This window comes from Rhipicephalus sanguineus, chromosome 11, assembly GCF_013339695.2.
Source record: "Rhipicephalus sanguineus isolate Rsan-2018 chromosome 11, BIME_Rsan_1.4, whole genome shotgun sequence".
NCBI lineage: Eukaryota > Metazoa > Arthropoda > Arachnida > Ixodida > Ixodidae > Rhipicephalus > Rhipicephalus sanguineus.
This window is the reverse complement of record NC_051186.1, coordinates 76,964,278-77,036,366: the sequence shown is the minus strand read 5'-3', so window position 1 is coordinate 77,036,366 and position 72,089 is coordinate 76,964,278. Positions and strand designations below refer to the sequence as shown.

Here is a 72,089-nt window from a genome sequence, read left to right as displayed (position 1 = left end):
CAGGCATCCTCGAATCCAACCACTCACTATCTCACTTAGCTTTCTGAAGAACGGCATGCGCCTGCTTTCGCGAAAATGCGGTACACGTTTGTAGCAGGAGTAAAGATATGCTCGAATAAAATACCCGACAGAGGACACCGCAGCGAGACGAATGACTTTAACAAATAACTTAATGCGCGACGAGAGCTCGCGCACGAGTGACGGCTAGATCTATAAAATACATTCTGTTGGAGTACTGACAGATTCTGTTGAAAGATGTGGCTCGCCTATTTCCATTTCGTTTTCCGAAGTCAAGTTTTCCCTTACTTACTGTTCTCCCTGGACGACAGTCTTTCTGAGAAGGGGAACGGGGCTGTGACTAAACGCATGCTTCGAGCTAGTTTAAACTTTAATGGGACAAGCAAAAACAGATGAACTTCGAGTCCCCTTTAAAGCGGCGCATGGGAGCTGGAACTCGCATCACCGAAAAAGAGAAAAGAAAAGAAAAATAAACACTCGTGTTTTGCTCGTGTGGCGGATTCTTTGGTGTCGAAAAGCCGAACGGCGGAAATAGGCTCTCAAATTGCGCGCTCCCCGGGGCGGCATGTTTTTTCGTTGTTTCTTTTATGTCTCGTTGCGAACCTATCTTCCGTATGAAAAAATAAAACTGTCATGAACCCTGGTTTTATAGCACGAAGTAACAAAGAATTGTTGTAACTGATCTGCTCTTTTTTTTCCTTATTAGAGGAAAGCACTCGCAGTTGGAAGTGGGGACACAAGACCCGATGTCAGTTCTCGTTTTTTTTTTCTATGAGCTCTAGTTATCTGCTTACTGATTCCAAAACTTTGTATTGTCCGTCGACTCAATCACAAAAACGACTCGTGAGAGACGCGTTCTTGTTTCCCGGCAAACAGCGCGCACCTGGGGCACTCGTGTGTGGTGCATGATGCTGTGAGCTGCTTAACTGTGTGTTGCTCGTTGGTATGACACTGGTGGCTTCACCGTGCTTGCGTTTACAACAGAGCTCGCATTCCTCTCGTATTGGAGAATCCCCCGGCGAGCTGAATATTTAAGGTGATGAGAAATATAACCGTCGGTAACGTTAGAAGGTGGAGTCAGATGAGAGTCATTTGGCCGTACAACGCACGGATGCCTAGTCTCCTTAATCCATCAGCGAAAAGCGCATATATGTGCACGAACGCGCTGAACAACAACGTAAAATTAAAAACGCCAGGCCTGCGCTAAAACCGCAGCACAGTCACAGCGAAAGCTGGAAGAGCGGCGTTTCTAGAGCCCGTTAAGCTCTCTTGGGGCTACAAAGCAAGTACACTAGAAAGGTACCCACTACATCATAAATCACAATTTTCGTGAAGTTGGGAAGCACCTACTAAGCCATTATTCGTCATTCTGCGGAGAAGAGAGGCACCAGCTACACTTCTGTCAGGCATTATGTGCACTTTGTTGACGCGACGACTGATGACGATGAAGAATTATGGCTCAGCCCTTTGTAATGGGTTGGAAGGTTTAAACGGCCCAGCAGTTATGTAATTTGCATTGGGTGACGCCCGGTCGCTATTTCCCTCTCCCGTCATGCTGTATAACATACGTTGACGTGGGAGAGAGACGCGAGGGGCGGGGGGGGGAGAACTTTACTGAGACCCCAAGGAAATGGATCATGCGCTCATGGGATTCCTTCGCAACCAATACAAGTGCACTTGCGAGGAACCCACTACGCTATAAATCATTGTAATTTTACTGAGGCCCCGATGAAGTGGATCATGCGCTTATGGGCTTCCTTGGCAACCAATACAAGTGCACTTGCGAGGAAACCACTACGCTATAAATCATTGAAATTTTTTAGAAGTAGGGCAGCAGGCACTCTGCCATTTTTCGTCATTCTACGGAGAGCGTTGGTACCTGCTAAACCCATGTAAGGCATTATGCGCACTTTGTTGATGCTGTGCCTGATGACGATGAAGAATTATGGCAGGGTCCTTTGTAATGGGTTGGAAGCATTCAACAACCTACTCGTCGCGCAATTCGCATTGTGTGACGCCTGGTTACAGAATTTGCGTTGTGCGACGCTTGGTGCTTATTTTACTCTTCTACCACGCTATATTGCATATGCTAATGTGGTTCCTTCCCGACATGAAGCCTGTATAGGACCTTTTAGCAAAGCAGGTTCAAGCACCGGCATGGCTCAGAGGTTGAATACTGGGCTCCCACGCAGAGGGCCCAGGTTCGAACCTCGTTCTATCCTGGAATTTTTTTCTTATTTAGTTTTTTTTTCTTATTTCGAGCGATACTGGTTACGGACACCGGCGGCGGCGGCGGCGGCGGCAGCGGCGGCGGCGGCGGCGGACAACTACGGCGCCAAAAACGGCCGGTGAAATGATCTCATAACAGCTTTCGCTGTAAAAGGGTTTATTCTGTCGCTGAATGAAATTGGGCGCCGCGGAAAGATGCTAATAATACGACGATAGTACTTTCGCCACCAGGAGCCATGGAAGAAAGGAGAGAGGATAGAAGTGTCACGATACTTGTCCAATGCCCCGTAGTGGGTTCAGCCGCGCCACCCTATAGCCCAACGAAACGATCCCGTTTCATACCCGCAACCATGGCGCAATTGAAGCGAGCGCGCATATAATCTCGCTTGAACGTGCTACGCGACATCAAGCGAGAACGCAGCCGCCATTTAAAGGCCGAGACAGACGGTACGATTTTCCACGCGATGCGACGTCCGAAGCGGCGGTGGGCAAACCGGAATGGCGACCTTTCATGACATCGGACAGGCACCATTCCGGCTGCCGCACCGCCGTGTCGGACGTCGCATCGCATGGAAAATCGTACCGTCTGTCTCGGCCTTAATCCGCCTCTTTCACGATGCCACGGCGCATGCGCCGTTCCCCTGGCGGAAGAGTCGCGAAACATCGCTACATCTCGGAAACTTTCCTTCTCGCTATACCGGTTGTCCCGGTCTCTACCAAAACCCTGCCAAATCGGCAGAGGACAGTAGAGGTGAATGAAAAAAGGCGTATTACAAACTTGACCCCATTCCAAATCCCTCGTTCGGGCACTGGGAGGCCATTCTGCTCTGACCGCCAGTACTAACTGGTGGGTAGGGCTAACGTGGCAGCGATAACCAGGGCACCGGCGGACTAATCAGCCACTGCTACATGCTCGAAGATTCTTTATGAATAAAGATGTCTTTAATCTATCTATCTATCTATCTATCTATCTATCTATCTATCTATCTATCTATCTATCTATCTATCTATCTATCTATCTATCTATCTATCTATCTATCTATCTATCTATCTATCTATCTATCTATCTATCTATCTATCTATCTATCTATCTATCTATCTATTGCGGTCAGGAAATTCTGAGAGGGTTCGCTAAAAAATCTCACAATAGAAAGAAGCATTGAGTAACCTAAGCATATATGATATCAATCGCCGTTTTCTATACAGTTATACACACAGTTATACACACATCCCAATCAATCAATCAATCAATCAATCAATCAATCAATCAATCAATCAATCAATCAATCAATCAATCAATCAATCAGTTGCGTGCAGCAAATTCGGAGAGGCTTCGCTAAGAAAGGTTACAGAAGGAAGAAGCATTGAAGAAAAAATCTGAGCCCATACGATATCAATCGTTGTTTTCTATACAAGTATACACACGTCCCCCGACGGCACTGCATTCATTGTCTGCTCGTCTACTAGCTTGCGCGGCGCTCGGTAGTTGCACAGCGTGTCTGGGAATTTACTTATGCGTTCATTCACTTTTTCTGGTACTCTCAAAACCCTAACTCGTTACCGAGAGGCGTCGTGAAAACAAAAGTTTGTTCATATGCCTACAATTTAACTAAAAGTATCGTAAACAGCAGATTTGAAGTTTGGTAGAGGCCGTGATGAAACTGGAAGAAGCAGGTAGTAAGTCAGTCCAGTGGACACTTGTCTTGAGGATGAGAGTATTGAGGCAGCGAACCAACGACCTCAAATGTGGCCAATAGAAAGCAGTGACACGTAACTCTGTCGGCCAGCTGCTACTCGGACATTTCAATACAGCTAGCCAAAGCACGTATTGGCGTGACATTTTCCCATGGGCCAACGCATGGTGCTCGCATTTCGAACTCTCCGGTACGCACTAGACATCGATGCTATCTTGATCTGTCGTTTTTATGTGCACCATGAATTCCTATCCTAGGGCCATAACTTTGTCTGAAACGATAGTTTGTTTATTTTTTCGTATCTCGTGCAGCATCTAGTTTCACAAGAAAGGAGAGCATCTCACTGTTCAGAATACATCACGACAAGCAGCAGCAGCAGGGCGGCAATGCTTGAATGGATGCATAGTATAAACAGCCGATGCTTGGCAGGCCAACCGCTCAAGCAGAGACACAGTTTGTGTTCTCTCCTGGCCATTCGATGCTATTGCGCGCACATAATGCATCGCGGAAGATCGAGCGCGACTTCGCGAAGTCTGCGCTGGCGACGACCGAATACACTACGGGCGAACTTCTTTCCGAGCGCGCCCCCAGCCATCGCACCATAAAAGACCGCTGAGTAATGTGGGAGGCTTGGTGAGTGAACAAAAATACTGGCCAGACAAGACTGAAACGACGGCACAGAGGCGACATTGAAACGATGCCTGGCGATGTTGTAAATCGCGCTGTCTGGAAAAAAAAAAGAGACGATAGTAAAAGGCCACTTTAGCGAGTCGAACGCTAAGTAAATGCGCCGTTAGATTCGGGAGGAATGGACTGCCCAACACGTTTTTGAAGCGATGGCTTCAATAGCTTCCTTAAATCTTGCGATGTTTCAGACCAGTCGTATACCACGTCGACACTTGGTGGTACATCTCCATCCCGACGACTAACGTCCACGATTAATGATTAAACAAACCTTTATGGTAGCTGTAGTAGTTACCAGTGAGAGCGTAATCAGAGAAAGCGGTGGGACAACCACAAGAGCGTCGCTGACTGGATGGATTGGATTGGATTTATGGCCCCACCCTTTGTAACGGGCGGGCATCAACCGATGCCCTGGCCTAATGACTTAAAAAAGAAAGAAAAAAGGAAAACGATAGCGCGTACACATAAGTGGCTACACACACATCTAACCACCACGGTACATGCACATGTTCAACGGGGAGAGCTTCGACATGTCAATGTGCACGCACTTTTGTCCACCACTCACTGAGTCGCTTCTTGGTCGTAGCCACTCCGCCACCATCAGGAGCGTCGTTGGGCGAGAAGCCAAGCGCCTGCTGTAAGGTGGTGCCATCTGTAGGTGCTGTTGTGAGGCCCTCGCAGTTCATGACCAAGTGTTCGATTGTCTCCTCGTCGGCACCACATACACGGCACATTGCATCTCCCACGCTGTCATCAAAGCGCCGGCGATATGCCAGAGTTCTGAGAGCGCCGGCTCGTGCTTCGAAGAGGAGGCTGCTGGCTACACTATTGTCGAATAGAGGTTCGACATGGATCTCCTGTTTGGATTCCCTGTAGATCCTCACTGTACTCTTCTCCTCCATGTCTCGCCGCCAAGTGTCAGCCTCCGTCATTCGCACTTGGGTCTTCACTGCTTTGGACCACTTATGCTCGGTGTCCTCCTGCACAGGGCTCGCATAGAAGCCGTATTTCCTGCTGAGGTGCTGCAGTCTTTTCGACCATCTGGTGCGGATGCCGTTGCGGTGAACATAATCAAATATTCGCCGTGCCCAGCGATGTGGCTGCATCAGGCGCAACCTGCCTTCGTAGGACAGCTTGCTCCGAGCTTCCCGCGCTTCCAAACAGGACCAACCCAGGTCACCCTGGACTGCCTCGTTGGCAACGTTGCCGTGGCACCCCAGAGCCAGTAGAATTTGGGCTATGGTCGCCATCCCGCGGCATGTTAAAGAGTTATTAGAAAGTTTGATTGCTGGGTACGCAAGTGCTTAGGGCCTCAAGAGTTTGAGTACGTGCGGGGTTGCGTACCCAAGCAGACATGCCTTATAGTGGTGCGTACCCAAAGGCAAGCCGCACGAAGGGCACACGCGCTCGCAGCGCCACAGCGTCTTGTAACGTAAAGATTGGTTTGTTTTAAATGCGAATGCATTTCTTAGTCGGGCTATGTCAGGCATGCAGCGTTGTCCGCGCGCCGGCAGGTGTTATCTCTCCGCTCTCACTCCCTCTCCCATAGCAACAGCTGCGGGCGCGCGCTCCTATCCTCGCCCCTAGCAACCGGAGCATGTGGTGCGAAAGAGTGTAGAAGAGGGTATGTGCAGTGCTTCGCCGCTCCTTCTCTCGCCGTTCGCTCTCTCTCCTCCCTGCGCCCCCCTCTCTCGTCCGCTCGCGCCTGTGCTCGAGACGCCGCTGTGAAACGCCAACGGCGACCACAAGGCTGAGATTATGGCCGTCAGGTACAGTGACAACACAAACAGGTGCTGATGAATGTGTAAATAAATGGTTACGGTACAAATCCTCGTCTCGTCATTAATTTACGCCATTAAATTTACTACGCCGTGTACTCTCGGCGCAAGAAATGCATTCGCATTTCCTCACGATTCCCTTCGGGGAGGTGGGGGCATTTTTTTTACAATAAAATGTTAAACTAAGCACACATGGTGGCCCGAAATGAATTGCTTGCAATACAATATTCTTAATTAATATGACAAAATTATCAACCTGCGGGCAAAAAAACTGATTTTTTGTATGCGTCGAAGTTACAACAGCAGCCCACTGATCTCCACTACAGGTTTGCTGGGTGGAGCTTCGAGCTCTCCGGCGCACGGTCACCGGAAGGTAGAGCACTCGTCCCGGAGGTTCGGCAAGTGGCCGCCGTGCAAGCGTAGCAGCTGCAACGTTTGGGCCGGTGTCGTTCGCATTTTGCCAAATATGCCTGCTTGTTGTGCCGCAAACTGTACAGCATTTGCTAAAATTGTCGATAAAAGCTGTAACCACTTGGCGAATCAAAGTGGAAAACGTCGGTTTCCAATAGGTACCAATGTGCAGACTGGAATATTGTCTTTCAAAACTAGCAATGTATGTGTTCATCAAGCCATAAATTTTTCCTCTAGAGCAAAACTGTCACCGTGGTGGCTCTGTGGCTAAGGGGCCCGGCTGCCGACCCGAAATGCACGGGTTTGATCCCGGCCTTGCCGTTCGCATTCGATGGAGGCGAAATGCTAGAGGTTCGTGTACTGTGCGATGTCAGTGCATGTGAGAGAAACGTAGGTGCTCGAACTTATTCGGAGCCCTTCTCTAAGCGTGATTCATTATCATATGGGTCATTCCATGCCAAATCATCCAGCGTTTTTCCGACCATCACAAATATGGCCGAAAGAATTCCCACGTTTTTCTTGAAGTTCGAAACTCGTTCTGCTCGTTTATTTCTGTTGCGAAAAATATTCCCGCCTATTTGTGAGAGTCTAGTTCTGCGCCGACTGAGCTAAAGGGCATCAAACAGCAATTTTTTTCAAAGGACGTTTATGGGATGCACTCGATAAATTGGTATTTCCGGCAAGCTAATGAAGTGATAACTTTAAAAATAATGACTTATTTATGTATATCGATTCTTCGAGGGCTTTTCGCACGAGCAAAATTGAATAAATTTGCAAAGTTTGATATTTTTTTCCAGGAACAAGGCAAACTCAAAGGGTAGAAATGAATTATATACTGGTGGCCTGTTTGACATACTACAAAAGAAAGATAGTTTAGTCGCTGAAGGTGTAGCAGATCGTCTGAAAAAAATTTTCAAATATCACTTTTTTTTAAAAAATGCTCCCTATTCAGCGTCAAAAAATTTGCCTTGGTGGTCGGACTAAAAATATGCACTATACTTCACTTGAAAGCTCTATGTATTAGCTGAACATAGGGAATATGTTACAAAATGGTGTTATTTTTTTAACTTGAGAAATATTTTTTTAAAATTTTGTATCTCCACCAGCTTTTCGCCGACGTAACTCAAGCGGCATGAAGCATTCGCAACGGCAATCTTCAGCCCATGACCACTTACCTGGGATGCAGACGTCAAACATGGTGCTGTCAATAAAGCAATGGAAAAGGAAACGGGGTTGTTTCCTTTTCAAAAAAAAATTCTCATGTTAAAAAACTAATACCCTTTTGTAAACTTCCCTATGTTCAGCTAATACATAGAGCTTTCAAGTGAAGTATAGTGCATAGTTTTAGTCCGACCACCAAGGCAAGTTTTTTGACGCTGAATTTTTTTAGTTTTTGACGCTTTACCTGAAGCATCCTGCCGCCCGGTTCTTGGTCCATCCCCCGTTGTGGGCGAGCGCCATCAGGAAGAGGTCATCATCATCATGCGGCCTCCGCGGCTAGGATTCGACCCCGCGACCTTCGGATCAGCAGTCGAGCACCATAACCATTAGAAAACCGTGGCGGGCGCGGAGCCCATAGGAATGGCCGTTTTATTGGGAAGCCGCTCTTACAAGCATAGCCCTCGACAATCGGCGAAGACTTATTGACAGCAAATGGAGCCGTGAACTGAGGGCTCACCTTCTAGGACTCCACAAGCAAAAAAAGACAACAAATAAAGTTTTTTTTTTGATACTACTAATATTGCAGCCACGCACGCATAGGCGTGCGATCAGGGTGCGGGGTGGGTGGGGGATCTGCCTCCCTTCTTCCACACATCATCTAAGGGGGGCGCCAAGTCTGCCCTACACGTTCACTGAGTCGGGCCTATCCCGTCACTGTTTAGTTAATGTACAGGGCTATGGATATGCAGGTTTTCTGACTGGTGGAGGCCGAGGACCCCTGACGTTGCGTTCCAAGAACACTTTACTTCCCACTGTTAGCCGTGGAAAGCCGGAGACCAAAGGCAGGTCGTTGTGGGAAGCACATCATCGCTTCATTTTCATTTGTCCATTCAATGCAAAGCTTGTTTGAAAAAAAACTGAATCAATTAAGGTAAGGGGGGAGGAGGGGGAGGTGCGCTGCGGTTATGCTTGGCTACCCCTAATGGAAAACCCTTCGCAAGCTTAATGATAATTGTTAAAGGGACCGACAACCAATTTTTATGGTGCCTATCTTTTTTAGCGCTGCGGAAAGCTTTAAATAACATTTGATTCAGGGTACATTCCTGATCAAAATGGTAAGCCTATAGCCTTTGGAAGTCGTGTATTTTTTCGGCTTCAAAGCTTTGTCCGAGTTTAGCAACATTGATTCAGTGTGCATTTCCGATCAAAATAATATTTTTACCGTTTTCAAGTTGCGTCTGAATTTAATATCATTGATTTTGGTCAGAAATACACCCTGAATCCATCTTATTAAAATCGGACGAAACATTAAAACTGGAAAAATACGCGATTTCCAATGGCTGAATGGGTATCCATTTTGGTCAGAAATAGACCCTGAATCGATGTAATTAAATTTGGTCGAAACCTTAAAACTGGAATAATACGAGATTTGCAAGGGCTATAGGCTTACCATTTTGGTCAGAAACGCACCGTGAATGTCAATAAATTCGGACGCAACTTTAAAACGGGAAAAATATACCATTTCCAAAGGCTATAGGCTTACCACTTTGGTCAGAAATGCACCTTGAATCAATGTTATCAAAACACACGAAAACTTGAAAAATCAAAAGAATATAGGCTTATCATTTTGGTCAGAGACGCACCCTGAATCAATGTTATTAAATTCGGACGAAACCCTAAAACTCGAAAAGTACGAAATTTCCAAAGGCTTTAGGCTCAACATTTTGGTCAGAAAGACACCCTGAATGAATGTTATTAAATTAGACGAGACTTTAAAACTGGAATAATACGAGATTTACAAATGCTATACATTTACCATTTTGGTCAGAAATACACCCTGAATCAATGTTATTAAAATCGGACGCAACTTTAAAACTGGAAAAATACGAGATTTCCAAAGACTTCCCATTTTGGTCAGAAGTACACACGAGCGTAGACAACGGGGGGGGGGGGGGGGTACAACCCCCCCCCACCCGAAAATTTTCAATTTTGCTTGCGTATATGTACACGTGCACATACAAACGCACGCACGAACATGGATAAAGTATGGTTGAACCCTCCACCCCCCCCCCCCCCCGAAAAAAATTTCTGGCTACGCCCCTGCTTCAGCGTACAACAAAAAAATACTTGCCCCATTATCAACATTCGGCATACGATTCTTGCCCTTTGACTACACAGGGGGCGTTCCTGTAGTGATATGGTTATCCTGCTCTGTATGCATGCCCTTTGGAAGGCTCGAATGGCAGTCTGGCTCGATGAAGTTCATGCGCACTCAGCGCAACACTACTGCTTCGAAAGTGTTATATAAATGGAAGAAGTGCTTAAAAACATGCGGAAAACATTCCTCAATGGATATCGATGTTGGATGGATTAGCTTCACTGAAGCCCTTTTAAACCTACATATCATGCTTGAGACGAGCTGGTGTATTTTACCCTTTTTTATTCAGTCAGTGTAACCCTGATTGTTGAGTAAAGTGAGAAAGAAAAAAAAAACTGGTGCTTAGGTCAATCGTTAAGGGACTCGACTTCGGAGCGTGAGGGTCTAGGTTCAAATCACATTGCTACGATGAAAGCTTTTTTTTTTCTTTTCCGGTAGGACGCATTCATGTGGTTCAGAGGCATACGGGCGAATAGAGCGCCGGTGTTTAGCTCAATGGATAAGGGACTCGCTTTCGGAGCGTGATGGTCTAGGTTCAAATCACATTGCTACGACGAAAGCTTTTTTTTTTCTTTTCCGGTAGGACGCATTCATGTGGTTCAGAGGCATACGGGCGAATTGAGCGCCGGTGCTTAGCTCAATGGTTAAGGGACTCGCTTTCGGAGCGTGAGGGTCTAGGTTCAAATCACATTGCTACGATGAAAGCTTTTTTTTTTTCTTTCTGGTAGGACACGATCATGTGGTTCAGAGGCATACGGGCGAATACAGCGCCGGTGCTTAGCTCACTGGTTAAGGGACTCGCCTTCGGAGCGTGAGGGTCTAGGTTCAAATCACATTGCTACGATGAAAGCTTTTTTTTTTCTTTTCCGGTAGGACGCATTCATGTGGTTCAGAGGCATACGGGCGAATAGAGCGCCGGTGCTTAGCTCAATGGTTAAGGGACTCGCTTTCGGAGCGTGAGGGTCTAGGTTCAAATCACATTGCTACGATGAAAGCTTTTTTTTTCTTTCTGGTAGGACACGATCATGTGGTTCAGAGGCATAAGGGCGAATAGAGCGCCGGTGCTTAGCTGAATGGTTAAGGGACTCGCCTTCGGAGCGTGAGGGTCTAGGTTCAAATCACATTGCTACGATGAAAGCTTTTTTTTGTTCTGGTAGGACACGATCATGTGGTGCAGATGCATACGGCTGAATAAAGCGCCAGTGCTTAGCTGAATGGTTAAGGGACTCGCCTTCGGAGCGTTAGGGTCTAGGTTCAAATCCCATTGCTGCGATGAAAGCTTTTCTTTTTCTTTTCCGGTAGGACGCATTCATGTGGTTCAGAGGCATACGGTTGATTCAGGCGCCGGTACTTAGCTGAACGGTTAAGGGACTCGCCTTCGGAGCGTGAGGGTCTAGGTTCAAATCCCATTGCTGCGACGAAAGCTTTTTTTTTTCTTTCCCGGTAGGACGCATTCATGTGGTTCAGAGGCATACGGCTGAATCAGGCGCCGGTACTTAGCTGAATGGTTAAGGGACTCGCCTTCGGAGCGTGAGGGTCTAGGTTCAAATCCCATTGCTGCGATGAAAGCTTTTTTTTTTCTTTTCCTGTAGGACGCATTCATGTGGTTCAGAGGCATACGGCTGAATCAGGCGCCGGTGCTTAGCTCAATGGTTAAGGGACTCGCCTTGGGAGCGTGTGGGTCTAGGTTCAAATCCCATCACTGCGATGGAAGCTTTTTTTTTCTTTTCCGGTAGGACGCATTCATGTGGTTCAGAGGCATACGGCTGAATCAGGCGCCGGTGCTTAGCTCAATGGTTAAGGGACTCGCCTTGGGAGCGTGTGGGTCTAGGTTCAAATCCCATCACTGCGATGGAAGCTTTTTTTTTTCTTTTCCGGTAGGACACGATCATGTGGAGCATATGCATCACCCGAAAAATTAAAGCATCAAAAATTTCGAGGAGGAGGGGGGGGGTTAGAACCCCCTCCCCACCCCCTGCTTCCGGCCCTGTGAAGGCCTCAACTTTTGCTACTCCTTAAGGGCATCTATTATGGGGAAGAAAACGCATCAGGGGAACCTCCAGCTCGGATGGAATGCATAGTAGGCCCATCGCTGCAAGCTGTGACGTCAGACAAAAGTTGAGCCTTATCATGGGTGATAAGGGCCTCAACTTTTTTTACCGGTTCTGGCCATCTACTGCGGGGAAGCCAACGCATCAAGGAAACCTTGAGCTCGGAAGGAACGCATATAGGCCCATCGCTGCAAGCTGTGACGTCAGACAAAAGTTGAGCCTTATCATGGGTGATAAGGGCCTCAACTTTTTTTACCGGTTTTGGCCATCTACTGCGGGGAAGCCAACGCATCAAGGAAACCTTGAGCTCGGAAGGAACGCATATAGGCCCATCGCTGCAAGCTGTGACTTCAGACAAAAGTTGAGCCTTATCATGGGTGATAAGGGCCTCAACTTTTTTTACCGGTTTTGGCCATCTACTGCGGGGAAGCCAACGCATCAAGGAAACCTTGAGCTCGGAAGGAACGCATATAGGCCCATCGCTGCAAGCTGTGACGTCAGACAAAAGTTGAGCCTTATCATGGGTGATAAGGGCCTCAACTTTTTTTACCGGTTTTGGCCATCTACTGCGGGGAAGCCAACGCATCAAGGAAACCTTGAGCTCGGAAGGAACGCATATAGGCCCATCGCTGCAAGCTGTGACGTCAGACAAAAGTTGAGCCTTATCATGGGTGATAAGGGCCTCAACTTTTTTTACCGGTTTTGGCCATCTACTGCGGGGAAGCCAACGCATCAAGGAAACCTTGAGCTCGGAAGGAACGCATATAGGCCCATCGCTGCAAGCTGTGACGTCAGACAAAAGTTGAGCCTTATCATGGGTGATAAGGGCCTCAACTTTTTTTACCGGTTTTGGCCATCTACTGCGGGGAAGCCAACGCATCAAGGAAACCTTGAGCTCGGAAGGAACGCATATAGGCCCATCGCTGCAAGCTGTGACGTCAGACAAAAGTTGAGCCTTATCATGGGTGATAAGGGCCTCAACTTTTTTTACCGGTTTTGGCCATCTACTGCGGGGAAGCCAACGCATCAAGGAAACCTTGAGCTCGGAAGGAACGCATATAGGCCCATCGCTGCAAGCTGTGACGTCAGACAAAAGTTGAGCCTTATCATGGGTGATAAGGGCCTCAACTTTTTTTACCGGTTTTGGCCATCTACTGCGGGGAAGCCAACGCATCAAGGAAACCTTGAGCTCGGAAGGAACGCATATAGGCCCATCGCTGCAAGCTGTGACGTCAGACAAAAGTTGAGCCTTATCATGGGTGATAAGGGCCTCAACCTTTTTTACCGGTTTTGGCCATATACTGCGGGGAAGCCAACGCATCAAGGAAACCTTGAGCTCGGAAGGAACGCATATAGGCCCATCGCTGCAAGCTGTGACGTCAGACAAAAGTTGAGCCTTATCGTGGGCGATAAGGGCCTCAGCTTTTTTTACCGGTTTTGTCCATCTACTGCGGGGAAGCTAATGCATCAGGGGAACCTTCAGCTCGGATGTCTCCCATTAAAATGCACCATTGACCAAAAAACCCAAGCAATGGGGTATGGTGGGATGTTAGCTTGAATAAACGAACCGGACTCATTATCGCATACTTTCGTTACGCTGAAAACCATATGGTATGGTCTGTCATTTTGAAGCGTAAATATCCAGAGCGTCAGCACCCACCGCACCTTGGAGGTACTTTCGATGCAGATGTGTATAAGCAGATTAAAGTATTATGGTGTTATTGCGGAGTATCGCGTTACAGAATAACGTCCGTCCCTCTGTCACGGAAGACTAAACACACACACACACACACACACACACACACACACACACACACACACACACAAATAATAAATAAATATGTAAAAGAAAATTCACCGTGATGCCGGGTTTCGAACCTACGGCCTCATGCTCAGAAGCAGGGCATCCTGTCCACTGGACAAATACCGGCACCGGCCAGAGGTAAGTATATCTGAACAATATAAATGTGTTGTATTGGCGATGCAAAAAAATTATAAGGAGATCACTTCTAAATGCGCAAGCTTTTTTATGCCGAATCAACGACAAAGGTATGTACTTGTCCGTCCGTCTCTATGTCACATAGAGCGAATGATTGTGAATAAAAAAAAAAACTTCCTTGGCGGTGTCGGGAGTCGAACCCAGCCCTTTCGCTTCGAAGGCGAGCATCTTAAACGTTAAGCTACGCACCAACACTTATACAGCGCGTATGCATCTAAGTGATGTAACTGCGTTGTAGCGGCGATATAAAAAAAAGATAATAATAAAAGGATAACACTTTCTGCATCGTCTGAACGAGAAAACTGCGAGTCCGCCTGGCCCTCTGTCACGTAACCCGATAATCAATATAAGGAAGTTTATGAAACAACGAAGAGCTCGTTTCGCAGAAATTCCGGTGTCGGCGTCGTCGGTTGTGGGCGAGAAATCGAGAAATATGAAAAAAAGAAAGATAATAAAAAAAATTCGGTCTTGAGCGTGAGAATTGAACCCAGGACTTCTGCGGGGCAAGCAGGTGTTCTACCGAAAAGTCACGCCCTAATTTGAAATTGATCCGGAAAAACACTATATTAATGTCATATTGCGGGAGGAGACTCCTTGACGCATGTAACATTGTGTGGCAGAAGCGTAGAATCGAATCGCGCCAGACGTCGAAAGATGCGAATTGCGCCAACAAGTGGGAGTTTTAAAAGCCCACGCATTACAAAGCGCTCTTGCATAATTAATCATCATTATCATCAACAGCGTCAACAGTTGCTCATAGCTTCCATCCATCCATGCACATGTCGCGAAATCCTGGGGATGGTTATTTGAAGGTCGCAGATTCGGTCCCTGCCGGCGGCATGTTGTCTTTTCGTCCCAGTTTAATTTCAGCACATATATATCATAAACTACAAATAACGTACCCTATACCTTCCAGGGACTGATTATCTGTTGCTTCTCATCAACGCCGTGCCTAACAAAGTAAACGAGCCATTAAATTTCTCTTAATTCTTTCGTTGTTTTTGAAGAGAGTTATGTATACGTGAACTCAGACTCACAAAAAACACCATGACTTTTTTTTTCTTAGTACGACGCCGTGCCTCATTGGCATATAGTGACTCTGGCACGTAAAACCCTAGAAATTGTTATAAGCACGGAAAGATGGTAATAATTGTTGGGGTTTCACGTCCCGAAACCACGATAAGATAATGGGATGCCATATCGGAGGGCTCCGGTAATACTGACTATCTGGTGTTGTTAACCATTCATTTAGATCCAAATTCACGGGCCTCTGGCATTCCGCCTCCATCAAAATGCGGCCGCCGCGGCTGGGATTCGATACCACGACCTTCGAGTCAGCAGTATAGCACTAAACCGTGCGCCCTGGTTGGTACCATGGAAAGGTCGAAAGCAGTTGTTGCCTGGAAGGAGATGTAGCATTTGCCACAGGAGACAAACGTGCCATGCCAAACATACGCTTTGTGCGTCTTGTGTTGTAAAACCGACGTGAGCGCATGGGCCGGTGCTGGACTCTGGTTTCTGGAACTGGCGTTGCCCATAGATAACTTTATCGCTGCACCTATGGATCCGGAGAGAGCGCCAGAGGGAGAAAATCTACGGCCCATCCACTGCATGAAATTGATCGTACAAGCCTATGCGTGATTCCTTCCAGTGACCCTTGCTGCCCTCAGTAGTACCAGCAATCTTTGATTGCCGTGTTACCTGGGCTCGCGAGCTCGCATTTCGGAGTCTCCGCTGGCACTTGGCCTCCGCTTCGCGAGCTCGTACCACTGCGTCTTCGCTACACGGCGACGTCCATACAAATAGCTAGCGAGCTCATGTGATGTCGTGAATCAGCCGCTGGATTTGAAATGCGCGCGCTTACACTCGATTAGTCGAAGCGAGATCACGTGACCTAGCTACCGGGACTATTACGACACAGGCTGGCCTAAGACAGCTACGCTATAAAAAGATACCGCTGTTCCTCCTGGGCAATGCAAGGCATGAAAGGAAGCCAGACTGTGTACGCTACTGTCAAGTAATATCGCTGTCAACAAAAAGGCAATGATCAATCGAAACTTATTTCAAATATTTATTCCTCAATTAGCAAATCAGTGAAGGGCCAGAGTGCAGCACACATGTACAATTAAATAAAGCGTTATTTCAAATTTGTTTTGCTGTTTACACGAAGGAACAATTACGGTTAACTGGTACACAGGTCTGGCACAGGGATATTTTTTTGCCGGGGGGGGGGGGGGGCACCCACGACAGGAGAGTTCCTACAAGGGGGTAGGTAGACTACCAACTAGTACGCCGCGTTTTGGATGTTTGTACTTGGGGGTGCGGGGGGACAAGGGGGTGGCAGGCTTATGATTAGGGGATCAGCTGTCCGTCAGCTGGCGTCGCCCCTGATTGGTACTGCCAGTAACTATGCGAGGCCGAACTCACCTTCGTGAAAGCTTCTCTTTGAAATTTGACGATGTATTTCGAGAGATTCTGGGACATGAAACATTGCTTCCAGCACCTCAGCTACTGTCTACACCATTAACGTATCACTTACCGGGCTTGGAATTGAAGCAATCGGGAAACAACGTTGACTTTTCAACCTTGTGTTCACTTACGTTCATCAAGCCTTGAGAAGCAGACTTTGTCACTTCCTTCTCCTGGACTTCCAGGCCCCTAACAAATTTCTTCGTTCAGATATCTTTTGTAATACCTGAACTAGTCGACCAACATCCATTTTATTCTGGAACTTAAGCTGCTCAGTTCGGCAATGATCTCAGAAGATGTGAAAGAAGTGTACGGCATCAAACATGGCCCACAAAAAGAGCATAGAGGTACGTGCAGTCCCAAATGGCAGATGATTTTTCACTACTTTAAACGTGACTAGTGGGATACCAGGCCTCATTATGCAATGCCTGCTGTGACACAGCAGAGATGTCACTTCAGAGTAGCAAGATCGCATCTGTATCTACAGTTGTGGACTCGCCCACTAAACATCAGTATCTGACAATATCCAATTAGAACTTGGAACAATAGGTAGAGAAATAAACACTTCCACACAAGGGGGTGCATAGGACAAGCAAAATATTGCACTTAACCTGCATGTCGTTTTGAGCATAGATCAATATTATTAAACACTGGGTATCGCTGGAGCAGATGTTTTGACAAGTAGTCTTGTTTTAAGCCCTCACATTACTGTGATGACAAAACCACTTGTCGATACGACCCCAGCAACACCCCATGGTCAAGAATATTCATCTCTTGAAGCCTCCTCCATCTTCTGAACTTCTACCTATGTCTAGTCCATGAATGACTTGCACTTATATAGAGCAACACTTTTCACCACCTTAACTAGTATGGCGAGCCCGGTTGTGCAGAGAAGCGCTCGACTAGTTGAGTGCCAGCGAGCGCTAAATAAGAAAGATACTAACACACAATCTATATTTTAATTGCACAAATTGTAGCAACTACAAAATTTACGTTTGGAACAGAAAGAATGCGAACGAACACAGCAGTACAAGTTCCTTGACCAAGAACACTGTTTGGAAACCTGCACGTGTAGTAGAGGCAAAAATATAGTATCTACATGAGAATTCACACTTTCTGGGTGAAGACAAGTGGTAGTACTATGGATTAGAATGGACAACTATGGCATACCAATACATACTCTCAATCGGACAAGCCATGTAGAGACAATATGTGTTAGCCAAAGGATGAAGAATACAGTAATGGTAGAGGCCTAGAAGTGCTTGGTAAATGTGGAACAATACTATAACGGAACATTGTACAGCAGCAGATGTGCAGAGCAGCAAATAAGCAATTTAACACAAGCCTCAATACTTCTAAGCATTTTGCATTAAATGATGTTTCACAATAAAGTCTTGAAATAAAACTTTGCACCTTACTAGACTGACTGACACAACTTTAGAAGTCAGCAGCATTTCCTACTCAAAGGCTGACGCACACAATCCTGCACCCATGGGCACACACTCCAGGCTTGATGTCAAGAATCAGACTGACAGTGAGGTTCGGTTATCTGGGCAGGGCCTCTCCAGTCTTTCGAAGTTGTATCTGACTATAGCGATCAACATAGATTTAACAATGTATTCACTGCATTTATCTTTATTTCATAAACACATTGTGCACACTTATAGCTTGGAGGAAACCAATCTGGCAAAAAACAACTTAAAAACATTCAAAGGGCGCTAAACAGCACGTACGTATGATTCCCTGATTAACAATCTCAACATTCTAGAACGTCACCAAGAAACAGTCTTCACTCAAAAGGCACAGTACCCCGTGTTGCTGCCACACGGTTTCCTAGAAAAGCATATAGAAGAAAACTACAGCACCAGACTAAAAAAGGCAGACTCCCATCAGGCTGCAAGTGTGTTTTTGCCATAATTATGGCCCGCCCCCACATACCCCTCCAGTGCGCTTTTTTTGGCATATTGATGCTTTTACATGTTACAGGTGAAGCAAGACCGAAGCATGCAAAGTTAACTGCCGAGTTGGAAAGCATATACCAGCGGAAACAAATCGAAGGATGTAACAGGCACTTAGTTGAAGTTGTGGACCATAAGCAGGAAGATGTTAAAGTGTTAGCACTGAACCATATACCGATGCTCCGGACGCCCTCCAACCAGGATGCCCGAAGCGAACAGATTCCAAGGAAGTGAAGACTATCACCCCCATGTAACAATTGGCGATGCTTCAGCTGAACCGCTTAATTGGACAAATGAGGACATGTCGAGTGCATCCGCACAACAACCTTAAAACCGAACCGAAGGAGCCACCGAGTTGAGTTGTGAATAGGTGACATGGAAGAGCGTGTCGCCCAAGATACGCAACACAGGTAAATGCATACACGCACAGAAGAGCCTCTGCTGTGCAGATTGATAGATGAATCCGTACCAAGTTACCCAGCTTTCCGTGCAGTTTAATACAAAAGAGCATCAATATGCCACTACATGGCACAATATGAATGGATGCCTCTATCATGGCCAACAAACACATGCCGATGGGTCAATCAATCGCACTGCAGTCTTATATGGTGGTGAAACATGAGCATGATTGTGAAATGGTGCACCAAACTTTACACTTGTGTAATTTAATCGACGACATTGGTCCAATATATTTGACAGTCTGAAAACATAAGATGCACCGTAAAGCGGCTGAACAGCATACCATTATTTTTTAACTGGTAGATTCTGAAAACCATTGAATTTTCCTTCGAACAGCTTTGTACATTGTTAGGCTCTGTATCACCAGCACCGATGCGTTGCACAGAATTTAGTGAACAGCTGGTAGCTCTGGGCAGATCCAAGAGATCGCTGGCCTAAGACTTGCTGGGGTAGGGTGAGCAGCAGTGCACCGCCCACTTTTCATCCACTAGTGGTCACAGCGGAGCCATGATGAACAGCAACATGAAACAGTCCTTACACTGAATAAAGATCAGAAGGGCAGGCCGCAGCGATGGGCTTTCATGCACGATACATTCCACAGAAGATGAGCAAGAGGTGAGAACGCGAAGGAGAGTCGCGGACCAAGGGACACCTTGCCACAGGACAGGACTGGAGGATCATCTTGCCCACTGTAGGCACTGGCTGGACATGGAAGGAGATGCGGGTTCGGACATAGCATCCGCTGAATGGGATCGAAGGTAGAAAGCTGCAAGAAAATTAAGATATAATGCTTAGACATCGTGATACACAAGGGACACAAAGCAATGCAAGTTCATGGGGGACACTATTTGAGACAAAGCCAAATTTCTGCTTAGCCTAGGAGTGGACAAAAGAACGGGAATTTTTTTGCCTCACCTGGTAGAGCATTGAATGAGACATTCAAAGGTTGTGGGTTCGAATCCCACCAACCAAAAGGGTGATTTTTCGTCCGCTTTAATTTGCTTCAATTTACGTCATAATTGTTACACTAGGACTAACTGTTGGATTTATGTGGTTGTGTTTAACAAAGAAATGAGAGCCTCTGAAAAAAATTCCCCTTCTTTCATTCATTGAAAGAGAGGGCCTCGCCGTGGCAGAGTTAATACGTTAAGTTAGCATACGAGGGTTTATTGGTCAGCAGCCGTCTCATGCAAAGATCACGTGACACCTTCTGGTGAAAAGAATGTCACACTCGCCACTTTAGCTAGAAGTGGTGCGCTGGCTAACACTCCCAGGGATTACATGTACCGAGATCCCAACAAAGTGAATGGGAATGTGCATATCATCATAGATTGGTAGAGCACTGGACGCGTAATTTGATGGTTGAGAGTTCAGGTCCCACCAATGAAATGGGTGGTTTTTCGACCACTAATTCCTTTTAACCCTTTCACACGCCACCTATGAAGAACTGTCTCTAAATGCGTCAAATCGATACAACGTTATTTCAAGGCACTATTTTATTGCAACAAAAATAATGCCATAATGCGTTAATTGAGGTATGTTGTAGTACTTAATTCTTATTCAGTTGTAATTAAATATCTATTTAGAGGTCACCCATGCTCCGAGTTCGCATTATTAGATTGAAATCTTACGTCAGAAATACTATAGTGCAAATTCGTTTTCGGGTATGTCCATTTGGAGCAAAGAAAAATTATACTTTTGATGTGGCTCGCGCGAAGGGGCACGTCGAACAACTCGAACAGTGTAGTGCCTTCAGCAAACTGATTATGTACAACAGCACACTCCAAAATGAAGTTAAATGACGACGCATTTAATGTGCAGGAGATTGATTTGATCCAAAGCTCAATATATCATGCTCGCTCTCAGCCCCTAGTCGTTACAAATGGCGAAAACAAGTGATGTACACAATTGTGTACATAGCGTTTCAAAGGCTTTATGTTATTACACTACAGTTCACAAATAGCGTCCCGCATGCTTTCTTTAGCTTAATTGTCCATTAGATGTACACATAGCAACACATGTTTATGGGGGACACTATATGTACCAAAGCCAAATGCCTGCTTAGCCTAGGAACAGTGGCTATTTTCAGCCTTTGAAAGCTTTCGCAACCTACGCAGTTAACAGCAAAAATGCAGTCCCACAGTGGAGTCCACGTCCCCAGGTGTACTGATATGCTCAATCTAGATGAGAGTCGAGTAGTTTCGAGTGTCAGTTAAATGTAGTTCGCATAGGAAGTCTCACTATACTTCTGCCCACGAAACACCAAGTGCAGCAATAGTGGCGAGCACATGCAGCCGTAGGAATCTCATCTACAGTTAGAAAGCATATGTTATTTGCACATGACTTGACACTGCACTGTAGTAGTCTGGTAGTAAAAGCAGCGCGAGGTACTAAAGTAGGATTCATAATTACAAAACTGTGCCACAAGGCACGACAAAATTACGGAGGAACACATGAAACAGAAGCGCTGAACTGTCAACTGAACATTTATTCACATGCGCTGAACACAAATATATACCCATACGTGGCGACAGATAAAAGCCCTGTACCCATTCAGGTACTTATGTTTAGCGTGTTCCTCAGCGATTTAGTCTTAGCTCGTGGTGCCCCTTTTATAATTATGAATCTATACCAATTAGTTCAATTGTCAGTCCTACCAAACTAAAATGGGAAGTGCAGGAACAGAAAGGGTTTGTCTAAAGTAACGAGACTGGGTCTGTTAAAAGGAATTGATCCGATTGGTACTTATAAAATTCTTCGAAACTCTCCTTCGCCATGGATACACCACTACCAATGCGATTCCCACTTTGGAAAGGCTCCCTGAAAATCAGATTAAGAGACTTATCACAAACTGAGAGCCCGTACAATCGTCGAAACTGACCTTTCAGGCTTTGCTTGAGCTTTGCGCACAGCAAGAAGTTTGCCTGCTTCACGTTAGGGCTGCATCAGCCGTAATGCGATCAAGAGAAGCCTGGAAGCTCAAGCCTGCAGGGCCAGTTTCGATGGTGTCCCCACCATTTTACCAGGCTGTCAGTCTGTGATAAGTTACGGCGCCCGACTTTTGGGGAGCCTTCGCTGAGTGGGAATCAATTGGTAGCGGTGTATATCCATGCACAAGGATACTATTTGGAAGAATTTTAAAAAGTACCGTTCTGATCAAATTCTTACCAGAGTCGTTTTACGCGTCAAACCACACAGATACGCGAGACAGCAGGTACAGGCAAACGAACACACGGACATCTTTCTGCTGAATTGCTCATGCTCTCGAAATTCATTATCAGTGCTGATTTTGCGCCATGAAGTTGGACCAACCCACATATGGTACTGCAATGCACCGGGAGTCGGCGCTCACACACATTACAAAATTTCCACTACTCTCCTTAACATGATCTGGTAAGAGTGGATTCCAAGAGATGATAGTCCCCAATGCGGCAGAATATTTTATTACATGAAGGCTTACTAGCGCTTGGCAATATGCAAACACATAGCCCACTAAAGCGTCACCAGAAAAAATGTACTTGCCCGAGTCACTGCAGACCACCAAGCAGAGAGATCAAATACTCGTCTGAAGGATGTTCGACCAAGGACGTTCATGAAGCAAAGACTAGACGATGTACTTGAAGGACCGACAAGATCGTCCGTCGCATGCACCAGATGCAGAGGTTGGCAAGCTAGCAAGGAAAAAAAGCCACCTGTTAACTATTGTGAGACATATGCACCTGTTTTACCAGTATGCACTAATTTTATCACCAAGTTTAGAACCCCACCACGTGACACATTGAGATCAATTATAGATACTATCACACATTGCAAGGGAGTAAGTTCAGTTATTTTGAGTAGATGACAGCCTGAAAATTAAAGGCAGATGCAATTGCACCAGTAGTATTAGATTTATTAATTAAAGCGGTGTCATAAGTTCCAAAACTTTTGCGAAGAGGCTGAGGCAATCTCACTTTATAATGTAAGTGTTTTGCGAACTTCAACTTAGCTCGAAATTCCTCCATCGCTTGATTAAAAAAAAGAGCAGGGACACAGTACCATGTTTTGAGTGCTGCACTCAACTCTATGAAATGTCGAGTTATCTATAGCTTTGCTAAGCTTTTTTCCTCATTTTAACAGAAACACTATCTGTAGTTGCAGTATACACAACTGCGAAATAACAATGTCGTGCCACTACGAATCCGGCTGCTAAAGGCAGTGTTGACTAACGCAAGTGCTCGCGTTGAAATGACACCAACATGACACGAACTGAAGACGAAACAAGTTTTCACATTGCTTAGCCCTAAATTGTATTTGATTCCCTGTGCACTGTACCCTTCAATGTAGATATACCTGCGCGAGTTATTGCAGATCACGCAGCAAAGGTCCACCAGAAAAGCGCTGTGGATGCTAGCAGAGCGAAGAAACACCGTCAGCTGAGGAACGGTCAAGTGGCGACGTCATCTTCCGGGGAGCAAGGAGTGGATGACGTACAAAGACTTGCGGGATCGTCCCTCGCGTGCACCAGGTGCGAAGGTTGGCAAGCTAGAAGAAAAAGTGAGCCACCTTCATGTTGATAGATCGATGTACGGTGCTGCTGGATTGAAAAGACTGAAATTTGTAGTACTATAATGACGTATTCACAACTGCTCGAGATAACAGCATCATGTCGCTACGAATGTGGCCACTACAACTGTGGACTGATGCAAGAGCTCACATCGAAACCACACCAATATGGCACAAACTGAGGACCGCAAAGTAAAGTGTGCAATGCTTAGCCCTGAACTGCACTGTCGCGTTTGAATTCTTGAGCCCGATTCTTCTAAAAGAAGTATATAAAACTGGGAGAGTGCGTAGGAATTCATTATGCAAAACCTTTCAGCGCGCACACAACAAACGAAGACTTAAGGGAAGAAGACAAGTGCCGACTCAACTCTGTTTAGTGTAGTGCTGTGTGGTCTGACAAACGCACATCTTGTTTGTCACAGAAATAAACTGAGGTGAGAAATAGCCGAAGCCTTTCGCATGAAGAGATGTGCAAATAACTAGTACTAACTAAAAAAGAATCCACTTTTTTGAGTGCTACTTGATCGCTTTGTACTTTCTGCTGCAGCGTTGTAGATTTTATTTTTCTGTGCACTTTTCTTTAGTCACTGTTTTGTGAATTTTTGCAATATCTTGCACGCGCTCTCGACTTAGCCTGGGTGTGTACATGTGCGTGTACTTTTCCCCAATAAACCGAGTTGAAAGTCTGTGCTTGTTTTAGTCTTCTTCCCTTGCATCTCTATTCTTGTTAGTCAATGTAGATGTACTTACGCAAGTGACTGCAGATTGCCGAGCAAAGGTCCATTAAGAGAACGCAGTAGGCACCAGCAGGGAGAAGAAACTGTCTGCTGAGGGATGGTAAAACCACAGACGTCATCTTTGGTGGAGCAAGAACTGGATGAAAGGCAAGGACCTGTGGGATCGTCCATTGCGGGCGCCAGATGCAGAGCTGCAAGAAAAAGGCAGCCACCTGTTAATCGTGGCGCAACGTGATGCACCTGTTTTACCGATATACACAACGTACTCGAGTTGGCTAGAGTGCACATCACTAGAGATGTGCGAATACTAGTAAATTATAGGTTCGAAGCGAATAATTTCGAATCGAATAGTAAATATCGCGTTAGAGCTGTGCACGGGCCGCATTTCCGAGCCCGAGTCCGGCCCGGGCGCGCTGACTTTGTCGAAGGCCCGCCCGAGCCCGACGGCAAAGGGCTGCGAGCCCGCCCGGCCCGACGTACGAAAAGACAATCCCGGGCCCGGCCCGGCTTTTTGAAGGTTCGCTGCGAAAACAAAACATCGTTTTCCGGTAATTGGCATTTTATTGAGCATATCAAATATGATCAAACGACACACGACGAACAGTCTATTACACAGATTACAAATTACAAGTAGACGGCCTCATGCCAGCAACAATAGACTTCGCTCGGCAGAGCCGTCACGTGTATGGGGTATGCCCATGCAAGCGTCAGCTTGCACGAAGGCGATCTACGTCGGGTCACTCGTCGCTGTCGCGTGCATTTTCACTCATAGGATTTGGCCGTAAATCTAACGCGAACAGTCGCGTGGCGCCGTCACTAGCTCAGGTGGTGTTACTTCTCTAATTGTCGGAATGCAACAGAGGCAGTGCTTTACCTGCTCACCTTTTTGTTTAAAGTAGCGAATGGAAAGGAAAAGCGGTAAAGGGCGGTCGCAGAAAAGGCGCCGTATGCGTGCTGGAAAACAATTCCCGGTCATTCTCTATATTTCGGGCTTGAGTCGAGCTTTGCGCGGGCCCCAGCCCGGCCCGATAAAACTCCAAGTAGTCCGAGCCCGGCCCGGGCCCGAGGTGAAAATACATGGGCCCGCCCGAGCCCGGCCCGCGGGCCTGGTCGGGCTCGGGCTACCCGGAGCCCGTGCACACCTCTATATCACGTATTATAAAGAAAAATGAGCACATTTGTTATGACCGAACCAACCTGCACAATTTCTTAAAAATTTGAACAAGATGTGCGAATGTCAATCCTTTTTGGTTCGAAGTGAAGTGGAAGCAACTCTGGCAAGTACTAGCAGAATTTGAATTTCAGTAGGATGCAAGTGATAACTGGTAAAATATGTTAAGTTTTAAAATTTACTATACTTGGATCATATAAGCCCATATAAGATGATCTTACACTTCAATGATTAATCGATGTGACGGCAATACTATCATTTAACCTTGAAATGGGGCGTTGCAGCAGTGCGGATTTTTTCTGGGCAGGTGTTTTCACGGCATAAAACTACTGACCGCAGTGAAACAACCTTTAAAGGGAGGTTACGAGCAGTCTAATAAAGACCTATTCGTTTATTTGAAACACGTATTTCTAAATTTCGAATAATTTAAATTCGTGTCGAAGCGAATTTGAATACTGTAATATTCGTTTGAATATTCGCACATGCCTATAACCATTTGCGACACAGCGTCCTCATTTGCAAACGCCTTTTCTGTGCACTATTGGCAAGGTAACTACTGTAAACATTGAGCTGATGTTCCTTATATCCTTTATATCACTCATGCTTCGAAGATTTTGATACACATGAATGCTTTAATGAAGGCAGTACAACGTTTAACGAGACGTTTGACGTTTCAGCAGAAATTTCAACATTTTTTGTACCTTTTTGGAGACGCTCGCTGCGAGCAGGTAACCATCACATGTAATTTGAGCGGGACGTTCAATTCGGTCTGAAGAAATATAGGCTTACTGGATCTACAATAATTACGCTACTTACACTATCATTACAATTGCTGCAAAATACAGCATGCGAAAACTTCCACTTGCTTTAAGCTTGGTCTCCAGAACCTTGGCATCACATTGTGTAAATTTCAGGCATATATAGACAGTCAATAATGCATTTCGCAAAGGGATAATGTAATGGTGCGCTTCACGTACACAAGTAGCCCGAACACAAGTGGAAGTTGCCTAATCAAGGGGAGGCTACAAGCACTGGATAACACGTTAAATTAACATGCAACCTTCAAAGTTTGGCGATACTACAAACTACGGCGAGTGGCAATATACTGTGAACATGCTCCACCCTTGCCAGCCTATCATGGGCTCACCTGCCAGCTTGGTGCCGCTAGCGAATCTCGCAGCAATGATTGCTATTTCAGTGGTCCTTGACGAATTGCTGGCAGTGCACCTCCTTGTCAGGGGTTCCTGGTTATGCAGTCCATGGTCCAGGTGTCACCGCCCCTTTGCAAAGCTGCATCGACACGTCTCATAGTTACCAAGTAGAAATAAAATTTAAGATTCTATTTTCCAAAACTACGGCAAGATGACATGCATGTTGGGCTTGGGGCTCACTATTTCATGAAGTTCCCAATGTGCACCTAAATTTACAAATACACAGGTGTCGCATTTTGATCTTAGCTAATGCATCCACTGTGGTCTTTGTCCTAGTGCTAATTGGCGCAACGCCGTAGCTGCCACGCCACTGGGTGCAAGTGCCATGAAAGGTCGGCATGTTTCAGCACAGCTGTATGTGAACCAAGTCTAAGATTGTGCCAATTTTTAAAACCAGTGTCCCATTGTCTGAAAGGGGCCATGACATGGTCAGAAAGTTTGTGGTTTTCAGCAAAAGATAGAAGTAGAGGGTCTTTATGCCTGTACATATATGAAAATCGGATTGCAAAACAATGTTTCAGTGCAAAATAAGCCCTGAAGCCGCCGGCTATAAAGCTGTACGGCTGCCGGCAACTGCCATTTTGCCATGGTGTGTGCGACATGATGTGCTGCATGGAGCACAGTCATCTTCTGGCAAAGTTTCAGCAGCTGCGAACTTGTTGTCAATGCGAAGCTGAAAAAAAGCCGTAGTAGTTCGACAGCATGTGCCGCTTGCTACGGAACAAAACCGTTCGCCGGAATTGGCCGGAATGCCGACGTTCACAAAGCAAGCAGCTTGTTAGTCACAGTTCACAAGTGTGCCGGTGTTGCCCGACCCTCAGTACGCTCTTGTGTTTATAAATATATTCAGTTATCAAGTAGGTGCTCGACCAAATGCACTGCAATTTCGCCAGCTTGTGTGTGGACGCACGAGGATTAACCCACATGGCACTGATTACGATCGAAAATTTGGTGTCATGGTCCCTTTAACGAAAGGCTTGTGGTGCAAACTGAGAACGAGAGAGAAAGACTGGAGAGGATGCTGGCGTCACGTCTTCTCTTTCCTTGTTCTCAGTTTGCGCCACAAAACTTGTCAAGCTATGTACCAGTTCACCTAGCAGTACACTCTGCTAAAGCATATTTATCGTCATTCACCGTATTGCTCGAAGTACAAGAGATTCTCACGCGAGGCTGTGTTGATTGAGAGGATGTCAACCAGGAAGTCCCCGTTCAGCGCCAGCAGGGAAATGAGATGGGGGTGGGCAGATGTCTGCTCTCCTGGTGCAGATGATCAAGACAGCAGTAGGTTGCGCAGGATGAGGACCTGTAATGTCATACAAGGCAGTTTGTAGTCCTGAATATGCGCAATGTACTATCACCAGCCCTACGACAGAACACACGAGCGTGCGGCGAATAACATCGGACCACAATTTGACTGACACACGGGTAGCACTGAAAAATAAAGTGGAATGAGTGATGCTTTTTCGTGAACTCACTCCCATCACACGTCCAGTTTTACAATGCGTAAAATGTGACAAGGGCTTGATATTGCAGCACCTATTGTAGCACGCACACACAGCAAAGTACCACTTTAAAATCTATTTTGATGTATCCCGATTTTTTGTGTTACACACACACACACACACACACACACACACACACACACAAGCGAATGGAAAAAGCGGTATTTTGTACAGAGCTTTAAACTGCCCACTATAATAATTATTGCTGGGGCTTAACATCCCAAAACCACTATGTATAGACTGCACACAGCCGCACTCTGCTTGTCATACCCGCTTTATACTCTCGAGTGGCCCGAGATACACAATCAGCTGCAGTTTTTTTGTCAGCAATAGCGAGGCAGGTGTGCCAACATTTAGCGGAACCGCAGCACCCTTTCCAGTATGTTTACGACAGTGGCTGCCGCAAAGCTCCCTGCGTTGGGTTTGAGAATTGCCTTGCGCTCGCGTGTTCCCGCTCGTACTGCTCACGATTGTACTTCCACTCTTACAGGTTTACAGCATACATTCGAGAGGTTGCAGAGAGGCCACTGAAGGCCAGACATCTTGCCTGAACAAGATTTGAACTGTCTCCCGATGGCACTCGAACTTATTCGACAGCACTCGAACACTGGCTTTGAGGCTTGTATGGACCCACGCAGGAACATGGCAGCCACCTTGCGTTGTGCATGCTGATATGGCCACCGGGAACTGAAACGACAGTTGGGGAGAACGCTTGAAATAAAAGTGGAAAAAACATGGTCTATGCACAGCACGTACCAATCTCAACTGCGAGGCCTACGGGTGATCCATGCACGGTCTTCTCCAAGGTCAGGATCATTGAAGACCAGGCTTGAAGACAAACCGGAGGGCAAGCGTGACCATAGAAATGAAGCAAACCGTAGAAGGACGGACTGCAATACAGTAAGACTTAACAAGCGTAGACCCGAGAGTTATAGAATACGAAAAACTCACCTGTACATCCATCGCGGCATGGGCACTACTCACTGGGGCTGCTGATACAAGTCTATGGCATTTAGTTAAGGCGACAACAATTAAGCAGTTGAGAAAACTTAACGCCGTCTTGCATCCACGGACGCCACGCTTTGTACCAGAATTAACCGGCACGAAACGTCGGCCGGGAGCGCAACGGAATCCGAAGTGGGCCCTCCTCACGATGAAAACGCAAGGGGACTGCCAAAAGCTACAACCTGCCTAGTGTTAGCTAAAGCCTGCCTAGTGTCCGCTACACGACTTGCCACACGACTCGTGTGGCTACAGTGGCCGCAGCAGGACTTAGTGGGTGGACGATTGCGAAGACAGGTACTGGCAGAGTACTACCCACCGAATGACAAGCACCGGCAAGGTAATACCCACCTATGTTGGCCCTTACAGTCCAGCGCCAGCCTCCCCAGGACGTCCTGTACGCGACCTGCCTAGGGTAAAACTATCATGTTTGCGAGTGTTGTGTTGCTTGTCCTTTCGCTGCGGCCACGACCTGCCATTAAAGACGCATACGACTTCAGGTTCACAAAGCCCGAAGCTATATGCGCTGCCACACCAGCTGGTCCCCTTCCGGTTTCATCGCGGAGAAGAGCCGTCGCAGCAACATCTGTGCCGAAGTTTAGCTACATGGTTCCCTGCACGATTAACCTCAAGATTCCATGGCACAAGAAAACTGGCAGTAGCACTGGTCGTTGAAAGCATGCCGCCTTCGCCAGCCCTGTTACTCTCACACCGCACCCTCACCAATTCGATGCTGCTGATGAAACTGGTAACAATGACTGTCGATGTTCTGTTAATTGCCAGGGAAGCAGCTCGATCCTTGTCCATAGCAGCACGTGGCCCTGGTGACACCAACAGTTTGCAGAGCTGCAAGAACGCACATCATTGGTCATATTAATCAAATTCTGAAGTCTTGCATGTCACAACAGTGATACGATTACAAGGCACCCCGTATATGGCAGAGAACTGTCGATTACTTAGAGCCCTGTTAAGCACGAAAATCTAGGTACAGTATTCACGGACTGAAAAAAAATGTGGTTAAGCAATGCTGGTACCTTCAATTCCATGGTGTACAGTTCACGTCATATAGAGCAGCATAATTGCTACCTTGAACACTTGCACGAGAGCCAACCTTTGCTTTAGAGCCAGATTTGCTCTAGTGGCCACATTTGCTTAGCTTTAGCAGACAGGTTGCTCATAGAAGTAATTATACTAGTAGTAGTAAACAACTTTATTGAGGTCCAGAGAAGCTAGACAGGGAGGGACCTGTTAGGTATACATTCCTACTCAGCCATTGGTTAGTCCCACGTCTGAACAGCGAGAGAATATACTGAAAAAAATGTCGTGCTTCAATCTGCGAGTACTGTACACTGGTGTTGCTGCGTTTCACCTACATCAAAATGCAGCATGCTTAGCTGGGAATTGATCTCATGTCCTCAAGCCTAGAAGCACGACACCTTGGCTGCTAAGCCACCATGGCTGGCACCAGTCGTGAAATACATTGCGTACACGCATTGCCCGAAGTATACGACATACTTACGAGAGGTACCGCAGAGCAGATGGCATGCTCCAGCCGGGGCAACTTTTGCCAGAGGCGAACGTTGACAAGCTGAAATGACACGGGAACAGCTCGTTACTCCCGACAGTTCATGAGGCAAGAGCATTGCTTAAACTTACACGGAACAGTGTAGGGCGGTGTTGGGCAAGACGTCATGCGCAATGGTGCAGGACACCTGCACTATTACACATGGCCGTTATGCAAGACGCGGTGTTCTCCATTCGCCTCATTCGCTCAAGAGGATGAAGACGATGAAGAACATAGGATCATGCGACCTGCAACAGATGGGCTACTCGTTAGAAGACCGAAGCACACACAGAAGACATGATAGAAATTATGCCATGGCATTAGAAAGACTGAAAGACGACAGGGCATGCACACGTCCTGCAGTCTTTCAAGTCCTGTCTTTCCAGCACTAAGAAGTCATTTATAGCAAACAACTAGCCCAAAAACCTGTACTCCTAAAGAATGATAGGCACCCACCATGAGCACTGCTCCAGAAATCTTGGGTCAGGTCAGAGACTGACCAAGGCAGCAACCATGTGTGTCTGGGCGAGAAAATAACCGAGGGCAAAAGTTAACATCGCAATGACACAGACTGGAAAGACACGGACTCTAATAAAACCGACAGTAATCAACTGACAGCAGTCATTTTATTATTATTATCATTATTATTATTATTATTATTATTATTATTATTATTCTATCTCCCATCAATACAAGGGTTGACTGAAGGCGTGAGACTAAAAGCGAGGAGCGCTTGATGAAGGTATCGCACCTTTTACAAGTTGGCAGCAGCAGGGAATAGGACATTTGCAATTGTAGTGCGAGAAGAAAAAAAGACTTTACTAAATTTATTTAGGCAATTAATTCTTGGGGTTTTAAGTCCCAAAACTATAAGAGTATGAGAGACTAGTGCAGGGCACTGGAGATTCCGACCACCTGGGGTTCTTTAATGTTCACCTAAAGATTTAACTAGATTACTAGATATTAGGATCTAGTGACGACTAGATTTAGCACAAGCAAATTAATGTAATGCTGACAAGAAACATGACAGACGAGGACGAATGCAGGAATCTACAAAAAAGCAAAAGAAAAAAACCAACCTGGTGGATGATGATATGCCGATTGACGTCTGCGCTGGTTCTGAAACGCAATAGGCTGACACGATAACTCCGGGTGCCGCATTACACCCATGAAAACCGCATTCCAGATGGGTCTTACCCCCACGACGGAAACCCCCTAACAGCTACCTGCCTGCCTAGTGTTCGCTAAACCTGAAGCTATTACGCGCACTTCCGTCGCGGGAGAAGACCGTGACCCTCGCCAGCCTGGTTAGCAAGCTCACCTATTGTTTGATGCCGATGTTGAAGCTCGCAGCAACGACGATCCTTGTGGCGGTCCCCGATGCGTTGCCAGCACTGAAACTCGTTGACGATGGCCTCCTCTACTGTTGCTAGACCCGGCGGCACAAAGTTTGTAGAGCTGCAACGTTAGAGGCACTGGTCACCGATGTGAAACAAGTTCCAGCGTTTGAGGAACGAAAACCATGATATGTTTACAGGACACTGTACTGGGAGCCTAACTTGCCGCCCTCGAAAAAAAGATGGGTAAAAAATCATTTGTCTACTGAGTGTCTCGACACATGCAGTAGCTAAACACTGACCGGTTAATCGTGAAAAAGTGGGCGTGTAAGTACAGACCGGAGAAGAGAACAAATGCAGATCGTGTTGCCTCGCTCTCATCTGTGTTCTCGTGTCTGCAGGCTCACCATTTTTCAGGATGGATTCTTACCAACTCGCTCAACTTTCCATTGATCAACAAAAAGGATTAACTTCTTACTGAACGTTGTAAGAATATTGGCAGTGAAATTCACTACCGCATAAATCAGTCATTACTACAAATTTGAACTCTTACTTAGTAAAGCTACTAACTAGATATTGGTGACAAGAGTTTACCATTATTTAGCTAGAAACTGGTTCACTAATGTTAATAAACGTGCTACTTTGTTGGTACGGTTATTACCATGAGTGAAACAATTGCCCTAAAAATAGGTGAATGCACATTTGGTTCGCATGCACCGTTCCCATTGCCATATCAAGTCTTTTATATTACAAGAGCATAGCCTCAAATTTGAAAGCGACAGAGTAATTGATAAAATTCCCATTAATTAAAAGCGAACTAAAAACCAGACAAATAATCTAAATGTTTGCTGGAATATTTCCTACCTCGTTATGATGGTTGATAATGAGTGAACTGAAAATAAAGACTTGTTTGCATTGATGTGCTTTATTGAGAGTGGTAGTTATAACCGGGCCACAATATATAAAAACAAAAACAGGCCTAGAAAAATTGTACCAACTGCACATTAGCGGTAGCTGTGTACAGCCAAGATGCTTTCAATGCTAGCCATCATGAAACTGGTAAATTTTTATTATATAAATCCCTAACGTGTCAGTTATGAAGTTACAGGCCACCTCTGAATAACTTCAGAATCAAGCACTCATTTCGCACTGAAGTTACTGTTTTTTTTTTTCAGAGCAAGAATTCATCGAAGTTTGCAAAATTTTAAATAGAGGTGCGCTCATGAACGGCTACTGAAGCACTTTCATGCGAAAACCAACAGATACACTGCTGAATTTGTTTATCGCCACATCGTATATGGCTTCACGATCTACAATTGTTGCAGAATAAAAACTGCTGCTCACGCATTGAGCGTGGTGTAGTCAGTTGCGAGTGGGGAGAGAGGTTGCGACTTGTAAGCAGGAGTTCCATTGCGAGGCACCCAGCTCAATTTGTGCAAACCTCATTTTGTCAACAAAAACCTGTGACAAGTTGAAGCCATGCTAAGTGCCAGATGAGACAGTCAGCAGGTGCCGAATTAACCTCTGCGCCAGCTAGGTCGTGAAGACCATCAAACCATCCAGCATGGTAAAACTACAGTGCGGCGATAAACGAATGCAGCCGTGTATCAATCAAGGTTCGCTCTGAAGCGCCCGAGCCTAGGCATGCGAGCGCATGACTATTGAATATGTCCCAGGCTTTTGTTTTTCTCGGTCAAAAACAAAATAGTAAAACCTTCTGCAGAAAATGAATGCTCGATTCCGAGGTAATTGGGCCGGCCTACAAGTTTGACATGTTAGCGAGTCAAGCAGGAAGCAAGAATGAAAAAGACAACATACCAAGTGATGAGAAATACTGGCTCTAAGCACACAAATACCGCTAATGCTCCGATGGTACGCCTTTTCTAGATGTATTCTTTAAAAATTACTGTCAAAGCAGGGGGAACCCTGGTATGGTAATACCAAAGACACATACTAGTCTCCACTACCAACACAAGGTACAGTAAAGTGAATTGATATGGCAATGTCTTGATGCTAATCAATAAGCTAATTATTTCAGTTATTTACCATGTTAAACTTGCAGATATATGTGTTCGGGTAACAAGGCACAGTCAAACCCAATACGAATTGCAACTTGTAGCCAGTGGTAAAAGTGGCACCAATGAAACACTGCAGCGCAAACTAAAAGTGGTCAAGGAAACACTTTAGATTACTGGTATTGTATAAACCAATGTAATATCTGCCATTGTCACTGAGGCTTCATCATCATCAGCCTGTCTACGCCCTCTGCAGGGCAAAGGCCTCTCCCATGTTCCGCCAATAAACCCTGTCCTGTGCTTTCTGCTGCCACGTTACACCTACAAACTTCTGAATATCATCTACCCCCTTGTTTTCGTTCTCCCCCCTCACGCGTTTGCCATCTCTTGGAATCCAGTCAGTTACCCTTAATGACCACCGGTCATCCTGCCGACGTGCTACGTGCCCGGCCCATATCCATTTCTTCTTGATTTCAACTATGATATCCTTAACCCCCGTTTTCTCCCTGACCCACTGCTCTCTTCCTGTCTCTTAAGATTACACCTATCATTTTCCTTTCCATCGTTCGCTGCGTCACCCTCAATTTAAGTTGAACCCTCTTTGTAAGTCTCCAGGTTTCTGCTCCGTAGGTAAGTACCGGTAAGATGCAGCTGTTATATACCTTCCTCTTGAGGGATAGTGGTAGACTACCATTCATGATTTGATACCATTCACTGAGGCTTAGGGTCCTTTGACGGAAGGCCACCATGTTGCAACGCATTGAGCGAGACTACACAGAAGCACGAACGCACGATAAACCAGAACAAACACACCCAGAAAATTCCAAGGCTTCCACGCTTCCGACGAGACTCATTTTTAAAGTCTTGACTCAAGGTACATGGGACAAGCTATTCCAGAAAAGCAACAAAGTCACGATCGAGAAAGAGGTTCGACAACAAGATACAATCCCTATTGCTGCGCACGCATGTCTGGAAGTATGAGTGGCTAGATTGGAAAGAAATAGGCAGAAAGAGTAACAGAATGTTTTAGCAATTTACAGTTTCCAGACGACACCGTACACTTCATGAATGACGGCAGCCAATGGGAAATGACTGAAGAAGCGAAAAAGCGTAAAAGCAGGGTTGAAGCTCAACATGTAGAAAGCAAAGATCATGCTAGGTGGTATGGTGAGAGAAAAAGGCGTGTTAAGCAACTGTACCCTAGAAGCAGAAGAGCATGTAAAAGCTAAAGGGGAGCACTCATGCAAAGGAAGTTCACAAAAGATTAAAAATGGGCTGTTGCGCATACGAAAGGGTTGCAGCGCAAGCACGGTAGTGCTGAAGGAAAGCTGTAAAAGCGAGGAACGGAAAGCAAAGAGACAACACGAATGCTGACTACCAACAGATTTATTGTTCAGGACACATAGTTTGCAGAATGCTCCGTGGGCGTGGTGTACAGGCTTCCTTTAACGTGCGGGCGCAGTTACATAGGACAGAGTGGTCGTTGCATAAATAAGAGGTTAGGGGAACATAAGAATGACCTATGCAAAGGGATAAGTTCCAACCTTGTGATGCATTGCAAAAGTTGCGACTGCCAGCCTCAATTTCAGGCCGGGAGTGTGTTGGAACGCCATAAAGACCAAGTAACAAGGTAATTCACTGAGGCGTATTATATTAGAAAATTTGACGATGAATGCGTGAGCCAGCCTTCGGTGGCCTTGCATGAAAAAGAATTCGCGCTTTTGGATAAGGGTTAGTGTGTTAATTGTTATCAGTGTACCTTCGTTTTATCGGACATTCCACCGAAACGTGTCACGTTACTGACGTGTTCTCGATAAAAGATTTTACCTATATTATATATATATATATATATATATATATATATATATATGTACATGTGTCTTGAACAATAAATCATTTGGTAGTCAGCGCTCGTGTCGTCCCTCTTTGCTTTCCGTTCCTCGCTTTTAGCCCAAATAGCCGTTCTTGCATTCTCAACTCATCACTGGTGTAATACCACTGCCACGAAAGCGGGAAGGGTAAAAAAATTTCACTTGGTCAGTTGTAACATATGGGGCAGAAAGCGAAAGAAACTAAGAAATTCGTTAAAAGGACCACACAGAATACGATGAAACAATAAACGACAGTTTAATCTAAGGAAGACAGCAGTGAGAGTCGAAACGAACAGGGGTAGTATGGAGGAAGCATTACGAGAAAGAAACGGATCAGGGCCACGTGATGGACAGATAACCGGTGCTCAATTAGAGCGCCTGGATAAATACCGAGAGTGTGACCGAGGGTAGCAACGGGTTAGGTGGAGTGACGAAGAAATTTTCAAGCATAAAATGGAATCTTCAAGCACAAAAAATGGTGCATTGGAAATCGTTCAGAGTGCTTCGCCATGCACTGAACTTAATATAAGCCGACGATAAAAAGTTTAGCAATTAGGCTTTTCATGACACCTTTGGAAATTCCAAAGTGCACCATTGCTGTCAGTCTAGGGCAGAAAGAAAAAAATTAGACTACACTCAAACCTCATAAAGTCACATCTGCCACGAAAATAACTTCGCTATATCCGAAAATTTGTTATAAGCGTTTATTTGTAACGCTGTATCTATTACTAGACTATTCTTCATTTACTTCGTTATAACCGATAATTCGTTATATCCGTGTTCGTTATACCGAGGTTTGAGTGTAGTACAAGCCCCTCTCACGAAGTAGAGCCAACTACGTGGCATCTCGCAACATAGAAGTGGTTTGGAAGTTATCTGGCGTTAAACATTACCAGAGATACTCTGGGGACCCGTGCATACTCTCTAATGCACGGGTCCCCTCGACAATGGTGGCAATGAGCTGTGGTCTCGACAGACAGTGAAAATACTGTTGCACCTTGTCTCATGCGGCACTTGCAGTCCTGTGCCGTTTCACCGTCCTCCCCGCGTTCAATTTTGTATTTTGCTGCGTTTTTAGTCTGTCATGACTGACAGACCAGGGAACACCGACATTCGACACAGCAACTTAGAGCTGTACTCTGAAACACTAAGGAGGCCTTTCTGGTTAGGAACTGCAGTATTTCTCTGTACTGGCTGCCGGCCAGGAAGAGGCACTCTAAGACCAAACTCGTGCACAACTAAGCTGATAAAATGAATGCATTTACCGAGACAGGACACAAGCGGTGTTAGACGCTAGAGAGCGATAGAACTGCAGACTGTCAGCGCGCGCTGTGTCGTTCTATCACTGTCACTTGTCCAATACCGTTTGTTCTCGTTTTAACGATTAAACAAAAAGCCCGGTTAGGTGCACTCATGCATTTACCGACTACTTACTAGATGTTTTCAAGGAGCTAGATTTTCTTTAATGTGCTGCGTAAATATAAAGGTATGGGAGTTTCTCTCGTAACAAAATATGCGCACCTACCATTGCTGGCAATCATAACCGTAGCGCCCTCATCTTAGCTTATATCGGCGCAACACTAGTAAAAGTCACTATGGTGGTTGCTTAGATATACCAGAACACTCCGACATGCCGTAGTAACCTTTTCAGAGAATGGCTGCGATTAAATCAGCTAGAAGCACGATTATTGTTTAATCTACTCGTGGACGTGTGAGGAAGTGCTTACTTAAGGCAGTGCCGGGAAGATGCCCGCCAGGAAGATCTGCCGTTGTGGCGCAGGGCATGTGTGAAGACAGTCGGCGCTCCTGAGATGAAGTCAAAGAACTTATTAATCCCTCGAGGCACAACGTATGAAAGTGGACGCAACTTGTTCGTCAGTTCATGGGACTAGTGGCCAAGAAGGAGCAAGATACAGTAACGGAGAGAGCTGAGCTAGTTGGCACGTATTCAGCTTAAAAAGACTGGGCATGAAAATGCGGACACAGTCAAGACACCACAAACGCCAATTACGATACTCCCTAAAGAAAAACTGCATTTTTGGTGTCTTGACTTCTCTTGCGTTAGTGATTGCATATCCAGTCTAACATGAGCGATATATATCATGCATAGGAGAATTGAACCTTCTGCACAATAATCGTCTTTACCGTTTCCTTATTTGCTGCTCATGACTGCAGCCAACTACTTCAATGGAGGCACTACTTCGTTCGATGGCTTGGCCAGCGAGCCACGTTCCAAGGCTAATGTCAAAAGTATAGGTTTTGTCTGCTCTAAATGAATACAACTCAATACAAATCGCAGATGCATTTAGAATTTAAGATTAAATTTATGTAAATAAGAAAAGATGACCGACTGCTGAGCAGTTAAATATTTAACTACATACTAATTCGGGTTAATTACCAAAACTCGAAAGGCTAAGATCAAAGTAAATGTCAAATGGTGCAGCGAATTGTCTTCTCAGACTAAATAAGGCTTACTACAAGTAATTACCATAGTGAATGCACATCTCAATGGTATATGTCCAGGTAACAATTTACAGTTGAGCGGAATACGAGTTTCACCTTCCATGGTCAAAATGTGAACAAAATGGCATGGCAGTGCCAATAGAATGAGGCAAATGAACAATATTACTGTAATTTTATAAAACAAACATTTCGTGGTGTCACTGCATTCTTGGAGCCCTTTGAAGCAAGGCTATCACTGCAACTCGAGCATGACTACAGTCGGCATCAAAACCACATGGTCCGAGAGCACTATTTTTCAGGAATTTGACTATTTTACTGCACTCCACAGTACATGTCGGCGCGTTTCAGAACAGGCCGGAAATTTCAAAGGCTCCTTGTCTTAGCAGTGGGAATATTCGGCTTTTTAGTTATGTGCCGTGGTCCTCAAGCTTTTGACACTAACTGTACATACTTTGAGGCATGAGCGTACCAAGAGCAAGAAAACAAAATGTCAAGGCTTCTACGCAACATCTGTACAACATTTACACTAACAGCAACTTTAAGGGCAACACTTATCTGAAGAGCCATAGGTTTAGAGGAAGAAATGACGTTTCAGACCCCGATTCCGACACGTTACTGTTAGCATATATGTGTGACCAGGCCGTAGAAAACGGGGTGGGGGGCGGGGGGGGGGCAGTGGCCCGGGCCCGCTTTGAAATCTTGATGGGAGAGTTTTGCCGAAAATAAACGAAAAGAGGCGTTTTTCTCAAAGAGCCAAGGCCAAGTCCCCCCCCCCCCTCCCTCACCGAAAAAAATTGCTGGCTACGGGCCCATGTGTGACACGTAGCATGAAACTCATTCTAACGTAATTGAGAAAGCCCTGGTTTGTGTAAATGTTGCGTAATTAAGAGTCCTAATTGCAGCGTAATTTACTACGGTCACCAGCAGCGTTTGATAGCTTGCCTCCTAGGTGTGTGTGTGTGTGTTAGTAAACAGGTTGTAAATGTTTATAAAGGTCATTTATATTGGAGGGGCGGTATAAGACTAGCACAAAGAAATAAAGTAGACAAACGAACAAACTTACAAACTATCGCGGGCGCAACGCGCCCTAATTGCAAACTCTACCTCGAGCAACTCTCCAAAATTTAAAGCTGACGCAAGCACATGCTGAAATGCTATCAACCAAATAAATGCGCCTGCCATGGCCGGCCACGGTAGCTTAACGCAGTAAGCTGCCAAGTCACTAAAGTTGCTGTCACCATTTCGGCACCCCTAAACGCTTCGACACGATATTAATCCTTGCGAGAACTATGGCTGCGATTAACAAAGCTTGAAGAAGCAAGGTGGCCCTTCGCGTTTAATGTACTGCTCAAATACGACAGAGATGCTTACTCGATCCAATGCCGGGAGCACGTCCGCCATCAGGACTCCCGTCGGCGATATATAGTGCGCAAGATACGCCGGTGTGGCACGGGGCGTGTCAGTACGTCAGCGCTCCTGGAACGAAAGCAACACTTGTTAGACGATGAAAGCATGCATAAAAAAATAAACGCAGTCTCACGAATAACGCTTGAGCGCGAAGCCACGGCTGGTCCATATGCACTCTGGTCTAGCAGCCAAGTTGAAGCTACAGAAAGAAAAAAAAAAGAGTGCAAGGGTTAACACGGCAAAGGGAACACGCAAATCGTGAAAAAGATGCCAGCTAGAACAGGCAGTACCAACTAACACGTGAACGCGTCAGAAAGGGTTAACCCACCTGCGCTCCTCCCGTAGCAGGTCCCCGACGCGACGCGTTGTGCAGACTTGAAGTTCAAACGTCGCCAGTTTCTTGAAGTGTGGGGACAAGCCGACGAGGCAATTACACCGGGACGCCGCTTTGCGGCCCGCGAAAACCCCCATTACGCACCAGAAGTCTGGCACGAAATGGCGGCCACGGGAGCGCCACGAGCATCCCAGCGTCGAGTCCGCCCGTGAACACAACCCCTGACGAGCTACCTACCTACCTAACCGTAAGCTAAGCCTGAAAGCTGTAGTACGCGCGCCTGTGTCACGGGGAGTTGGACCCGAAGTGGCAGCAGTTTTCAAGGAACCCGCTCGCTAAAGTTCCACGCAACCTTTAACTTCGGTTGAGCTAGGAAACTATAGCGAGTGACGTTCGGTGAACACGCCCCACACCTCGCCGGCCTGCCATATATTGGGGCTCACCAATTACGATGCCGACGACGAAGCTTGCAGTGGTCCTCGATGAATCCCAGGCGACGCAGTTCCTGGTACACAGCTCCCCAAGTCCAGGTAAAGTCCACACACACACACAGAGAGAAAAAAAAAGTTGAAACGCGACTCGTACGTACTGCAACTACACGCCCCGTGCCTGAACGTCGTGGCAAGCCAATCCATGGCGCCGAAGAACTGCCCTCGGTCCGCAACATGCGCAGCGCGACCGTCTGGCAAGAGCAAAATGGAGGTCGGCGGCCCGCGTGTAGCCCTTTTTTTTCACGACGACACTCCGATATTCGCGCATGCGTTGTTGCACTCAGATCTAGTGACGCCATTACGTCACGGCATCGTTCGTCGCCGTGTTATCGGCGAGATCTGCGCCGTCTGCGCGCGGTGCGTACTGCGGTGGAAAGAAATCGAAGATGTACAAAAACAAAATCGAAGGATATGCGGCGCATGATAGTCGCTCTCGGAGGTTCCACAAGCGCCTAAACTGCAGAGCTGAAGCGGTCGGATCGCTTCCGTGATGTCGGCCTTCTCGCGTATATACCTTGCGGTTTTGAATTGCGAACCAATTACCGGCATGACTTGCAATTAGGGGACGAACGTGAGCACATATTGCGCGCGCACGGGGGGCGCCCCCCCCCCTTCAGTCACCTTCGAGGGGGGGGGGGGCGCAAAGTCTGCCCCATACCTTGACCCTTGACTGATTTATTCGGGGGGAGGGGGGGCACTTGCTGAGGGCCTTAATTATTTGAGAAAAACACCTATTTTCATTATTTATTTTCGGGAAAACTCCATGTCTCACCAAAATTTCGTTACCTTTATTCGTACCTTAAGCGTCCCAGAAAGATATTATAGGCAAAAAAAGAAATGGCAGCGGTTCACAGTTCTCACAATATGTAATGGCTCTTAACGGCTGCTTTGAAGGGGGTGTAATTCCTTTACATGACCACGGCCGCTGGATACAAAGCGGCCGTGACGCTGCGGGCGAGGTGGTCGTTCAGTCTTGCGCTGTATTAAAGAAGACCTCTGGAAGGTCTCAATTGGTACGGGTGGACGCAAGGTATACGGATCTCGGTTTACAATGGCGCGATGTCCGAAGTCATAGGCGTACCTACCGGGGGGGCAAGGGGGGCGCTAGCACCCCCCCCCCCCACTGAGAAATGTTGGGGGGGCGGAGCCCCCCCCCCCCCACTTTCGACAGTGGTTATTGTCGGCTGCAGACTGGGAAACTAAGAAGTCCGAGAAAGTTTTACTTCTTGAACGTAGCAATAACGTAATTTTGTAATGAATGTTGTCCTACGATTCTGCTGTGACGACTGTCCTCCGTGTGTCATGACCACGCACTGCCTGTGCGTCTTGCGCTCGAGCATTGCAGAGGAGGCTGTCGCTCAGCAGGGGCTCTATAACATTACAGCAATCTGTCATCATTTTATTTTGTTCTGACTCGCCTGAAATTTAAGTAATCCGCGACGCAAATATGGGCGGGAACCAGTAAACGTTTTATAGCCCGATAAAACGCTCTCCTTTTTCAGGAAATTCACTTTCTTTGAAAACGAATAGCACCGCCACTGCTCCATATTCAAGCAGCTGTGAGTTGATGAGTGTGCAGAGGTGTCCAATATTTTAGTTGTGCCTAGCCAGGACAGCTAAAATAGATTCCCACTTTAGTCTCCGATTAGCCTGCTTCCCTTGGCTTATCATATGGTAGCCTTCAGCGATTGTGGTGGCTTGTATCAAGGCAGTGGACTCGAGTACATTGAGAGCTCAGCTTTCAAGTTTGCCCTGTTACTTGATCTACCTCACCAGGGACACGATCAGCGTCTACGGTTTCTGGACTAAGAAGGCTGCTTACCTGCAAAGGATTGTGTCTGTTCCTAATAATGTTTATTTCTCTCTCTATCAGCAACGATGAGTTCACATAGAGTTGTACACGCGCAAAAACAGCTCAGCATCGTTATACAACAACTGAAAGTACCTATCATACACATATTCAGTTCAGTTCAGTTTATTACCTTAAAGGTCCCCCTTTGTAGGAGGGGCATTATATAAGGGGTGACGTTTTATTTAGGTTAACAATAAGCAATAAACATATGCATCCATCTCGCCCACTTCTATAAGCAGCCGTTGCCAATGTGATTGGCGCGCAGCATTCGTAAATTACGTTCACAAAGAGACACTGTCTGGCTATTCTAAAAAAATGAGTTATTGTTGATTGAGCACAGTAATGTGCTGCTTATTGTGCACACTTCATTTTAACGCCGCGAGTTTTCGCAGACTTGTGAAGTCGCGTAACAATAGGAGGCGATTTTATGGCACAATGAAATTTTTTGGCGAATAGCTAAGAACCAATGACAAACAATACGCCATACTGAAAATAGTTCATTATAATAATGTTACTAACAGCGCAAAAAAGGATGAGGTACCAGGAAGAATCACAGACAAGCGCGGCACATTCCAAATTAGTGAAACGAGGCATTGTTAAGATGTGCATCAAGAATGCTCTAGAGAAGTCATGCGTGCACGCCCTTCATAGTTCGTTCACGCAGCAAGTGGACCGCATGGAAAAAGCGGGTTATCCAAAGCATGTGGTCGTTTCGGTGGCTGAAACTATACTAAATATTTACAAGTCTCACCATAACCTCGGTGAGCGGGGATATGGTACTTATGAGTGTATCAAAATGAAGACGGCCGTTGTGCCTTATGTCCACGGTGTTTCCCACGGTCTAAAAAAGATAGCCAAACGCGTCATGTTCGCGTGGCATTTAGTGCCCCCCAGAGGCTTTCCAGGTTGGCTGCAAAAACCACTCCCCTAGAAAAGAAGGAACATGGTTGCCAGGTGAAGCATCGAAACCATTACCCGGAATGTGTAGAGGGCGTGATCTATAGCACCCCGCTAACGTGCGGAAAACAGTACGTCGGTCAAACCGGTCGATGCGTGAACGACCCGGTTGCGCGAACATAGCAGCAATGTTCGGCAAATGAACAGTGGGCACTTAGCCCTTCATTGCAGCACGTGTGACTCTGCTGAGTGCAAACCCCTATTCGAGAGGTGCCGTGTGGTGGGGCGATCTGCTTCTCAATTAACGCGGGAAATAATTGAGGCTGCAGAAATCGCGAAACTTGGAGATAAGTGCGTGAGTGTCCCGTCCATTGCCTTGATGGAAAAAGAAGTTCGGTACATGTCCCGTGCGCACGACCACCGCATGTGATGTAGGCTGACAAGACTGTTTTGTTTCTTGCAAATAAGTGCTTTGCAATCATTTTTGTGTTCACGTGGCATTTCCTTATATTCTGTCTCGTTTCGGAAATAAACTTCAGTTGTAAGTCAGCGCTTGTCTGTGATTCTTCCTGGTCCCTCGTCCTTTTCTGCGCTGTTAGCAACATTATGGATCACCAACTTGTCCAACGAATCGCTCTCGTTATTATAATTTTTAACGCAGCCATGCGTACGTGGTAATTACGCGGTGGATCACTTACGCGTCATTTGTTGCGCCGTTTTACAAGCAAGTGCTGCGAGCAAGGCCCAGAAAATTTCAACCAATCATTAACAGATAACGACCTATACGGAAGGAAAGAATGCGGGGCAGTTTAGCGTTATATTCGCCCACATTTTTTCAAGGAAAATTTGAGCTTACACAGTTTACGTAGGCTATTTACTTGGAGGAGCCGGAGGGGAGGAGTAAATGGCCACTTCACCGCTTTTACGTCCACCCCCCACCCCTGTTGGAAAAAGTAGAAGGGCAAAGAACGACACCTAGTATATAAATCCGTAGTCATTTATAATCTTATAACTATACACAACCAGCTCAATGTGGTTTGCTTAAGTATTAATCGACTGAACTTGGTCTTCTTCTTAAGAAAGACTTTATATCAAAGGGCTCTAACAGTGAAGAAATTGTCACTAGGCTTATCCTGAAGACTGCTGCGAAGTACCTTGCTTTGCCAGCCACATGTCTAGCTTAATAAGTTTGAATTTAAGGTACTAGAGTAATAGCAGGTTCTTCATACTCATCGTATCTACAACGCAAACTGAAACTGTGAAGTTTGCTGATGGAATGCACAGATGATCAGGTTAAACTTGGGTGTATTTTTAAACTCCACGGTAATATTTCCAAAATGTTATTAAACACTGCTGTGTTGTCGCGGTATAGGGCGGCCCAGCCTGCACAATCTGTTTGTGCAGATTCTTTCTTGATTTAAAACAGTTTTGAAAAGCAAGTCATCTGATCACCTCTATGAATATAAAAAATTGCCTCACATCATATATATATATATATATATATATATATATATATATATATATATATATATATATATGGAGCCCCCCCACTCGCGGACGAGTTGGTACGCCACTGTCCGAAGTCATGGTCTGATGAATTACGCTGTCTTTCTCGAATGCAGTAACGATACTTCCCAAAACGCCATCCCGCTGGAACAGAAGCTGTAATAAGGCATTTCCGCGCTGCGAGAACGAGAGGCCAGTTACGTCGAGCCGTAGCTGTCATCCCGCTAAGCTCATTAACGATACCGATATTCGACAGGCGCTTTCACCAGTCGCTCTTCTATCCCCGACACGAGGAGCACCCTTTATCAACCAGACTTAACGATGCGCCACAGATTAGCGCGTTCAATTGCGCCCTTCCCACCAGACTAAAAAAAAAATCTTACGTTTTACGGCATAGCGGGGGACTCCGAGGTTGACTTAGACCACCTATACAGGGTTCTTAACGCGCACCTAAGTCTAAGTGCGTGGGTGCCCGAGCAAAAATCGGAACAAAATCGTGTCCATCACGTTAACTCCTCGTAATTGAAAAAAAAACTCGAAAATAGCAAAAATGGTGACATTGGAACGTTAGAAAATTGGAGCGTCGTCAGGAGCGTCGTCTCGCTCCTGGCATGACTAGCAGAACATTTCATACCTCGAATGAAACGTGCAAACGTGAAACGTGAAACGTGAAACGTCCATGTTGCACTGGAATACGCACTCTTGTAAACGCTCGCAGAAACATGTTAGCTTGCCACAGTAGGGCCAAAATTAATGAAACAGTTGCTGCGCATGGTGTTCACGCCAGAGCAACGTTACTTGCCCAAACCAACGCCAGGCAACGCTCAGATCGCAATGCAAACTCGTGCGCAATTACTGCAAGTTTTCGAAAGCCAAGCATGGGATCCCAAAGCGGCACGTCACGATGTTATTTACGATCCGCCAAGCTGGGTAATTCACAAAGATTGTTGAATTAAATTTCTAAATAGCAACTCTAATGAAACATCTCTAATACAAAAGTTGAAGCGGTTCTTGCGAAACATCGGGTTATTTCATCCATGCTAAGATAACTTCCATTTTTAATAATTTCCCAGCAATTCTCCGAAGTGCACGAAATTTCAAAAATATCATGTCACTGCCGCCTGACGCGCAGGTCTTCTAGTGTCTTCACATGTAAGTTGAACTAATTATACCGCTAAAAAAAATCTTCGACGAAAAAGTTCGGCAGATCCCACGTACCGTGGGAATCGATGTTATGCGAAGCATGCGCAGGAAGGTGACTGTGTCGCAAATTTTCACAGTGGGCGAAACTTTACGGAATGACGCTAGAGAAACGTGCAAATGGTATCCGCACACACATATTTTGAAGAGTCGCACATGTGTTATATAACCAGTTGCTTACAGTTGCTTAACGATGCCAACAGCAACATAGCTGTTACCAACAGCAGACGCAGTAAGCTGATATGTAGGGCTTATATTCTTCAATACAGGATAGCGCGAATTCTGATAGGAAAATGAAGGAACACAGATGCACAGGACAGGCGTAACTCGCAACTAAGCTTTATTCAGTAGAGTTTCCCTAGATATATACACAGCCGAGTGGCACGCGCAGGCTCACTGCACGTACGTTACAGTCACAGTTGCAGTTGTTTGAGTTGCGTTACAGTTGTTATGCTTAACTTATCCGTTATGACGGAGAGCGCACGCACGTTTCACGAACCCGTGCGCATGGGTGGAAGGTTCTTGGCAGTTCCTAATAATAATATCTGGGGTTAAACGTCCCAAAACCACGATATGATTATGAGAGACGCCGTAGAGGAGGGCTCCGGAAATTTCGACAACAGGGTTCTTTAACGTGCACCTAACCTAAGCACACGGGCTTCAAACATTTTCGTCTCCATCGAAAATGCAGGCGCCGCGGCCGGGATTTGATCCCGCGACCTTCGGGCCAGCAGTCGAGCGCCATAACCACTAGACCACCATGGCGGGGCTCCCTTGGCAGTTCTTTAATAAGGTCATCATAACCGTGATCAGTGAGCACCAGCAGCTGGACAGGACTTGTTATCGGATCCGTTCGTCATCGCGGCCACGAACGGTCTAAGTGCAGTGAAGTGCGAGGTGTAGTAGAGATGGTGCAAACCGCAGATGGCTTTTACGAAGAAATGATCTATGATGCCTCCTGTCCTGGACGTGGCACCGAGGTCTTGTGATGCCCTGTCCACATCCAAGCCGACTTTCATGCCGTCTAAGAACCAGGCGTTGTTGGGTTTTGATAAATCAATGCTGAAGTCACCGGTAATCATGAGGGACATGGTCCTCTCGGCAGAGTGATTGTAGGAAACGTTGAAGGAAGGAAGGAAGGAAGGAAGGAAGGAAGGAAGGAAGGAAGGAAAATAACTTTATTGCGTCCTGCAGAACGCGACTGGGTCGCGCACCCGGCTCAGTCCCACGTAGGGACCGGCAAGGCGAGCCTGCCGGTCACCTCGCGGGCCCGCTGACCCCGGTTTTTGCGTAATCCACGTAGTCGACGTTGCAGACCACGTGGACGAGTGGATGGTAACCCAGCGTCTTCCAGGGGTGCTCTGTCTTCAGCTCCCTAACTTTCCATGCGTCGGCCGCTGTGGTGTAGCGGCTACGGTGCTCGGCTGCTGACCCGAAGGTCGCGGGTTCGATCCCAGCCGCGGTGGTCGCATTTCGATGGAGGCGAGATGCTAGAGGACCGTGTACTGTGCAATGTCAGTGCGGGTTAAAGAATACCAGATGGTCAAAATTTCAGGAGCCCTTCACTACGGCGTCTCTCATATTCATATCGTGGTTTTGGGAAATCAAACCTCAACAATTATTATTATTATCACTTTCCCTCCGCGTTAATGTGTATGTTCGCGGTTACTGCGTTGATTGACGCTATGTTATCACCTGTGGCACATACCCGCATAACATGAACTCTGGTATGCGGGTATGTGCCACACGTGACTGAGAGAAAGGGTTTCATGACGTACGCGACAGGTATTTTGCGTTATTCATGTCATCACCAGTGAATCGTGTTCGTCATACACTTATTCTATGCTATGCAAATTTTGGTATATTACAACCTATGGAGACGACTGGGAGAGCGCCCAGACGTAGGCGGCTAGATAGATAGAGAGATAGATAGATACGTAGATAGAAACGCCCAAAGTGTCTGAGGTTCGCTAAGAAATGCTTCGCATTTAAAATGCGGCCGCCACGTGCGAATGCGATACGGGACAGGCGACAGTATTTGACGCAGCGAAAGCATTTTTTTTTTCTTTTCATTTCGGACCAACGAAGAAAGACGATGAAGGAGGAAAGGATAATAGTGTGATGAAATACTGAAATAAAAACAATTATTGTGCGCAATTGTTTCCCGTTTTTTGTTCGGTGTGGGTAACGGACACGCTTCAAGGAAGGAAAGTCTGGAAGGACGCCCTTTACTTATTAGGAACGTGCGAATATTGAGCTCGGCCGAGCGAACGGAGATGGGCAAAAAGCTGCGAGATTATTCACAGTTGGCATCCTGGACCTAGGGCAAATGGTTTCACACTGGTGCGAAATTGCGAAACGGTCAAGGTGGCAGGCACGTTCATAAAGCCGCGTCAGCGGACGAAGGATGTGAATGAATCTCTCAGAACTGACAACCTCGATTTCGTGGCAGTTAATTCCCATGCAAGCGTGCGTGACGTGAGTGACGGGACAGGTGTTTCCAGCACAAATGTTTGGCAAGGGCTCAAGAGTGGAGCACTCTACCCTTATCGTGTTCACTAGCATCAGTATTTGGAAGAGAGGAATCTTCAAAGCCGTCTTGATTTCTGCAACTGGATTCGATAGAGCCAGAGGATAATCCAGGCTTCCTGAAGATCATAAACTGGTCCTATGGAGCCCTCGTTTCTGATAATGCCTAGGCCAACCTTCACAACGGCCATTAATTAACCACGACAAACACCGACTATGATATGAAACTTTGAGCGCAAATAAACGACTAGCCCACCTAGCTATCCTGTTAAAATCCTCACTGGCTGTAACGGTCACAACACCAAGCGGTCTTTCAGTGTTTGGTGAGGGATTTACGCCGGCAAGATTATACGGCCCAGTCTTTTTTGAAGAAACGCTCACCGGAGATGGCTACGTCAGGATAATACTGAATGGCCCACTGAATAACTTTATCTGGAACCGTACACCAGCGCACCGCGGGAATGTCTGGTTCCAGCAAGACCGGGTTGCTCGAACGTGGCCTGGCTCGCTAGGAAACCAAATTAGACTCTGCCAATTCTTGTTTTACAGCGAAAGCTGTTATGAGATCATTTCTCCGGCCGTTTTTGGCGCCGTAGTTGTCCGCCGCCGCCGCCGCCGCCGCTGCCGCCGCCGCTGCCGCCGCCGCCGCCGCCGCCGCCGCCGGTGTCCGTAACCAGTATCGCTCGAAATAAGAAAAAGAACTAAATAAGAAAAAAAATTCCAGGATGGAACGAGGTTCGAACCTGGGCCCCTTTGCGTGGGAGCCTGTATTCAACCTCTGAGCCATGCCGGTGCTTGAAACTGCTTTGCAAAAAGGTCCTATACAGGCTTCATGTCGGGAAGGAACCACATTAGCCTATGCAATATAGCGTGGTAGAAGAATAAAATAAGCACCAAGCGTCGCACAACGCGAATTCTGTAACCAGGCGTCAAACAATTGCGAATTGCGCAACGAGTAGGTTGTTGAATGCTTCCAACCCATTACAAAAAAGCTCCGCCATAATTCTTCATCGTCATCAGGCGCAGAATCAACAAAGTGCGCATAATCCCTTACATGCGTTTAGCAGGTACCAACGCTCTCTGTAGAATGACGAAAAATGGCACAGTGCCTGCTGCCCTACTTCTAAAAAATTACAATTATTTATAGCGTAGTGGGTTCCTCGCAAGTGCACTTGCATTGGTTGCCAAGGAAGCCCATAAGCGCATGATCCACTTCCTCGGGGTCTCAGTAAGATTACAATGATTTATAGCGTAGTGGGTTCCTCGCAAGTGCACTTGTATTGGTTGCCAAGGAAGCCCATAAGCGCATGATCCATTACCTCGGGGTCTCAATAAAGTTATTCGCCCCCCCCCCCCCCCGGTCTCTCTTCCACGTCAACGTATACAGCATGACGGGAGAGGGAAATAGCGACCGGGCGTCACCCAATGCAAATTACATAACTGGTGGGCCGTTTAAAGATTCCAACCCATTACAAAGGGCTGAGCCATAATTCTTCATCGTCATCAGTCGTCACGTCAACAAAGTGCACATAATGCCTTACAGACGTGTAGCTGGTGCCTCGCTTCTCCATAGAATGACGAATAATGGCTTAGTGGGCGCTTCCGAACTTAGCGTAGTGGGTACCTTTCTAGTGTACTTGTATTGTAGCCCCAAGAGAGCTTAACGGGCTCCAGAAACGCCGCTCTTCCAGCTTTCGCTGTGACTGTGCTGCGGTTTCAGCGCAGGCCTGGCGTTTTTTTTTTCCTATAAAGATACATTAAAGAACATGTTTACACCGAAGTGACGACAACGCCCGAATGTCTATAGGGTATAAAGTAGCAGACCTGTGTCACTCTGACACACCGGTCCACGCTGCGAAACGCGATAAAAAAATCACAGCATATCCACGGAGTGAATGATAATGAGTTGGCGAAGCTGCGGAGGTTCATCGGTAAACCGTGAATCTTCCGTGAATTCTGCCCAACCGACGTGAGATCAGGCGCGTTTATACTAAAGGTTCGATGAGTTATGACGACTTGCAGCTCACTTTAATTTTGCATGTACGCTGTGAATTTTCATTGTTTAGAAAACCATTGCTTTAGAAAAATCTGGCATCTTTCGTTAAGCCGCTGGCGTCTTTTCGTTTTGCTTTATAAACATCTGGCGTTCTTTCGTTTTGCTTTTACAAAACATCTGGCGTCTTTCGTTGGTTTATTTCATCAATCAACGGCGTTTTGAACAAAATATTTATTGTTTAATCACGCACAGGAGAAATCTCACCAGGCACTACCTTGGAGGTAAACAATGGCTGCTAATGGGAATGAGAGACAGAAGAAGTCGGCTTTTAGCTAACACTTACACTTCTACTTCTACTAACGTTTCCTACTGGAACATGCCAATGGCTGCTAATGGGGAATGAGAGACAGAAGAATTCGGCTTTTAGTTAACGCGCACGCTGCGAATTTTTTATTGTTCAACAACGCACAGGAAAAACCTCCCACCGGCACCACCTTGGAGGTCAAAGCGTAAGACTTGTTACGGACTACGACTACTACTACTGCTACTACTACGACGACGACGACTACGAGGGACGAACGGGTGACGCCTTAAGGAGCTTCGCCCCTAAAAAAATGTGGTGACTTCGTGTAGGTTGTGCATAGGGCTCATGGGTGGCTTTTTAAGCACAACTGCCCATGAAGTTTCAACAAAAGCATTTTGGACGCTGCAGTTTCAATGATCTCTTTCTAATACCTAGCTTTCTAAGACCTAGTAAAGCGTATTCGAGAGCTTACGCAAGCACCAGTGATAACGCTGGAAGGTTCGATGAATGATGTATAAAAGACGACGCGTTCAACCGATGATCAGTTTACTCGACGGCCGACCACTGTTCTCTCCGATATCAGTGCGCAGCTTGTATCGCTTCTATTTGGAGTACTGATTTTCTGGGCACGAGTTAGCCCAAATAAAGAGCTTCGTATTTCCCAGTCTTGCCACAGCATTCTTAACCGTCACAACCACGTGACAATACTATCGTCTGTGGTGTGAATAATGATGCTGTTGCTGGCCGGCCATATTGCCAAAATATTTGCGATAGCCTACTATCAGCTTAGCTTAATTTATAGGCAATTTTCGGCGAGAGAAATGAAATATTTCCGCAGTGAAGTTGGCGGAATACGTCCATCAAAAAATTCATATCTAAAAGCAACCTTACAAGTTACACCTTACACCTTACACCTTACAATTAACGAACTAAGTTATTGGTATTTTTTATTTTGAAATCATGAAATGCAGTATAAATTTGAAGCCGCGCACTTCCACCGCATGTAACGGTTTCCTTTCCGCTACAGCTGAACAGTTTGACTTTACGATCACGTGTCAGCAAGCACTCTGGTGAACAACACAGGCATGTCAACTTTCTTGCCCTTCAGCCTGCTCCTCCGGCTACACTATGTACCACGCGCGCGGTGAACCAAGTTTATTCTGCAATGAGTTCGCGCTGTTGATTTTATACTATTGACAGTACCGTCCAATTTACTATCGATAGCGCTATCGATAGTATTTGTTACCATCGATTGTTCGATAGTGACTCGGCTATCGATATTATTCATAGTACCATCGGTAGCTCTCCATCACTATACTGTTTTCAGTCGACCTGTGTGCGCGGAGCAGCCGGTACGAATTCGTTCAAATTACATTTGAAGGCACTGAAAGATCTGCGCGTCAGCCGACAGTCACGTTATATTTTCGAAATTTCGAGCACTTTAAAGAAAGGCTGGAAAAAATATTAAGCAGGGAAGTTGTCTTAGCGTGGATGAAATAATCCGATGTATCGCAAGAAGCTAAACCTTCCTACCATTCCGTTCGCATTGATCACTCCCACAAAGTTGGAATCACTTCCTGTCGCACTGATTACTGTTATCATATTTTTACTCCGCGCACATCATAGGATTGGAACCGCCTTCCCGGAGGCATCGCCATCATTGAAGACCACGAACATTTTAAAACAACACTAACTAACACTGTATAAATAGGAGACAAAGAACTTTTATCTTTATTTATTGTTTGCTGCTGTTCTTGTTTGCTTTTTACTTCTATTTTTTTACTCACCCCCCCTCCCTCTGTAATGACTTTGGCATTGAGGGTATAAATAAATGAAATGAAATGGGAAAGCTCTTCAACTTTTTTATTGAAGGCTTTTAGGCTAGTTACTATTTTAAAACTTAAGTCAGCAATCTATCTTAATTACCTTGCTTTGCGGATTGCAAATAATTTCTTGACTTGGTGCATGTATCGCTCAGAAAAACACTGGGCCGATTCCACACGCTTAGCGCCGATGTTTGTTTTGTTAATACTTGGCGCAAGTTAGCTGTAGTAACCTGTATGTTTGCTGTGAAGCGGCGAAGATGTATAAAAAAAGCAGTATCACTCCTAGCAGAGAAAAAAAAATAAGTAAAAAACAATCTCGGGCTCGTCCGGGATTTGAACCCGGGACCTCTCGCACCCGAAGCGAGAATCATACCCCTAGACCAACGAGCCGAGCTGGTATGCAGTGAACAGCTACACAATATCAAAAAGCTCTATCAGAACGAAATAATGCAGACGTAATACCGTACATTAGGTGTGCAGGTAGACCTACGACTACAGTTGCAGGTGAAGGGAGCGGCATGTACGTGTCGATATGCAAATGGACAGCGTGGCATGGTTCTCGAAATCATTGCATGAACAATGCGTAGTATTAAACGACTGCCATGCATTACAGAAATACACTTACGCACTCGACCAGGAGGCAAGAAATGCAGGCGACTTCAGGACGACGAAGTCTGGCAAAAAAAAAAGCAGGAAAAGAAAAACTTACAAGACACAGAGAAAGGCAAAGCAAAAAAGAGACAATTTAGCGGTATTGTCTACAGTCGATCGTCCCGCTTAACACGTCTGCGCTGCGAGACTCGCGAGACGTGACACGCCTAGCCCTTGCAGTGAAAGTGATAAATTGCTAGAACTGCTTTATGATATCTTGTTTATGTGTGACTTGTTAAATCAACCGCAATTATCGGTGAAAGCACATGCACAGTATAACTCGTTGTTGGGCTAGTTGGTGCATTGCATCAAGGAAATATATCCAGCCAAAAACGGACGAACACAGGAAACGGTGAAGGAGACAGGAAAGCGGCTAGACTACCAACTCTTTAATCACCAAAGCGAGGCTCAAATATTAACACTCATGCGGTCACATGGTTATATCACAATCGCCTTCACATCAATCGTACCAACCAAATAGGCATAACACAAAACATGGCATGCAAATTACTCTGTGTCATCTTCGCGTCCTTATTTTGCTTCTCGAGATTATAAAAAAGATTGCAGGAAATCTTGTTCCATTCTGCGCAACGCCACAGAGCTATCACTGCAACACGCTTCGCCCTTCTTTGCAATGTGAAAGGCGACGAGCATTTCACGCGCCATTTTTTCATGACTTCGGCCCAAAATTCTCATTTCATTCAGTACCGGCTTACGTTTGCATTGTTTACAGTGAAGGGCCAGATTTGATCCTGTTCCCTTTTTTAACTATTTGAAATGTTCCCACGCTCTAGGGTTTACACGACGAGCCGTCTGGCCTATGTAAACCATCCCGCAAGTCAGTGGTATCTCGTATACGACTCAAACAGCACAATCCTCAAAGATATGGCCATGCTTCGTATCGATAGGTTAGCAAAAAAATTGGAGCTTACTCAGACTCACTCAAGAAAGATATTTTGCTGTGAGGGCTCACTCGGACTCAGACTCACCAAAAGTTTCCTCAAGCGGACTCACTCGAAGTAATACTCACTAAACTTTTTCTCAACCGGACTCACTCAGACTCAAACTCATCAACATATTACTCAGCCGGACTCACTCAGACTCAGACTCACAGTTTCACTTGAGCCTGAGTGAGCCGACTCATGAGTCCGTTGGCGTAAAATTAGCTTTTTCGATTATGGTGTCAATCCTTTTTAATGCCAATATCTTACATAATCGGTGCTCTACGATACACCTTTTGATCTCGCACCTTCAAATACGAGTCATCGTCATACATCATATATCATCATTATCACATATCGATTCAGTAAGGACATCTTTATGAAATACGCGACTCACACGAGATATCTTTATCAAGGACTTCCCATGAAAGAGCTTGCGGAGGAGGTCAAGGCACCCCTTTCCCTAACTCACGCCTCTGATCAATAAATATTGAGGCGGAGCATGAATGCTAGTGCGCTGAGATAAGTGCAACTAGATTTGAGTATAAACGTAAGCCTATATAACGCTGATAGTAATGCTGAAGATGAGTAGATAGGACCATAAGTCGGCAACAAATGGTGAAGCTCAACACGGACTCACTAAGGAAATATATTTTGCGCTTTGAGCTCACTCAGACTCAGACTCACCGATACTTTCCTCAACTGGACTCAATCGTACTCAGACTAACTAAAATTTTCTTCAACCGGACTCACCCAGACCCAAACTCACCAAAATATTACTCACCCGGACTCACTCAGACTTAGACTCACGGCGCGATCTGAGACTGAGTAAGTCTGAGTGAGTCGACTCGTGAGTGAGTTTTCCGACCTATGTTCGTATCACACTGTGGTTTCTTGTTTCGTCCAATACGTGCGCATAAGCCACTCAGCTTCCTTGGTGCCGAGAACACTACAGGCACGCCATACCTGACAGCAACCTTTTTCAGGCCATGCGCAACTCGGTGCGAATAGGGAACTACTTGCGGTCTCGTGTGCTCAGGCCAAGCCTTTGTGTTTTTTTTTTTCATTTCCAAACCTTTTCAAACCTGACCTTGGGGAGCCGGAGGCCCCCCAAGGTCAGGTTTCTGGCTCCGCCCACGATGCGACCGGGAGTCGAAGTCCCGCCGAGATGTCGTGGACCCTCTGGATGGCCTGCAGCTGAGTGTGGAGATTGCCGCTCTGCCGAAAATAAATTGCGTATGCATTGTGAGCCTACGATTTGACTATTTTCTTGTAAAAATGAACATGACTGACTGCAAAATTAAATATTTAATTACACTCTAATTCCGATTGATTACTAAAGCTCACCAAACCCATCATGTTAATTCGTTTTCTTCCTTGGAATGTAATATCGAGTGCCGTAGAATTTTCTTTCGCTAATTTGACACATATGCCATCACTCGATCATAATTTGCGCCTGAAGGAGACATTTCTAATCTTGAGTAGAGATGACCCGCTGACAAATCATATTCTGTTAAAAACGGTGATCTAATCAAATGTATAGTTGCCTTTGTTGCTACGTGTATATATTTATCATCGATGGAAAAACCTTGCCGGTGATATGTGCCCGCTTACCATAACAGCAGTAGAATAAGTAAGCATGGGAATACGTCGAGCAGACTGACGTGCAGGGATGAGCTGTGTAATGGACGAGGTAATGAAATTTGTCAGTCTTCCGGTGGTCAGATGAGCCAAGTTTGCCTATATTGCGTTGAGCTAATTCTGCGTAGTTTCGTTCTGCTTATCCGCTAATTCTCTCCGCCCTTCCACCGAACCTTTAGGCTATTTTTTTTTTCCATAAGCGCCTGCAACATGTACATGCAGGGGCCGTCGGCAGTTTACATAAAAAATGTTGGCAACAGCGCTTCCATGAAACTTTGGTCAATATTCTGGTGTTAAAATCAATAGCAATCCGCCGTGTTCAGTAGATTGATAAGCTAACATTTCCGTGTGTCATTTTTTAAAGCTTTATCCCCTTTGTTTGTTTTTTTGCGTATCCTTAAATTTGAGTGAGAAAGAGAGACTCTTTACTGGAAAAAGTTTTTTGCCACCGTGTACATATCCGCTGGCATGCTAATGTGTATAGGGATGGGAAACGGTATTAAAAGATTCTAGAAATATAAAAAGAACGAGTATAAACAAATGTTGAAATTTTACCCATCTTGTCTAAAACTGTACATATACTACATATATAGAAGGTACTGATTGTGTTATTCATGAATATTAGACCATTTATGTGATGGTTGCCTAGTATCATTTATTTATTCATTGCTTTGTTTTGAATAAAATCTTTCTCCCTTTATTATGTATTTCAGAGTTTTATTTGACTCTGCTGTGATGGTCCACAAGCGTGTTTCCGTTGGTTTTGTTCATTCCCAGGTGATGAAGGCCAGTAAAGCTGTGAAATGCAGCCTTTTTCACTTCACACCTAACAACGTCTATGTGTACTCTTATGTGCTTGTCATGTTGTTGGATAAACTCAACGCAGCTAAAAAATAAACTCCCGCTCGACTTTACAAGTGCATTCATGTGATGCATGGTCGTCGTTTATTACCATGCATTGTTGATTCATTGATTTCCAGCAGCATGCCACGCTGTCCATTTGCAAGAGAGACGTACACTGCTTCCTTTACCAGCAACAAGCCGTAGGCTTACCTGCAGACCTGATGTATGGTACGGCGAGCGCGTAGTTTCTTTCGACAGATATTTTTTTTTATATTATATAGGTGTTCACTACATGCCAGCGCGGCTCGTTGGTCTAGGGGTATGATTCTCGCTTCGGGTGCGAGAGGTCCCGGGTTCAAATCCCGGACGAGCCCGAGGATTTTTTTTTTCTGCAGGAGGTTAGTTTTTTTCCCCCTTTGTACATTCGTACCGCTCCGCAGCAAACGTACAAGGTACTGCAGCTAACTTGCGCCAAGTCTTACAAAATCAAACATAGACGTTACGCGTGTAAATTTGGTGCAGTATTGTTATCAGCCGATTGGTATCACGTAATATTCCGCCAAACCACCAAGCTGGGTAATAAGACAGGTTGCTTATTGAACTTCTAAAATGGCCGATTTAACGGAAAATCTTCAATGCAAAAACTGTATCACTTGTTCAGCGCCCTAACATTATTTCACGTGTGCTAACTGCCCTGTTTAATTTTTTTCATTTTTTCTTGAAGTGGGCGAAACTTTAAAAAAATACCACGTGACATGCCGTCTAATGCTATAAGCTCTTAATGCCCTCAAAAGCAAGTTCAACGGATTAGCGAAGGCTGCTCAGCGTACAGAGGTCGATTGAACAGATTATCGGTGACTTCGATAGACATTTAGTGGTCGTAAAAGCGTACCGTTTTTTTTTTTTTTTAATAGCTGGCTCGCCAGGTTCTTAAGCTGGGGCGAAGTCCTGCGCCATACGCGTAACCTTAGTTCCATAGGCGGCCGCTACAGGCGCAGCTCGCGCGAAAGAGAAGTCTTCTTCCTCTTGTTCTTCGAGCGCCTTGATGATGATATTAGCTCAGGCAAAACCACATATAGCATAGCCAACTGTAGCATGCGCACGCTGGCGCGAAAGAGAAGTCTTCTTCCTCTTGTTCATCGAGCATCTTGATGATGATAATAACGCAGGCAAAACCACAATAGCAGAGCCATCTGTAGCATGCGGCGCTCGCTCCAAGCCGACGCTTGCTTTAGTTTGATAGGAAGCCGCTAGAGGGCCACAACTGTGCGCTTCCTCTCTCTTTCGACAGTCGTCAGTCAGTGCGCTTCGATATTAATAACATGAACGAAGAAGACAAGGCGGCGGAGCGGAGGGCTCGCAACGCAGCAGCATGCGGGCTCGCCGCCAAGACCCTGCGGTGAGAGCTCGCGAGGCCGCAGGGAGACGTCAGCGTCGGGCGGACCCCGAGATACAAGCCCGCGAAGCCGAAGCAGTGCGGACGCGGCGGCAAGAGAACCTCGAAGAGGTAAGGGCGCGGGATGCAGCGGCCAAGCGCCGAAAGTTGTCGCTACCTGAAGTTGGTGGCGCCGACGCGCGCTTCAAGCGCGGTTTCCTCGACCACACGTTCGGCCACAGCTGTAAAGTCTGCGACCGCTTGTGGTTCTACAACAACCTGACCACAATCGCTACTACACCAACGTTTCACGTCTTTATATGACAGTAGAGGAATTATCTCCGAGCCAGCTCCTCAATCATCATTCACTTCGTGGATATGGCGTGATTTTTTGTTAGGATGTTCGACGGAAAAGCGGCCGGCCGCCACGTACGATCGTGGTAGAGGACAGGCAGCGTTCGACGCAACGCAGGCCGCGCAGGCATATTTTCTTTCCTTTTCGGACCAATGAAACACTAACATACATATATATATATATATATATATATATATATATATATATATATATATATATATATATATATATATATATATATATATATATATATATATATATAAAGTGTTTCATCATGGGTATTGGTCTAAAAAGGGAAGAAAAGAATGCCTGCGCTGCGTCAAATGCTGACTCCAGTCCTGCACCACATTTGCACGTGGCGGGCGCTTTTCCGTCGAACATTAAAAAAAACTGAAAAATGATCGTTTCGAACACCAATTAACATCCATCGCAATCACCGATGGCCTGTCCATTCGACATCTGTGCGCTGAGCATCCTTTGTTAATATGTTCAAGTTGCGTTTCAGGGCACTGAGAGCGCGGAGCGCTAGGCGACGTGTCAAGTGGTACTTATTAAATTTAACCGTGATCGGACCACCTTGACCAAGCTATGATGTGCTGTAATGACGTCATCATGTGATGTAACCTCACGTGACGTCACAGTGACGTCAAGATAACGTCATGACGATGTCACAAATTTTGGCGATTTCTGACGTAATCGTGTCGTCATATAATGACACCACTTTATCGTAATTTTTTTTTTTTCATCACTCGTCCACGACGCCGCGGGACGCCCACGATCAAATTTCGCGTTTGATGAGGCATATAAGGCTTTCGCCTTAATAAGTGAATTGGTGTAGCGGCTTTTCGGTACAATAAATTTAGTGGGTTGGTTTCATCAGCGGAAAAGTACCAAAGATTCATAGAAGTGACAGTGCCTACATATTAATCTGTATCACGCATTGCCCACCCACATGTTTCGGGGAATTGCTTGACAAACCTAGAACGTCTGGTAGAAGAGCGCACGAAATTTTAGGGCGGGCAGAAAAAGTTTTTGCGGTCTTATACTGCAGTGCTGACCACAGAGGTCGACCCCTGTCGGCAATCACGACGATATGAGTCGCCGTCAGGCTAATGGGATTGAAGAATGAACCATAACGGCGCAAGGCCAACCAAATTTCGAGAACTTAAATGCTGTCCCACTAAAATGTTCGACGCCTTCCACACTATTCACGGTCCTTACAGAGTCCACTGTTTCAGCACTGTTGAAATTTATCTTGTTGGTACATACTGACGACGAAAAATATAGCGCTGAAGGAACGGGGACACAAGAAGAGGACACACAACACAGGCGCTAACTTCCAACATAATGTTCAATTCCACACTCGCTTACTTATATCGCCCGATTAAAACATCTCTTGACATATGATGTGCAGAAAATTAATTTCTTAGAAATGACAGTTCTTTATCACTCAGGATAAGCGACGGAGTGCTGATGCACACCCAGGGATGACATAGCCTCAGCCTCAACGATCTCTCTGGTAAGCTTGTCATGTCTTCTTTTGATTACTGTACATGGCTAGCCACTTATTGTAAATTGTGCGGCTGCGCACCGTTCTTCAACACATGTACAGTAATAAAAAGAATACATGACAAGAATACATAAAAGATGCTCTTGCAGGACTGGACGAAGTGCACATCAGTTAAAACTCGATATAACGAAATCTGATTTTACGAACTTCCACATCTAACGAATAAATTTTCATACCCGTGGCACGTATTCGTGAGATTCAATGTTGTCGTCAACCCGAATTCACGAAGCTAACTTGACACCAAACACTATTTAGCGAAGCTTTTCCTGAAGTAGAGTGAGAAAAAGAAGTGATATTTCTTTGAAATTGTATGGTCGTGGGTATAGAGTGGCTATGCGGATTTAACGCTGTCGCATTAAAACATAAAGCCACTATACCCACGACCCCAGCTTTGCTTGGACGAGACTGCACGCCGCACCCACGCAAAGAACAACAGGCCAAGCAGTCGTTATATATGGGCGGCAGTGGTTCAGGGTCCGTGTGAATGCTCCCACAACACTACGATGGTTGCTTTCGCTATTTCATGGTTTATGCGACTGATGGCACTAATTGTATCTCCTTCAACCCCCCCCCCCCCTCTTCTGCACAGCCTACTCGCATAATCACTGCATTCGTTCTCCTAATTTTTGCATATCGGCAGCCTGCCATAGGTTGACGTGACCTGGCTTGCTTCGCCCGGACATGGAGCCTCCCACGCCCGGCAAGTGCAGGCGTGGGCTAGCGGAAGATGCAAATCCACGACAGCTTTTGGGTGTCGCTGTGTTACAATTTTGGATTTCGAAGGACCGAAAAAATCCGTTTCTCGGCTTAACGAACTTCCAGATTTCGCGAAATCATTCAAGCGTGCATGGTCATCACTTCGCTAAAACGAGTTTCAACTGTATTCCCTAATCATGCGAGAAAGCGTTACAGACCTGCAGACTTTGAACTTCCAAGTGGGAGTGCAGGCGGATCCAGCTTTCACATCTACATCTTGGACGTAGAAGACAGATGGAACCAAGTGTCCGTTTAATTATTTTAAATTTAATTTTTAGTAGCACGGCCAATGAGCGATACTCTCTGTTTCTCTTCCAAGCACTTCCGGTTTCTAGAATATCCAACAAAAAGTATAATTGGTACGAAATCAATGGTTCTAGTTCAAGTGAGAACCTATATTAGATGCATATGATACCGGAACATCAGGACCAATTGACTCTCAGGATAATTAATGAAAATTATTTGAATGAGTTCATTGAAAGAGCAGGCACTTTTCTTGGAAGCAGCTCCATGGGATCGTTGCGGCGCCTGGAGGAGCGAATCTCAACCATGCCTCCGAGATCATGGCCTCCGAGATTAGCCGGCAATCTCGGAGGCCATGCCGAGATCATCCATCTTCCTCCGAGATGATCTTGGGCAGTGCGACGAAACACAAAGTCAACTCATGGAATACACCAGGGTAGACGAACTTAAGCGTGCGAGCGCCACTACGAGAAACGTACGTCAAGAATCAGGGTAGCCTTCAATTTTTATTCCAGCTTCAATATTCCACATAGATAGAGTGAGCTGCGCGCTCGATTGACGACTGCTAGTATATCCCCCAAAACATTTCACAAACACCAAAATGTTCGCGGCCTTAATCTCTATAGCGAAATATTACAAAAAACAAATGCGTGGCTTTAAAATCGCCATATATAATGAATTGCTTGAACGAGTCGCTGGCAAATTCATAAATCATACCCACGTCATTCATGTATTTCGTTAAATGCGGTATTATCTCCGTAGAATTAAACACAGCTCCCTATGTAAACAGCGCTGTTCCTCACCCAGCCCCCGTCCTTCGCTTCGTTTTTTGACAATATTGGTGTCTTGTCAGGGCATGCCTTATTTGCGTGGCACACCAGTGCGATCTAACAGTCCGTATCGCAGCGATGCCAGAATCGAATATATATACGTGTGTGTGTCTTATATTTAAAGAATCAAGCATCAGGCTTGCTTGGGAAACGGAAGCTCCTCTAAAACAATTACTTAGCCATTATCAAGGATATACAATTTTAGAGTCGTACGTTCCAATCACGCGTTGCTATATAACCTTGAGCAAAAAAAAATCTAGAGTCGTGTTCACAATGTCTTATGTAGGAAACGTTCCTCACGTTTAAGTCATTACAACGAAACGAATACATCCATCCAGTGCGTTTACTTGCGTTTTCCTTAAATGTAACGCTCGATAATGTACTCTTTCCACTGTAACAAGATTTTTGAACAAATTGTTTTGAAGTTTATTACGCACTACAGGAAATAAAAAAGATCTACTTAATCCGCATTGCATCGCCGTACACAAGTGTGGATGTCCCCTGTGGAGAGTAGTCAACGAGGGATCAAGTTAAGAAATAAAGCGAAAAGCCACTGAATAGTAATCGATGTTTGGGTCATCACCCAACGCATGCCTATTTGAAAAAGCGACACTGCTGCTGCCTGTTCATCTTGGCGCTCGCGTTGCAGCCGAAAGCTTCCGCAAAGGGGCGGAACGCCATCACTGCTTTGTTGCAGCTCTTGGCCTTCGGCAGGCGGCACATTGCGATGCACACCGTGATGAAGAAAATCTGTGCCTCGCTGCCGTCCAAGTACAGACTTTCCTTTTCCTCGGCGGCCGCCCTGATGTATGTCGCGTAGGCCGAGTTCCATGGCTGGCACCTCCGGGAAGATGTCCCCGTCTACAGAACCAAGGCACCTCACTCGTTTCTCGAATCCCTCCGCCGACGTCGATGAAAGCCAGCTCGCCACACGATCTCCGTGCGCGTCGACGGTTACGCCGATGCTGTCCAGCGCCCGAACGATCTGCTGGGCGTACTGGTATCCTAGACCGCCATACATCATCGCCTTCGTGCCAGAGCCGTAGTACAGCGGCCTCGCCAGGGCTCCCATGGACACGAAGGCCGTGTTGAGGACGTGCGTGTACTTAACAAGCGGCAAGGCGTAACTGCTCGGCACGCTGGTGGCGTCAAAGCCCGCCCCTGAACCACGTTCCGCTTGGAGACTACTCACGGCTCGCTGTGTGTCTATCCAGAAGGCCTCAAACGAGGACGCGTTATCGGGGTAGTCTTTGTAGACGCTGGCGATACCGGCGTCTGTCAGGAAGTCCTGCCGAGGCCACAGTACCGTCCTCATGCTTTCGAACTTTGCGAGGGCCATGCTCTTGGAGCGCCAGTTGAACCAGTCGGCGTTGCTTAACAAAATGACCGCCTCTTCGCGGACATTGCGCAGCAGGTCACTGATGGATCGGCGTTCTTGACGAGTAAATCGGGACACTGCGAACAGCGCGTTGACCAGCAACTGGTAGCTGGCTTCCACGGTAGCAGCGCAATAATATGGTGCCCTCTTGTCTCTTTTGGAATCGTCGCCGTAGAAGCTAACTGAGAGCCGCGACGCGTCGGCTATCGAGCCGTACGCTTCGGCAAAAAGCCAGTAGATGTGGTCCAGTAGTTCCGCGTCCTTGTATATTGCGAAACAAGCGTTCACGGCTTTCAGGAGGCCCGTTTCCTCGAAGGTGATCACGTCTTCTTCGGAGAACCTGGTCTTCAGTTTTAGGTGTTCGTTTAGCAGCTGCGTCAGGTTCTCTAAAAACGTGACGTGCTTCGAAGCTTTCCCGAGGAGAAACTGCCAGGGAGCGACATCCGCCGAGTTGTTCAGAAACGTGTGGAAGATAGTGGCGGTCCTCGAGTAACTTTCCGCGATCACGCTGTCGTTCGGTAGCAGCCCGTAGTCTTGGCTCCATCGTTCGCGGTACTCGTGGACACTTCTTAGGCCTACCAACGTCTCCCGCCACTCGGCCATCAGAGGGTTCGGGCTGACGAGAAGTCGCAGACGCGGATTGTAGGAGTTTCGTGGCAGGAGGTTCACCTGGAACCACAGCGGAGCGCGCCATTTGAACGCGAGGTCAAGGAGGCACTCCGAATGCGTGACCATTCGGGGTGCGCTCCGTAGGCATTCGCAAGTTCAGCTTGTCCATGAACTGCGCCACGGTGTTTCTCGTCGACGCTTCTTCCCGAGTTATGCAGCTCGTGTACATGAATAGCGCTTTTCTTCCACCGACGACCATGCGCGCCTGACCACGTTCGAGTAACTTCCTCAAGCCTTCCAGCCAACGCCATCGCATGAGCGACAGGGTGGACCTGGTGACGCCCAAGACGGGCGATTCCTCGAAATTCGCACCAGACTGAGGGCACACGAACGCGTCGAAGTCTTGGCACGGGTCCACGCTGTTGTTGAGAAACGCCCTAAGGAGATTCCTGTACGCCAAACAGTCGTCCGTCAAGCACTGGCGTCGCCTTTCGCTCACGATCTCGCCTCTTCGTATACCAATAATCAACACGGCCAGCAGGCACGCAACTGCGACGATGGCGCACATGATAGAAGCGGCTTTCTTGACGCGGTCCCGATGGTTGTCTTCCGGCTTGAATCCGGCATCCAGGAGCTGCACAAGAAAAAAAAAAAGACATATACCGCGCACTTTGGTGATCAATGTAAGCGAGGCACATAACCTTAGATGGTAGTACAAAATGGTTATGCGATAATAGATTGCCACTGAATTTTTAGTGATCAACTTCGTCCCACAATCGCCGGCAAACATGACGCCGGACACTGCGCAAATCGCACAGCGCCATTACCAAACATACACGTTTCAATATTTCATGGCACATGCAGCTACGCTGAACATCGGTATATCAATGTATCTGTTCAGTCTTATTCACGTAGTCTTATCAATTACCTACTGGTGACCGCAGCTTAGTGGTGCATGCGCCACCCTTCTCCGTTGTCACCTTACCGGCTTGGGACGAGTGCAAACCGGGAAGCTGACAATGTAGACGGTTTGAAAGTAGGGGTGTGCGAATATTCGAAAGTTTCGAATATTCGTCGAATATTACATTCGAAATATTCGTATTCGATTTGAAAATCGTGTATTCGAAAAGCTTCGAATTTCGATAACTTCGAATATTCGAAAAATTCGAATATGCGGTTCGATAATCACGCATAAAATAACTCGTCTTCCACATTTATGCTGCGTTCGTATAGCTAAAAAGGTTGCCGAGAGGAGCGATAAACATCGTAAGTACACGGAGGCACGATATCTGCCTGCGACGAGTGCCCCAATACGTATGGTTTATTGCTGGTGCATCTCCGACGTGCAGCGCTGTTGGCGATCATGTAACCATACATTTTCAATATTATGCGGCCGTAACGTGCCGCACTACCACTCGTTCACTATGCGGGACCACTTCTGAGGAAAGACAGTGACCCATGTGACTGGTGGCGGACTGTAGGCACCTTCAGATACCCCAGTCTGGCAAAGCTTTGCCCATGTACCTCCCTATACCAGCCACTTCTTTTCCAAGCGAGCGTGCCTTTTCAGTGGCAGGGGGGGGGGGGGGGGTGTCTCTGTTAGAAGGGAGCGCCTGCTGCCTGATCATGTGGAGCAACTCATATTTCTTCATGATAACATCTAGTCATTGCTTTCATTGTGCCGTGATATTTGCTTGTGTTATGGTGTGCATTGTGCTAGCCTGGACATTGTGTTCTGGAGATAGCAGTGTATGTTGTGTTGCCAGTGAGGCTGTTAATGTTTTTTTTTTTCAAATAGCTACATGTTAAATAAAATATTGTTACTGTGGAGGCATTTTTCCTTTGATATTCGATATTCGATTCGATATTCGAAGGTGGATATTCGTATTCGATTCGTATTCGAAAAATTTGATATTCGCACACCCCTATTTGAAAGGTGTACAGCAAGACACACTCGAGCACCCTCCTGAATTTTTTTCATTTTAAATTCGAAGCATTTCTTACCGAACCTCGGGCACTTTGGCCGTTTCTATCTACATTATCTATCTATCTAGCCACCTACGTCTGGGCGCTCTCCTGGTCGTCTCGATAACTTGTAATATACAAAAATTGGCATAGCAGGGGATCAGTGTATGACGAACGCGATTCAGTGGTCATGACATGGACAACGCAAAATACCTGCCGCGTACGTCATGAAATCCTTTCTCTCAGTCAAGTGTGGCACATACCCGCATACCAGAGTTCATGTTATGCGGGTATGTGCCACAGGTGATACAGAGTCTCAACCAACACAGTAACCGCGAACGCACATATTCACACGCAAGGAAAGTGATGACAATAATAATGGTTGGGGTTTTATGTCCCGAAACCACGATATGATTATGAGAGACGCCGTAGCGAGTCGCTTCGGAAATTTTGACCGCCTGGTATTCTTCAATGTGTGCCGAGATCGCACAGTACACAGGCATCCAGCATTTTTGCCTGAATCGCAATTCGACCACCGCAGCCGGGATCGAACCCGCGGCCTTCAGGTCAGCAGTCGAGCTCCGTAACCACTACACCACACTGGCGGACGCAAGGACAGTGAGGAAGCTGAAGACAGGACACCCCTGGAAGACGCTCAACTACCATCGACTCGTCCACGTGGCCCGCAACGTGGACCACGTGGATTACCCAAGAACCGGGATCAATGCTCCCTACAATAAATCTGCTAATATTACCAGGCCTCTCATCATTACCGGTGACTTCAACATTGATTTATCAAGACCCAACAACGCCTGGTCCTTAACTGCTTGAAAGACGGCTTGGATGTGGACAGAGCATCAAGAGAGCTCGCCGCCACGTCCAGGACAGGAGGCATCATAGATCATTTCATCTTAAGAGGCATCCAGCATTTCCACCAGCTGTACTATACCTCGGACTTCACTGCACTTAGAGCCCTCGTAGCCGCGATCACGAACGGATCCGACTAACAAGTTCAGTCCAGCTGCTGGGGTTTACTGGTCACGGGATGATGACCTTGTTCATGAACTGTCAAGAACCCCTTCCACACATGCACACAGGTTCGTGAAACGTGCGTGCGTTCTCCGTCATAACCGACAAGTATAAGCATAACAATTCTGTAACAACCGCAACTGTGACTGTAACGTACGTGCAGTGCGCCTGCGCGTGCCACTTACCTGTGTATATATCTAGGGAAACTTTTCTGAATAAAGCTTAGTTGCGAGTAGCGCATCTCCTGTGCATGTGTGTTCCTTCTTTGTCTTGTTCGGATGCGCGCTATGCAGTATTGAAGGATATAAGCAGTACGTATCAGCTTACCGCGTCTGGTTTTGGTAACGCCCGTGGTGCTGTTGGCGTCGTTACGAAACTGTAAACGTTTGGTTATATAATACATATGCGACTCTTCAACCTATTAGTGTGCGTATACCACTTCCATATTTCTCTTGCGTCATTCCGTAACGTTTCGCCCAATGTGAAAAATTACGCCACAGTCACCATGCCGCGCATGCTTCGCATAACATCGATTCCCACGGTACGTGGGATCTGCCGAATTTTTTTTGCATGTATATATACATGCACACATACAGAGACACGCACTAACACACCCAAACTATCGTTGACCCCCCTCCCCCAGAAAAAGATTCAGGCTAACCTACTGCTTCCGAGTGACTAGCAGTTGAGCGCACGTGATTTAGTGTCTGCCTACGTTCCCTCCCTCTCTCCCAATGTCTTCATCTGGGACATTCGGCCCTCCCTATTCCTGAATAAAGGAATTTATCGATAAGAAAATGAGATATACAATGCACACAACCTTACACTGCATGCGCTCAAATTTTGCGAACCTTGCTCGCTCCGATTCCAAAACGCAACCTCGTCTTTACACGCATGTGTCAGCCCATTTCTTCCATTTATATGCTTCCTTTATGAATGAATCTTTCATTTGCGAGTAAGCGCATTGTGTGGTAGTCGTGCGTTTTGCTGTCGCCCGCGATGTGCTTAATTTATCTTACAAGAGATGTGGTACTTCCCCCCGCTTCCCCACTGAATCTGTGTTAACGTAGGTGTGGCCATTGGGGGGGGGGGGGGCGCGATGCAACCACTGCTCCAGAAAGGTCGCTCAGTAAAGAGCACGCGCGAACGACACTATAAATGCAACGAGATGCACAAGGCGAGCGTAAAAGTCGTCTCACGATGCATGTTCCGGTAGTTTCCCAAGCATCGGACTGACGAACGAGAGGTTTCCAACGGAATGCGCTGGTATTCCTGGACGAGAAATGCTTTGTCGCCGTCTCTTCATCGCATCCCTGCGGCGAGAAAACAAACTGAGTATGTTATTTACAAGCACTTTTATTACCCATTCAGGTCGTATTATTGGAAGTATCTATAGCGAGAAAATCTGCAAGTTAGTAAGTGTTGTACATGACTCAGGAAAAACACGAAGCACACAATATGGAGAAAAGGAGCACAGACCTAAATTTGGTGCAAGAAAGCTGTCCACTGCTTGTTTGCAGAGTCATCAGTCTCTAGCTCAATCTTGCACGGACGTGCAACAAACTCAATGCCAAAGCCGGACATCACCATATCAACATTCACAGCGGAGCTCCAGATGGTAAACCTTGATTTTGCGGCATCCGTCTGCGCTCATGAAAAGGACCCGCGACGTCCCACGTGGCCTTATTCGAACGAGAGACGACGTCATCGTGACGTCACACGTGCGAATCCCGTCTCGAATGCAGTTGCTGTGCTTGACTGTGAAGGCCGCGCGACTGATCCGCGACGACGCGGTCTCTTCTCTCTTCTCAAACAGGAGGTGGATCTCGCCGCTGCCAAGACTTGCGATGATTAACAAAAAAAGATGGTTGATCCCTCCATCATAGGAATCGGAATAACACGAAAGTAAAGCGTGCCCTTACAGAAGTAACTGAATGTTTACTGTACATTGATATAAGAGAGTTTGTACAATGTAAATTGATGTCTGGCAGCTATAGCACCGTTTAACGTGGATGCACTCACTTTGATGATTGGTGGTACATCTCCCTCCCGACGGCTTATGTCCATGTTAAGTGATTAAACAAACCCTTGTGGTAGCTGCAGTAGTTAACGGTGAGAGCGTAACCAGAGAACGAGGAGTGATAGCCAGAAGAGCGTCGCATATTGGACGCTGAACTTGATCGCCATCCCGCGGCATGTGAAAATATGATTGAACATCACGGCCGGACTAGAGGGAAACGAAAAACGCGTAGTGCTGCCCCGTTAGCCCGGCGGCGATTTTTCTCGTGGCGAGCGCGTGAGCGGGGAACGCGGTGTTACAGCCAGGTGAGGCAGGCGCGCGTCGCAGAGCTATTTTTGTTTTGGATTAGCGTGATGCTATGAGCAAGGCCGACGCTTTTACGACGCTTGCACTAATATCGCCACCTCGCGGTGTGTCAAGGCCTTGACAAAATTGAACTTCCATTGAAAACGCGCCGAATGGGACGGACGTGTAACGCGTTGCAGGTGCTAATCGTGGAGGCCACAATAATGAAGAATTGCTTTACGTTACCGCTCCCAGAGGGCAACATCACCCCGCCGACCGGGAGAGTGGTAGATATAAAAGGCGCGTTTGTAAACCTTCTAGAGTCTGTGACCGTGGCGCCGTGGATAGCGTTCCCGGCATCTGTTCTTGCGGACCGAGCGGTCGTGGGCTCGATGACCGTTGGTGGAACTTTTTTCTTTGCCATCTGATCGTGTAAATTTTTTCGACGTCATTTCCGTGACGGAAATACGTCACTGAAATCTTGGTGGACCCCGGCCAGTGCCTCCTCTATTTTTCAGTGCCTGGGCGAACGCTCTCCTCGGGCCGTCGAGCGCGCGCTCCGCGTCCGCTCGCCGCTGCCGCGTGGTGGCGCTGTGCAAGTAGACTACGGGAAGCTGGCGCTGAACGGCCGCGCGTATCACGAAGCTCACGAATTCGTGTATGCATCCGAGTTTAATTGCATTTGTGTTTCTTGCAGGCTTTCACAGGTACAGGGGGATGGAAAAAAACGCGAACATAGCGGCGCGCTGTTTTCATCACGCTCTAACCGTGGTGGCAATAAAAATATGCTAGATGGTCTTTTATTGTGTCATGAATGACGTCGTGTTCTCATCAATCATCCTATAACCATTTGAAAATAGATGCGAAACAGCAAAGAATGCAGATGCCGCATGTTCCCGTGTCTTCCATTCCCGCTGTAAGTATTGCGCATGCAGACTGCCAGGCCGTGCTGCCGGTTCGATACTTGCACTCGAGTTTGATAGTATTCGCGTTTTATTTTCTATTTCAGTCTATTGCAACCGCCCCAATGCCTTAGTATGTCATACTTTTGTGTTCCACTCTGCAAATGGAACTGAAAGAAATCACGATTGTCTTTTTTTTATTTTCCTTTATTGATACAGAAAAAAATCTCACAGGGTCCCTTATGCATTCATCTAAGACGACTGAAAGGCGAAAGCCATCTTCTTCTTTTTCTTCTAGTCAATGTATTGAACATTCCCTGCCTCCCTCCGACATATTTCTGCGCCTAACGTGGTTTTCTTACAGCCTCAAGGATCGGAGGCAGTGCAAGCATTCTGCACATCAGCGGAGGCTTGCACTGCCTCCGTGATCGGCCCATTTTTACCAAGCGAAGATGTAATATGACGACGTCACGTTATGTGACGTTACGACTACGTCACAAAAGTTTATGATCTGTGACGTCATATGATGACGTCATCACGTAATTATTTTTGCATCACTCGCGCTGACGCCGCCGACGGTTAATTTTCGCGTTTGATGAGGCATCTAAGACTTTCGCCTTAATACACTATTCTATTCACTATTCGTTCTATGAAATTCCAGCTGCCGCTGGTGTTCGGTAGAGGGGGCTTGCAGTAATTAGGCGGGATAATTGGTCTCCTGATACATCTTCTAACTACACTAGAATATTCAGCCGTCGTTTACGACGCGAAGATTTCATTGAATATAAGAAGCGGCCGCTTAAGAAGGATGCAGTAGCGTCACTCTTTGCAGACTACCCTTCACGTTTGCAGCCCAAGGTAACAAATCAACCAAGCATGGCAAGTGTCCCTGAACGTGATCGTGTTGCGTCCTTATAGTCAACGAATGCATGTAGTACCAGTAGCAATGCTGCCTCGCGATCGCCGCTAAAGCTGAAGAATCGGAGCCCATGGACACTACATGCGCTACCGGTGAAACAACCGACAATAATTATATACATTGTCACTGGAAGCAGCTTAGTGACATTTCATGCTATTTACCGCATGAACTCATGCGACACGCCGTGCCACCGTCTGCACCAGTAGACGGTGGCACGCATCGGGGAACTTTAAGCGCCCAAGCTTTCAGTATTAGCTGTTGGCAAATGCTGCTTTCGAAAATCGACTTTCAGACAGTCAATAACCGACTCTCAGTCAAGCGAACGTAACGGTGACAAAAGAATTTTCCGCGCATCACTGGCATGCGCTCTCTGGAATCGCGCTAGCAGACGACGCGCGAGCGTCTCGATCAAATAGCCGTGCAAGACACATGCCTTCGAAATGGGCTGGTTGCCCAGAACGACAAGTGCTTCATGATTCCAGTTTACAAGTTTTCATTATACTTTAAACAACGCGAATACAGCCGAAAACTGAACCATATAGCAGCTTCGAATGCAGCCACGGCATTCGTTTCCGCGAGCGACGACGCGACGGCTGTTCTACTACGGTGGCGGCGCACGGCGGCTAAAAGCCGCACTAACGCCGACGGTCGGTTCCCATTGCGCTCCGCTCCTTCGCCCAGGCACAGAAAAATAGAGGAGGCGCTGCCCCGGCATAAAACACGTTCGTGTTAAAAAATATGGCGGGGCATAACGCTGTATATTACGCCCATGTCACCGGTGAGTCATTGCGAGGTATAATACTGTAGCATCATATGAGTTGCGTTTTATGTGTTCCGCAACCTAAATATCCTTAGGTGCGTGGTACAGGTTACCGATCGCCTCACAATTCGAAGTACAGGAGCAGCATACGACCGCTAAATTTAGTTCTTAAATGAGAAGCCTTTATT

At 46.4% G+C, this 72,089-nt stretch overlaps 2 long non-coding RNA genes and 2 other non-coding genes across 5 annotated transcripts; 1 reads left to right on the top strand and 3 right to left on the bottom strand.

Annotated features, from left to right (window-relative positions):
- Positions 1-22,430: 22,430 nt before the first annotated feature.
- On the bottom strand, positions 22,431-40,942 carry LOC119373187 (uncharacterized). Of its 2 annotated transcripts, XR_005179771.2 has the most exons (7): positions 40,223-40,942; positions 40,028-40,093; positions 39,859-39,963; positions 26,670-26,812; positions 24,365-24,542; positions 23,402-23,593; positions 22,431-22,740 (listed from the first exon to the last, which is right to left on the bottom strand). It is a non-coding gene; the product is annotated as an uncharacterized LOC119373187 (long non-coding RNA). The 2 variants fall into 2 exon arrangements; XR_005179774.2 differs by lacking the exons at positions 22,431-22,740; positions 23,402-23,593; positions 24,365-24,542; positions 26,670-26,812 and adding an exon at positions 37,743-37,830 and having other exon boundaries at positions 40,223-40,799.
- LOC125756299 (uncharacterized) lies at positions 27,956-29,105 on the bottom strand. The gene is made up of 3 exons (XR_007414344.1): positions 28,992-29,105; positions 28,816-28,922; positions 27,956-28,036 (listed from the first exon to the last, which is right to left on the bottom strand). It is a non-coding gene; the product is annotated as an uncharacterized LOC125756299 (long non-coding RNA).
- A 12,205-nt stretch (positions 40,943-53,147) lies between the features above and the next one.
- Trnap-cgg (transfer RNA proline (anticodon CGG)) lies at positions 53,148-53,219 on the bottom strand. The gene has a single exon. It is a non-coding gene; the product is annotated as a tRNA-Pro (tRNA).
- Positions 53,220-57,207: 3,988 nt separating this feature from the next.
- Trnap-cgg (transfer RNA proline (anticodon CGG)) lies at positions 57,208-57,279 on the top strand. The gene has a single exon. It is a non-coding gene; the product is annotated as a tRNA-Pro (tRNA).
- The last annotated feature ends 14,810 nt before the right edge of the window (positions 57,280-72,089 follow it).